The 72,089-nt window shown below is 35.4% G+C and overlaps 3 protein-coding genes and 1 long non-coding RNA gene across 4 annotated transcripts; 2 read left to right on the forward strand and 2 right to left on the reverse strand.

Moving 5' to 3' along the window:
- Positions 1-4,873: 4,873 nt before the first annotated feature.
- Positions 4,874-8,954, reverse strand: LOC121418629. Its single transcript, XR_005970491.1, has 3 exons — positions 8,861-8,954; positions 6,223-6,352; positions 4,874-5,880 (listed from the first exon to the last, which is right to left on the reverse strand). It is a non-coding gene; the product is annotated as an uncharacterized LOC121418629 (long non-coding RNA).
- Positions 8,955-11,623: 2,669 nt separating this feature from the next.
- On the reverse strand, positions 11,624-30,687 carry LOC121418628. The gene is made up of 8 exons (XM_041612605.1): positions 30,250-30,687; positions 27,512-27,620; positions 22,597-22,624; positions 20,311-20,388; positions 16,846-17,019; positions 16,106-16,213; positions 14,418-14,510; positions 11,624-11,726 (listed from the first exon to the last, which is right to left on the reverse strand). Exons 2-8 carry the CDS (start codon positions 27,582-27,584, stop codon positions 11,636-11,638), a joined length of 645 nt encoding a protein of 214 aa, XP_041468539.1. The 5' UTR covers positions 27,585-27,620; positions 30,250-30,687; the 3' UTR covers positions 11,624-11,635.
- A 129-nt stretch (positions 30,688-30,816) lies between these two features.
- Positions 30,817-52,364, forward strand: LOC121418630 (tyrosyl-DNA phosphodiesterase 1-like). The gene is given in 15 exon segments (XM_041612606.1): positions 30,817-30,966; positions 35,976-36,462; positions 36,709-36,833; positions 36,835-36,880; positions 37,324-37,423; positions 38,539-38,670; positions 39,982-40,074; positions 40,426-40,599; positions 40,799-40,877; positions 41,315-41,506; positions 42,849-42,964; positions 43,544-43,651; positions 44,792-44,894; positions 51,540-51,636; positions 52,046-52,364. Coding segments are annotated over 15 exon segments (1,983 nt in total). The 5' UTR covers positions 30,817-30,915; the 3' UTR covers positions 52,126-52,364.
- A 14,211-nt stretch (positions 52,365-66,575) lies between these two features.
- Positions 66,576-67,772, forward strand: LOC121418063 (kappa-type opioid receptor-like). Its single transcript, XM_041611768.1, has one exon. The coding sequence runs from the start codon at positions 66,576-66,578 to the stop codon at positions 67,770-67,772; it is 1,197 nt and encodes a 398-aa protein (XP_041467702.1).
- The last annotated feature ends 4,317 nt before the right edge of the window (positions 67,773-72,089 follow it).

Genomic DNA, 72,089 nt, shown 5'->3' on the forward strand with positions numbered 1-72,089 from the left:
TGGCTCAACTTGCCCCATGTTGGTTTGCTCAACTTACTCCAGTCCTAACAATGTGATAATTTCGCATCCACACATTTCTTATGCATCCATCATGTAAACAACTGCGACAAGAATGAAGATCCATACCTGGACTTACAATGTTGTTCTTATGTCTTTATTTTATTTAAAGACGTGTTCGTGTAAAAAGCACTTGTCTATGTCTATTTCACACCCTTTTTTACTTTTTTGGCTGAAATTTGTATTTTTCCCTCTAAAAAAATACTATTTGTTTCAAATTTGAAAAAAATGGGGTGGGGTTAGGAGTTATGCAATGGGCCATCAATATATGGCACCACCACGATGTCCGACTCATTCATTATTGGACTGAGGATGGTGGCTCAACTTGCCCCTATGCTCAACTTACCCCGCCTTCCCCTACATATATATAAATACATACACACTCAAAAAAAAATACACATGAAGAGGCCTGTACCTTTCTTGATGTTGTAGACTTGCACATGGGAATGCAAACATGGATAGCCCGATGAACCACCATGTATATCAGAGATGTTAAAAATAATAATCATAATTCATACACTAGTACCCAATACATTATGAATGACTCCTCACATATTATATTCCATTCTCCCCCACCCCCACCCCCTGGGCCACCATACATTGTGAATGACTCCACACTTACATAGTACTGATCCACAGTACCTCCATACATGCAAATTGAATATTAATTTGAAAACAATTCAGGGCAACCTAAATAAATACAATATAGGGCAACCTATAGGTTAGGTTGCGCTGAAGTGTTTTTTTTTATATATATAATGATTTTCAATTTCATGACCTTCAAAAATTGATTTTGTCAATTTCCATTTATGTCCCTCTTCAACATCATAGCTTTGTTCACCATTTAAGGGATACTCCATGCTGAAGATATTAATTTCTCAATAAATACAATAAAATTCACAGAGATAAATGCTGAAAATTTGAAGAAAATTTGATAAAAAAAATAATGAAGCTAATGAATATAAAGATTTGAATTTAGGTGGTGAAACATTTCCATTAGGTGGTGAAACATTTTCTTCATGAATATTCAGTATTTCATCAATATTCATCAATTATATGAGTCTAGATTAAGTTAAAACTGAAGTTATAGCGTGAACAAGGACTACAGAAGGGCAAGATGAAAACATGTCACTATGACCTTGAACTTTTGACCTCAAAATGGATAGGCTTCCTGGGATCCATGCTAGTATCATACACACCAAATTATATGAGCCTCGGTTAAGTTTAACTGAAGTTATCACGTTTACAAGGAAAAGTTGACAGATGGACGGACACTGAGCGTGATACCGTAATACGTCCCGTCTAGGACAGGCGTATAAAAACTAATATGTGATGAAAAACAAACCAGTGAATGGAATGACTTCAAAGTTCAAAAGTAAGTTGGAATGCTTTATCAAATTAATGACAAAGGAATTAAGGAATGTAAAGGGAAAAAAAGAAAGGAATGAAAAGAGAAGGGGATTGAACATAAAGCCTTGAATGCAAGATAGAGGGTGATAGATTTGGTCAGTGTGATAGTAAAATATATACGGTTCTAGTAAAATAAAGATATACATAAATATATATATATATATATATACATACATAAACTATACATACATAAATATTTTGAAATCGCCTACATTAAGCTCTTACAGGTATAAAACATCAATTCTATTCCAAGATCCATGGAAGATGAAGGAGAATAGTGTATTAAAATTATTGCATGTACTCTATTGCATTTTGAATATTTGTTGTTGTCAATTCCACTGTTTACATATATGTTGTGCATAAAGTCTTCAACTGTTCAAGAGAAGAGATCTAAGCACAAAATTAACATGAAATCTGTACTTGTGTAATGGCAAGTGACAAATGGATAAGTTTGTGCAGTTAATTTTCACTTAATTCCCTTGACTCATTAAACTTTTTGAAACACCAAGTCATCAATAGAATTTGCAACTCTAAAATTGTCTACCTCATGTACTTAGTGACATTCCAAGTCTTCAAAAAAAAAGAGGCAGTATCTATTTTAAAACTAAACAGGAGCATTTCAGCTTAGAAATTAACAATATAGCTAAATTTGACACTTGGCAATACCATCATTGTGTTTATAATACTTATATATATCACATATATAGGAGAAAAATATATATTTACAAGAATTATTCATTATTACAAGTATAACATAGTTTGGTAGAGATGGTACATTCATGTCAAACACTGCACACAATTATTGTATTAATGTAATACATCTTCAAAATATGAACAGATACATACATACACCCACACGTGACTTATAAAGTATGAAAAATATAAGCAGCATTAGAACATTCCACAGTTGTGTATGTGATGTGAGCATTCACATCCTGCATTGATATCATGACTACACAGCCATTTTATTGAATTCAGAGGGGTTTTGAGGAAATAATGGGAACTTTGACTTTACTAAAATATATGGGCTCATATGCTTATTTTCAAACTACAAGCACTCTTGTTGGAGCACATTCACTTTTTAAAATACAAAAAAAAACATACCAAAGGCATTGTATCTTTGGGAGGAAAGATGCCAAACCACTCTACCTTATATTCAAACTTAAGGTCATATTCGTCATAGTTTGCACTGCATAGTAAAGTATTCTGATATTATAGAGGTATTAAAAAATGGGTCCATGGATTGTTTTCAGCTAATATAGCTTTGTAGAATAACACATAGGGTCAGCAGTTAGAATGCAGATCATGGAAAAAATCAGCTGATACCTTATAGCTGATTATTCATCTGTCCATTCATTGTGATATCAAAGTGCACAAACATAACGGTGGAACATCCTTAAAATGCAACAGTTTCTACAAAGAGTCCCAGAACTTACAATCATAAAAGACAGGTCAACCCCAACAAAAGCTTTATTTGAATGAAAAAAGGAAAATGAAACAAATATAAGGTAGAACAGTCCATTAATATTGGATGTAAAATAAGAAAGTTTTGATTTATACTATATTTTGCTTGATTTTAGAAAATAGTTAATGCACTTTCTGGTTAATATAAGAACAAGGGAATCGATAATGTAATCCACTCAATATTTCTTTTGTAATTTATTTTATGAAATTTCTTAATTTTTTCTCCATTATAATGTGAATCAAGGTTTTATTCCTCCTTGAATATATTAGACTGCCATTGCTACAACCTGCATGTATTGTCATTAGATGAAGATGGTTCATAATTGTAGCAAATTTGCAAAAATTTAAATATTTAATATTTCATATACAAAAGAAAAAGACAGTGTGTGTGTCATCATTGATTCTCTCATTTGCATATTACAGGGTTGTGTCTATAACTTTTTATTTTTATAATATCAATATCCAATGAAATTTTCAACATTATGCTTGTTTGATTTTTCTATATTTACCGGTATTCAAATCTATTGGATTTGCTTTCAAAAGTTAACTCATATTTCATTTTACTTTTATCATATTGAAATTTGATACTGCTGTCCAATATTGCGTTCACATTGGCATTTGATACTGCTGTTCAATATTGCGTTCACACCAAAAAATAACAAGATAATTCTGTATCTTACATAAGTGACATGATTTGAACCACAATTAAAACAATAATTCAAACTTTGGCTAACCTACAAATGAGGATAACAGAGGATATTTCATCATGGAACAAACTAGTCTATAGCAACCTGTATTATTTGAAAGCGATAAGTTAATATTTTTACATCTAAAAATCTTGTTATGAAAATCAAGCCAATATTTCAAAACAGTTTCATTCTGTTCCAATCTCCAGTTATTGGAAGTTTGTTTAAATACCTTTTTAGACTTTAAAATGTTTCAAACATGTGAGTCATAGTTTAAAAAAAATAATATATAAAATTGTACTTTCCATGGAAAGTTTGTTTCAAATATCAATAAATATGATTAAAAACGATATCTAACCAAATGAAATGGTCAATCATTATAAGAGCCATGTTGGATTTTCACTTATGTTAAAAATGTATTCGCAGTAACATTGTTTGTAACCTATCCAATATATTTCATTTGATCATATTGTTAGTCTGACAGTTTGTTTCTATGGCAATAATATAAAAATATCAATTTATATATTTCATCTGCATGTGCATTTTTGCCATTTTATTTTCCCTAACTATTTGATTTTGCCATTATTTCTACTTTTCAAATTAGAGTTGATATACTCCTTCACATAATATACATTAATATACATGTACAAAATCACCAATATATATACAAATACAATACTGTCAAGTACACATTTGCTAATATACAAGAGGTACTTACCACACAATCCATTTCTTCCTTAAGTAAAGGGATGGTCCGGGCTGAAAGTATATATATCTTAATAGATATTTTTGGATAACAAATGACAAAGTTATTGAATTTTAAATTTTAGCAATATTTTGTGAAAACAGTCATCATGAATATTCATTAGGTGTGCTGATGATGTCACATCCCCACTTGTTCTTTTGTATTTTATTATATGAAATAAGGCTTATTCGATTTTTTTCCTTCAAGAACTAGAAAATTTGGATTGACAACTGATTTCGTGCATTGGATATTTATTGCTGCAACTTATTTCATTATAAGGGAGACATATTATTCACACAAGTATGAAATAATGAAAAAATTATGATTTTATGTAATAACATAGGAAAATGGAAAGTGGAGATGTGACATCATCAGCCCACCTAATGAATATTCATGATGACTGTTTTCATGAAATATTGCTGAACTTTAAACTTCAATAATTCAAATTTTCGGCATTTTGCTCAGTGAATTCTACTCTATGTATTAAGATATAAATATGTTCAGCCTGGACATCCCTTTTATATCAGACCAAAAAATACATTTAAAACTAGTCTTTGTAACCTAAAATTTCATTTCACAAAATAGTACACAAATCTATTAGGATTGTGATTGCATTAAAGCTTAAACCATTCACTATCTATTCATTGACTTAATATAAAAATTGATACAAACCTTCCAAAGTAAGATATACAAAAACACAACTTTACCACAAAAATTATTTCTTATATAAATATGAGGCACTTACACAAATTATCTTACCCGTGCTCTCTTTATCTGTCAAACCCGTGATCAAAATTTTGAAAATTCAAAATTATAGAAATGACACAACCATTTTATATGTAGACTACTAAACTGTTTAAATACATGTTTACTAAAAAAAAAAATAATAATAATCTATTAGGGTGGAAAGCTCAGCCTGGCAAAAATACCTCTTTGGCAAGGATTTGTTTATATACTTCACATTCTAAACAGGGGTACACAATCTCATGAAAACTTCTCAAAATGTCTCATAACATTGCATTCTACAGAAAGAAAATTAAATTCAATGTTTCCTTGATATTCGTTAAAATGATCCCCTAACCTTTACAATTCTCTATCTCTGTGTGAATTTGTTGAAACTCATGCTTTCAGCAAATCAAATGCTAGGGTTTCAGTACTAGTACCTGACAGTTGTCATCAATCCGTAAGCCAATCCCTAATCCTCATTTCTCTTCTGGATCTGAGACAGCAAATGCAGAATGATGCCTTGCCAGAGGATAGCAGTACCAAGTAAGCATTGTAATACCCATAGCACCTGAACTTCCAGATTAATATCTTATAGAGTTTTCTATTCACTAGTTCTACAAACAGTTGGTCCAGGAGTTAGGCCAAATGGATATTAGATGTAATGCATGTTTTCCTTCAGTGAGAAATTTATCCACACTGCGCTGCACTCGACCCAGGTGAGGTGAATGGTTACCCAGTAGGAAGAAATGCTTCGAATGCTCAAGCGCCCGATTAAGGTAGCCATGCTAAAACCTGGGTAATAATAACATTATTATATTAAGTAGGACCCGCACGTAAAACAGTTTTCAGAACTAAAGTGGCTTCCCTGGGTAAAATATAAGTAGTAGTAGTGTAGTAGTAGTAATAATAGTAGAAGTAGTAGTAGTAGTAGTAGTAGTAGTAGTTAGTAGTAGTAGTAGTAGTAGTAGTAGTAGTAGTAGTAGTAGTAGTAGTAGTAGTGGTAGTAGTAGTATTAGTAGTAGTAGGGAAAGAATGTCAATTAGACCAAATGAATTTTAAATAACATAGGATTAGAACGAGTGGGATGAGACAAAATGGAAATAAGAATGTCAGCAGGTTTATTGCCTCAACTACCTCATATCAAACAGAATGCCATCTCTGGTTCTTCTTCCTATTTGCATCTGATGAGCCTGAGCTCCAGTCACTCATGACCCTGAGTATAGCTGGTAAGCTTGGGGGTGCATGCATATAAACTTGCTGATTCCTATATCATGGAAGAGATTAACAAAAACAGAAATATTCTCAGTGCTCTTAAAGGAAATGATGCCCGATGTATTTTTTTTTAAGTGACAGCAAAACAATTAAATTAGGAAAGTTCTGCAATGTTCAGTAATGTAACCTTGCCTCAAGAATCACTATAAGCATTGTACAGGACATCATGCATCATGTTCTCACCCATCACAAACCCAACTTTCCCAATCAGACATTGAATGTCAGTACTTTAATGACCAAAACCAACGGGGGAAAAATAAAATTGACAAATAATACACCAATCAATAATACCTAGGTCACATTTGCTCTACGGCGGCCAAAATGAATAGAAAACAGCCGTTTTACTCATTTTTATTCAAACCACGTGTACAGGGTATGTAGCGTTCATACATAAATGTTAAAGCAGCTGTTTCCAACTTACTGTAGAGCAAATGTGATGTGAGGTATAAAACTACAAGGCACAAAATTGCATGTTTTATGCATTTTCACCACTTGCCAGCTGAGTATTTGCTTAAGAAAACCCAGGGGGGGGGGTGGCACTCGACTGAAAAAATGGTGGGGGTGTGCCGCGGGCGAGACAAAAAACAGGGGCCTTGGAGCAGACTTATTGTAAAAAGGAGGGTCCTCAGAACAGGCTTCAGAACGACAAATGTTTGTGAAAACGGTGGTCCCTGGAACGATCGCCAGCTTGTGAGTGCGTATGCATCCCTATGGAATGGTCATGTGTGCATGATGCAGCTAGCGTGGCCTATGCCGGGTGCACTTGCAGAGAGCCGAGGCGATGGTAAGACAGCGGCGGCTGCTTTTCACCAAAATTGCAGCTCATTTTAGCAGATCAATGCGATTGGAACGGCGTAATGAAAAATATGCGAAGCTTTGGAGCAGATTTCTTTCTTCTCAATAAGAAAATGCTACGCCTTGGAGCGGCTTTCTTTGTTCTTCTCAATATAAAGACAAAAATGCTATGCCTTGGAACGGAAATTTGAGTGTAAAAATGGGGGTCCCCTCCGTGGCACATACCCACTATGCATTATATACTGAGTGCCCCCCCCCTGGAAGAAAACCCTCAAATATTAAAATGAGCTTGAAATTAAGCTTTACTGTGCTTCTCACTGGCCTGAATTCTGTGACGTTATGGTATTTTTATTTCTTTTATTGGAAAATCAGTACAACCAAAACCAACTATTTTTTAACCCTTGAATGGCACGGTGGAATCCACCTCGCAGCATTTTTCATGAATCTGAAATGAAAAAACCGGTGCCATGTCCTTCCATGACATTTTCTTTTGAGTCTCGTGCAACTATTGATTTCATACTTGAGCAGTACATGGTTCTGAAATTAAGCATCATTTCATTTCATAAGTGTAGGTTGGATCCAAAATTGCTCAAAAATATGAATTCATAAATCCAATGCAAATTGTAATTTTAGCTGAAATTCACAAATGAATCATAATTTTTACTTACCAATTGACCTCAATTTAAAATAAAATTATCACTGAAGGTGAAATACCTCCGCCATATGCCATTACCATGGCAACATAGTTTCTAATAATTGGAAATGAATCTTGCATGTCTTTACCAAAGATGAATGTTTTTGCCAAATTTTAAGAGCAATGTTTAAAAAACCCAGGGGGAAATAGGTTTCGTGAGTTCTTCGCAATTACTTGCTGTTACCAAGACAACACAATTTCAAACACATTTCGAAAAAGGAATTACACGTTTTTACCTGAAGAACAATATAGGTGCCAAGTTTGATGAGCACTGGACAAAAACTGGGGAACTAGTTTTATCCAAAATGAGTTTTTATAGGTCTTTTTTTTCCATAATATGTGATTTAATACCATGGCATCATCATTTTTGACACACACCAAAAAGATATGTCTTGCACATCTTAACTTCAAAATCAATGAGCAAGCCAAATTTTATGACAATTAGTTGAAAACTGATTAAGTAGTTTGAACATCAAGATTTTTACCTAATTTTGCCATCACATACCATTACCATGGCAACACAATTTCTAACACATGTACAAATGTGTCTTGCACATCTTCCCCAATGACTATTGTGTTCCCAGCTAGTTTCATTAGAATTGGTTTAAAAATTGAGGAAGTAGTTTGATGTACAAATTTGCAACAGACGGACCGACTGCTTCCCAAATGCCCGACCATATGCAGATTCCTATTTACCCCTACAAACTTGGTTTGGCTGGGGTATAATTAGCATAATGATTACATAATCATAGCATATGGCACATCATTGTAAAGAGGAATAATGAAGCTTTCCCATGTTTTATACTTCGGTAATAAAAGAAAACATTCAACGGCCCTCAAACTTGATTTTTTTGGGGGATTTATATATTTCATAAGCAGAAAGGAATGGCAAAATCTTAAATACATCTGTTTTCATTTAGTCAGAGTACTTGCATGAAAATACTATGGTATCCCTATGAACCACCATTTCTGCCCAGTTTACAAATGTTGGAAGAGAAATGAGCTACAAACCGCCTATCAGGACTCTCTGAGGAACGCAGACTATGGAAGCTGCTCAATTCAGAAACACTATCATGACCAATCAGGGGTTGATCGACTTGAAGGAATTGGTCAGGCCTGAACAAAATAGAATAAGAAAAAGGCAGCATCATAAGTAAACTTTTGTAATTGATCAAAAATAAACTATCTATCTAAAAGCATAATGGTGGATCATATGTACTTTGCCTTCAAATGTTTCATTTTTGTTTGCATTGTTGGTTCAAGCATCTTTCAGCAAAGAGCTGGGGCCCGTTGCAGAAAGAGTTGCGTTTAAACGCAAGTCCCAAATGCGCGCTGTTGATTGGTTGAAAATCAAGTTGCGCATGATTTTTAGAGTTGCAATCGATTGCAACTCTTTCTGCAACGGGCCCCTGGACTGGTATTCAATTGAAATGATTGAAGTATTTTACTCAGCATTTTATTTGGCTAAGCCGAATGCATGAACTCATATTCAGATCTCATCTAAACACTTTACTTTATCAAGCCAAATTTGAGCAAATTACTTAATAATAACTGCTGTAACATCATAAAGTTTAAGCCCAATAATGTGCAATGTATGAATCCACCTGTGCGTAGTAGGTATGGCTTTGCATATGCAGGTTTGTAAACTGCACGCAAGCCAGACTTGAGCCAGGTAGGCGGGCACAGCTAACTTGATTTAGGCAAAATACTGTACCAATAGCCCAAAATACAACTGAATACCAAAGATTGATAAGTGATTTACTTCAGCAAAAAACTGGGCAAGTTTTGGCTTTAGCATCAAATTGAATACCAGCCCAGGTCCAGTATTCATTTGAAAATATTGATTTTGCAAGTATTTTACTTGGCTAAGAAAAATTCTTAAACTTGTATTGAAATCACATCTAAGTATTATTTTTCATTTTCTTCAGCAAGAAATTTAAACACATTGTGCTGCACTCGACCCAGGTGAGGTTAATTGGTACCCGGCAGGATTAATTCCTTGAATGCATGAGCGGTGAAAGGCAGCTCGAGCTAAAGCCGGGGTAATAATAATAACGCGCCTCAGAATAGAATATTTCTAGATAGATGGTGCTACATAAATGCCTATTATTATTATTATCAAGCCAAATTTAAGCAAAATACTTATTAATAACAATTGTGACATCATAAAGTTTACACCAAATAATGTGCAATGTATGAATCCATCTGTACACAGAAGGTATGACTGTGTGTAGCATGTTTGTAAACTGCAAGCTGGCCAGAATTACGTCTGGTAGATGGCTGACCTAGATTTATAGCAATTGAATACCAAAGATGGATAAGTATTATACTTATGCAAAATACTGAGTACAACACTTAAAATTCTGGCTTAAGTATCAAATCAAATACCAGCCCAGGTCTTCTACATGTAGTCCATTGAATTTTGCTAGGCAATTTCAGTTCTACATGGCTTCTTGAAATTCATTAACTTACTTATTTCTTGGGTGACAGAAGAAAAATGAATTAAGACTGGAGTGATCCTTCACACCATTGTACTACAGATACTCGTGAAACTTGTTTTATTAATCTTCTTCTCTCCAAAAGAAAATTAGTTCAAATCTGACCTTTTGAAAAGCTAACAGTATCTCCAGTGATACAGTAGCAATAATTGCCAATAAAATCCCATTGAGATATAAATCAATGAGATTGAATAAAGCATTGAAAGAAAGCATGAGATTGAAAACTGACATTCTAAGAAAGTTCCCAAAGGTGTTGATCTTACATCTGGAAAGCACCATCACAATCAGCATCCTCAGTACTAGCTAGTGTCTTAGGCTGAGACTCAGTACTCGAATCGCCTTTGAAGTTGCCTTGGAGTGCATCCTTGGTGCTAGCTAGTGTCTTAGGCTGAGACACAGTACTTGAATCTCCTTTGAAGTTGTCTTGGACAGCATCCTCGGTGCTAGCTAGTGTCTTAGGCTGAGACACAGTACTTGAATCTCCTTTGAAGTTGTCTTGGACTGCATCCTCGGTGCTAGCTAGTGTCTTAGGCTGAGACACAGTACTTGAATCTCCTTTAAAGTTGTGTTGGACTGCATCCTCGGTGCTAGCTAGTGTCTTAGGCTGAGACACAGTACTTGAATCTCCTTTGAAGTTGTCTTGGACTGCATCCTCGGTGCTAGCTAGTGTCTTAGGCTGAGACACAGTACTTGAATCTCCTTTAAAGTTGTGTTGGACTGCATCCTCGGTGCTAGCTAGTGTCTTAGGCTGAGACACGGTACTTGAATCTCCTTTGAAGTTGTCTTGGACTGCATCCTCGGTGCTAGCTAGTGTCTTAGGCTGAGACACAGTACTTGAATCTCCTTTGAAGTTGTCTTGGACAGCATCCTCGGTGCTAGCTAGTGTCTTAGGCTGAGACACGGTACTTGAATCTCCTTTGAAGTTGTCTTGGAGTGCATCCTCGGTGCTAGCGAGTGTCTTAAGATGAGACACAGTACTTGAATCTCCTTTGCAGTTGTCTTGGACAGCATCCTCGGTGCTAGCTAGTGTCTTAGGCTGAGACACGGTACTTGAATCTCCTTTGAAGTTGTCTTGGGCTGCATCCTCGGTGCTAGCTAGTGTCTTAGGCTGAGACACAGTACTTGAATCTCCTTTGAAGTTGTCTTGGACAGCATCCTCGGTGCTAGCTAGTGTCTTAGGCTGAGACACGGTACTTGAATCTCCTTTGAAGTTGTCTTGGGCTGCATCCTCGGTGCTAGCTAGTGTCTTAGGCTGAGACACAGTACTTGAATCTCCTTTGAAGTTGTCTTAGACAGCATCCTCAGTACTAGCTAGTGTTTTAGGCTCAGACATGGTACTTGAATCCTTGTATACCGTAATCCCCCTCTCTTCTTGTTTTCTATAAAGATATAACAATGCATTTCTGTGATCAACCAAGCGCAATACAATGATAATACATAAAAACTGTTATATGCATGTCATCTTGAATATTCATTGGGCTGATGAATTCATGTCTCCACTTTCATTTTTCTTAAATATTATTGCATGAAATTATATCGAATTCATATTTTCATACACTTGGGTTATCTTGCATGCGTTTATATGCTGTTACAGCTCACGGTGAAGAATCGGCTTGCAGGGCAAAAACACAAATCTGTGGATTCTATCTGTGCATATTAATAATAATAACAATATGTCCATTTATATAGCACAGTTTTTATGTGCAAATACTAGTACTCAACTGCGCTTTGATACTTAGTATTATATCATTACCTTGCCATATTAATAGGCACTAAAGCGTTAAAGGAATAACTCCTACCGAGTTCCCATTCACCTCACCTGGGTCGAGTGCGGCACAATGTTGATAAATTTCTTGTCAAAGGAAATTATGCCATGGCTGGGATTCTAATCCACGACCCACTGTATCAAAGTCCGAAGAATAATCCACTGGGCCATAACAATCCACATATTTTATGTGATGCGCATTTATGTCATAATAAGTGAACAGGTGAGCAATTAGCTAATTGCCGGTGCAGAATTGGCTTCATAGTTACACACAGAGAAAAATAAAAATGATTCTGCATCGACCTGTAATTCTGATCCTACTATTTTGGCGATGCAAAATTGCAGATTCTGCACCAAGAGCTGATGCAAGTTAATCACGTTTATGCGCATAAAAAAGCCAATTCTGCATCAGCTCTCAGTTGTGCACAAGCCGATGCAGCGTGTAAACACGGTATATGTAAAATCAATTAATAATGTTTAATAATTTTTCATTGGTATACATTTCATTGTTTTAATTATTAAAGTATTTCCCGAATTTAATTTCATCATTTAAATGAGAAAAATATGACATATTTTGGCAGTGCTTCTTAAGTAATTTTCATATGAAAATTAGTATTTTCCATTTGATTGCACACAAAGTTTTGAAGAACAAACAAGGTTTTGGCCAACAAGCAATTTACAAATTTGCCATGACCCTGAAATCCGAGACTAACTTTTGTAAAATGAGTACACATCAAAAGGTACAAGAGAATTTAAAAAATGAATACTTGTCTGATTGTGTGTCAACCGTGACTGCATTTTTGCTACAGTAACAAATTGCAAGGTGATCAAGTTGACCCCCCATGATATTGGACTAAACAATTGCAGTGCCTAAATTGGTCTATTATTCAAATTTTGAAAAGCATTAAAAATATCCAGTAATAGCTGGTTATGAGAAAACATGACAAATGAAAAAATAAAAGATATATATGATGCAGTATTTGGTACCCTGGGGTACCAAATAATAATCCGCCATTTTGTTCAATTATTTATTTTATTTTTTTGCGCTGTACCCTGGGTAACCAAAAAATGTGTACAAGCATATTTAAATGTTTTGTACAGATTTTTTTTTCTTTTTGGTGTAACAATTAATGCATGCAAATGATAACGTTATTCTAATTTTCATACATAGCTGACGAAAAGTATACTTAAATTCTTAAGTATAACATAATTTGTTTACTATTATTGGCATTAGATTGTATCAAAGAAAGGAAATAGGCGTTGTGATCATTGTCCCCATTCATTGTCATGATTGTCGCACCGATCGTACAACCGTGATCACCATGACAACAATGTAACTGTACACTATTACAACACGAGATCGCGCTGCACAACGCCGTACCCCGGGGGTACTACGGTACCCCGGTGTACGGCGTGGTGCATCATATATCTCATATTTCTAAATGGAACTAGTAGGTGAGACATCATTACCTATCTGAATGCTGGATTTCAACTGCTGACTATCGCCTGCTTAGTGTAGCTTGGCAAGAACATGAGCAAGCTGACAAATAAATATTGATTTCAATAAACACATTTCGCTTTTTCTTGGAGATTTGATGACCAAAGTATCATTCTTCATATTATCTATTAAAGCAATACACTTGCAGCTTTTCATTATTTTCAAAACCACGACTTTTGTGGAAATTCTTAAGTAAAAATAACAAATACCATTGTTAACAGACTTACTATCACTTGATAATTATTTTGATCAAAATCAAATAAAATCTTATTTGATCCCCGTTTTTCGACATTCGGTAAATGGTTTACACATTTGTTACAGAACAAATGATTTCTAGTATATAATTTTTTCTATATACCACCACAATCACAATGGCCTGAATTCACAAAGGTGGGTTTGAAAATAATCGATTGAACCTACACTTTATGCAGATTTCCTGCATAAATTACGCTTATTTACTATGAATAATAAAAAAAACAACGTCCAATGCTGATGCACACTTTTGTCACATTGAAACAAATTGACACTTGTTGGTATGGTTAAGCACAGTATTTTATTCATGAGTACACTAAAATAAATAGATGAGTTCCCTGTTCAAATCAGTGTACACGTTATTGAATAATATACTCAACCATGTTATAAAAGCTTGCATCATCATTGGCCATTTTTCAATATATGCTGTATTTATGCTGTATTTATATAATTTATACCAGAAATCTGCATAAATTATGGGTTGAACCGATGGTTTTCAAAACCACCTTCGTGAATTACGGCCAAGATGGAGTATGATAAGATATATGTATTTACCTTTCCTGAGGGTCATCATTTGAGTGAAGGCTTTGAGGGCCACTCAAGTCTGAATGACAACTACCACCGCTTGATATTCTACCACGCAGAGCCCTAGAAATATCAAATAAATCAAATACCATGCATCTTAGCATTTCAAATTGAAATAAAAAGTAATATCTGATACAGAATAAGAATGTACTTGTTAAATACAATACTCCTGAAAGAATGAGCCTTTCTCAAGTTCTTAAATCCTAAAATGGCTTGGCGTAGATTCAATCCCCCCTCATTAATTTTCCGCGACCATTCTGACACGCACATTTTCTTTACTGCAACATTCGATGTCTTGCACATTTTATTGTGATGTTCGGAAGCGTTTCTAAAATTATACATTCTTACACATACTAGTACCAGAGAAAAAAATAACTCCAAATCATGACTTTGTGTATAAAGTCAATGCAACTGGACCTTTCTCATCTCAATGAATGAATATTTCCTCTATAACTATAACGTAAATAATATATAACTGCAGAAATTCTACAGACCTATATATTCCACTTCTTAAATATGATGTTTCCAGAGCAAGTATATGCTATCAAGGGCCCTTGATTTGGAACAGCCTTCCAAATCATTTAAAAGATAGTCAATCATTAAACATATTCAAGAGAAAAATACAAACATGCTGTCTTACATACTGTACTATAGCTTACTCTGCTTCTTATGGCATAGAGCATGTTGGTGCAAATATTTTTTTCTTCTTTTAAGTCATATTAATCATAAGATATAGAATAATTAAGTGAAATTCTAAATGTCATATATACATCTGTATCAGTATATTTATATGTATATACGCCATAATTAATCATTACAATACAATATTAAAAAATCAACACTTGTGTCCCCTCCTTTGCCTGCCACCCCCTCCCCCCTCTCCCCTGCTAGTTAGGATTTTAATTCCTCTGTTATCCCCTTTCTTGCATTATGTTTGTTTTGTTTTTCCTGTTGTACGGTAATCAGGGGAATAATCCTCGATAGGCCAATGGCTTTCTGTCTTTCCTCCATATCTGCCGTACAGCAAAAATCATTGTTTTTATTTACTGTTTTACTATCTGTTTATGACTGCTTATACTTTATATCTGTTCTGTTTTTATTTGTATTTATGCATATTTGTATTTTAAAGAGGTGTGAAATAAATGAATCTAAATCTGAATTTGCAGTGATAAAAACCCCATGATAAAAGAATAATAAATTGGCATTGTCTTTATAGTTCACGATGAATGAATGTGTTTTTTTTCATAGATGTACACATGAAATAATGTGCCTTATAAGGTAATGAAAGCACAGACCTATTTTTATTCAATGAGAACATTGTATTTATTACAAATAAAGTCACATTAAATAACATTATCAAATTGTAATTCTGTTCTTCCTTGATGGATATTTGACAAACCTATGTTTCAATTGATTGTTTTATCAATATCAACTTGATGGCAGAGTGACTTTGCCCTTCGAGAAAAATCTAATGAAAAGATTTTTTCTGACTTTACGCAAGAAATTAGCCATTCGCCAACATTGCTCCTGATAGAACATAATTTTTTATTGCTGTATGTTCCTGAAGTTCCCTGATCCATGTGAAACCTGTACAAAATGCAAATGAGCAACAACAAAACAGAATAATTTTTAGGTCACTGAGGCTTCAAGATACTTACACTCTTTCAATCTTATAACTGACCGGTATTCCTCTTAATGTTTGAGGTCTAGAAAAACGATGCAGTATTACACTCAAGTCCCTCTTCGGTGAAACATTGAGATGTGGCCTGCATGGAAGGAAATAAAATTCGGTGCAGTTAAAAAAAATACACTGAAGTAAGGGGCACTTTGCCTCAGGATGTTTTAAAAATTCCCTGAGAAATACAAATAACCCTGTAATTCAACTGAGGGCAAGGTAGAAGATGTAATTTGGAACGAACAAAAGTAGGGAAGACAACTCTAGGGCCTATCAAGAAAGCACAATGTTTTATTAGCTGTCATTATAGCTAGCTGCAAATAACAGACACAAATTTACCACAGATGCTGCAAGCTTTGTCAGACCATTCACTATACATCAGCAACTTTATTATCTATGATGACAGTCTGACAAAACTTAAAGCATTGTTGTAGAATCAGTCACAGCAGATGCGACAAAAGGAGTTTTGCAGAATTTATTTTTTTGCAATCAATTGCAGATTTCTAATGCAAATTTACACTTAATATAGCAATTGTAACTAGAGCTAATGGACTTTTACTTCTTGTTAAAAGAAGCAGATCAGCAATTAAGTTCACATTCAAATCTGCATGTAATTGCCAACCTCATGATTGTGTTTTAGACCCCAAATTGACTTGCAAGTGATTGCACGTGTCTTGCAACACCCCAAAAGCCAATCCCAAATTATGTTATTCCAGGACCAACCTGATTCTTTCTGCCTCCTCATTCGACTTAAGGCTATGGAAGTTACTCAAACTAGAATGAGAGCCATCATTGCTTCCACTGCTACAAGATTCTCCTTGTCCTGATGCTCCTTCTTCTTTCACTCCATCGGGTCTGGGATTATCCTCACCTGTAGGCAGGTCTATGGTGATAGTTCTGAGGAAATTAATGAATTCAGTACAAAAAATATCCACATTTCATGAACCACATCCATAAACTTTCAAAGTTATGATGGCAACTCAAAAAATACTACCAACACGGCCAAAGTTCATTGACCTTGGTAATGTGACCTGAAACTCATGCAGGACGATCACTGATGCTTGATTAATCTTATGTCCAAATTTCATGAACTAGACCCATACATTTCAGAGATATTTAAAAAAAACTTAACCTTGGTTAGGATTTTGTTTTGATTCCCCAAAATAATCTAAGTTCATTGACCCTAAATCACCTTTGATCTGGTCATGTGACCTGAAACTCAGGCAGAGTGTTCAGCAACACTTGATTACTGTTATGTCCAAGTTCTATGAACTAGGCCAATATACTTATGAAAGTTATGAAGACATTTCAAAAACTTAACCTTCGAATAAGATTTGATACTGATTCCCCCACATGTTCTAAGTTCATTGACCCTAAATGACCATTGACCTTGGACATGTGACATCAAACTCTATCTGGCAGGATGTTCAGTAATACTTCATAACCATTTTGCCCACATACTTTCTAAGTTATGACATTTCAAAAACTTAACATTTGGTTAAGATTTGATGTTAACGACCCCGCCGCCATTGCAAAAGCGACGCCTATAATCTCGCTCTGCTATATATGCAGGCGAAACAATTCTATAAAGCACTTCGGGTCAAACTGTCATCAAAATCATTATATGCATCTTTAAGTTTGCATGATCTGGGTCCATTACTTGCTATGATAGCAACTCTGGCTAAAATGTTAACTCTCATTGGAAGAGCCAATCAGGAGACATGTTTTCACTATTGGCATGGTTGTTAACATTGCAGCAATAGTATATTGCTCTTAACTGCTTAGCATTTCTACATTTAATGAGAAGGCCCTGAGTGGTTGGTTTAACGAATTCTGGGCTAGTTGGACATGCTTCTCGTATTTGTCTAGCTCTGGTAATGGGGTTGACATTTTTAAGCGATTTGGTCCTATCTATGGGAGTGATAAGTACTTTAAATTCCGATTGCCTTACTTGGGTTGGTGTACTAAATATATTATGTTCGTCCTCTGAAGAGTTATCTGATCTAAGCGATAAGTTTTCAACCTCTACACTGCCTTCACGTTTACGTTTAATTCTCTGTTTTAGGGATCTGGAATGAGTAACTGTTCTAAAATCGTCATCGTCATTAGAATCTAACACCGTTGGCTCTTCGCGCGGGGCGCAGGAAGCCCCGCGCCCGGCCATGACCGGAATTGCTTCCCGAAGAAAGGTGGGAGATTCAAATTTATTTGTGTGTAGATGTGTGTGTGTGCGATCTAGCGATACTACACTACAGTGCGGTATGTATTAGAGTAGCCCACAATATCTTGCTTACCTTCTTAACTGAACCTCTTTGGAATGAACGTCCAAAACAACTTCAAAATTTTTCAGATCACAGTCTAAGCAATATACAACGTGAAGAGGGAAGAAATTCACTCAAAATTCACTAAAAAAACCCACAAATTTTTACAGAAAGGACGAGGTTTTGGAGACACGGTCGCGCCCCCAAAATAATCAAATCATTGTCACTCCAGTAAAATAACATCTTCCAGTTTTGAAGTTGATAGCTCAAATGTTTATCAGGTATCACAATTATTTACATATTAAGGTATGTAAATTATCTCTGGGACTGGAACCTTTGACCTTGTAACACTCCAAATTTATGAGATCACCATCTGCACACATGTTCCAAAGTTTAAAGTCCATATGTCAAACAGTTCTTAAAATTTCTTGTGAGAAAAATGCATTTAACCTTTCACCTTCATATGCTAAAAACTAATCAAATCATTGTCCCTCTCATAAACATGTGATCCAAATATGAAGTTGATCAGTTAATGAGGGTTCATATATCGCAAAAAACAGTACATTTGTAGGACGGTTTTTAATGACCTTTGACATTCATCCCAAAAATAAACCAATTCATTGTCACTCCTACATGCAAATATGAAGTCAATGTGTCAAACATGTCTTGAGTTATCATAAGAAATATGGGACCATGATTCTAGCAGCACCACCTAAGGTTGGCAGAGGCACAAAAACAGAATTAATGATGCTGAAAGATAAGAGATACTTACGTAGATAAATTAAAGATTAAGAAAGTTATTAGAATCTTAAATTTTGGATTTGTGGCGACATAAACGAGCAGTTGCCCCATATGTTATGTACTATAAAATGCATGAATTTCATTTTTTAAAATAATTCATGACTTATTTTTGTTGTCTTTACATGATCGGGTGTGAAATGATTTGTCTATTGATATACAAAAGGTACCGTAAAAAACATTTTCAATTTTCAGAGAAAATGACATTTCATTTATATTTTTGCCAATTGCTAAGGAATACTGCTCTCATATGACATCACAAATCAAAATTTGAAACCTAATAACTTTTTGATTCTTTGATCTATTTATCTCAAACCTTTGGCAATATTTCTCATTTTTTTTTTTTTGCTTTTTTTACAACAAACTTTTTTGTCATGGTGAATTTCCCCTTTAAAAACTTCCAATTAGGTAAATGTTGACTCTATTCTAAATATTTTCCAACACAATCTTTATATAGGAGTCCCAGGTGTACAGTAGTCTGCAGGCATAGACCCTGATTAAAAATTTGTAAACAAGTGGGTGTTCACACAAGACTGCTTGAAAGCTGCACGGGCCTAATCACTAGTGGCAGGCGAAAGATATTCATTCGAGCCAACCCATTGCTATTTTTTTTATTTTGATATGGCTGATTGACAAAGTGTATGCATATGATTGTCCATCTAACACTGATTCTATTTTTGGTAATTACTGAACTTCCTTTTCCCAAGTTGGGAAGAAATATCACCAATTTTGGACTATATTTTGACTGGCGGAACGATTAGGGCTATTTTGCTGTTTGAGATGATGAATCTGCTCCCCCCGACGATGTCTTCAAACACGCCAATGGTAGTATACATTCAACCCCCGAATTTCATCCTTATTTTTTATGAATTTTTTAAAATGGCAATTTAACACACGAGTCTATGGGGAATGAATGAGGCCTGTAATGCCATTCTGTGTACAAATCTCATTCTGGGAATTTAGGCTGCTAAGCCACTGCTTATTCACAACAGTTTCCTTGAGCAAAATGGTTTGCACAGAAAACTAGTATTATAACAGTGTAGTTAAGTATGAAACTACCCTTTTAAATCAATATGAAATAAATAAATAATTAGTATTTCCAAAAATGTAAGAATAAAATGAAATTTACCCACTAATCGGGGAGTACCGAACAGCTGTGCGAGCACTGGCCGTACTGTGGACAGGTTGATCTTGTGTCCTCCTGGCCCTGCAGTTTTGACAATATTTTCAGAAGAAAGCATACATGAAATACATGCAAAGAAGTACCAACACAGACCAAAATGCTTATTCCCATCAATTTCTCTAGTTTGTTCCTTCATGATTGAATTTGAAAGTCATAATTTATTTAGATGTGGAAACAAATTTAAGAGATTACATGTTTTAATTGACTTGGAATGTATTTCTATTGTACACTGCCCTTGCATTTTGAAGATCTGTGAATTTTCTGCATGCATGAACAGGCCTGTAGCCAGGAAGGGGGAGGGGCCCACCCCCAAATTTTCAAGAAAAAATACGGGATGAAATGCCAACCGATTTTTATCAATGTTATTTGTCAAATTTTTCAGCAAAGAAAGAAAAGACATCAAACCCCCTAATTGAATCCCTGGCTACGGGCGTGATGATGTAGGCTAATAATGTATCATAGCTGTAAGATTATTAGCTGTTATATCACACTATAGTGATGTTCGTTCCCCATTTTGTAAAAAAAATGTGAGTTCACACACACCATTTTTCTTTTATAGGCTTTAGCTAAGACTAACAGAGCTTAAATGAATCCAGTCATCGATGGCCATGGCAGTGAATTGACCTGTTGGCTGACCTCTATACCTAGCTTCTTAGGGCATTGTCTTGTCCTAAAATATTGGAAATTTTTTCATCTAATATCGATGTGAATGAATACTGGAATGAGAGTAATAAATATTAAAAGATGTAAATACACATATTTGACAGATATTGATCATGTATAAGCTTAAGAGAATAAAAAATAAAAGGATGAGACCCATGATATTTTAAACTCTGACAAAATATAATTTTTCCTTTAAATTTCGGACCATGATTAAATAACCGGATAACGACTGATACTTGATGCAAGCCGCACAGAATTAAGTTATAAATGAAGAAAAATAAATATCTAAATGTGAGTAAAACCCAAAGTTTACTGACTCAAATGGCCTTTGGTCTTGACTTGAACATATGTTGTTCATTTTACATCATTTGTAATATCAAATAGCCATCTTAAACAAGTTTTCATGACAATTTCCCCTGGACCCCAATGAGATAAATTGTAGAATTAAAATTTGGAGTATTTAAATGTTTGGAATTCAAAAACTTATTGAGTGAAATAAGAAATATTGCTTTAATATCATCGTCAGAATAAAAACGTCTCAGTTATGCTTGCACGCATCCTGACTGCATATTTTGGTGATTTCTTTATTTTAATTTTTTTTTGGGGGGCGGGGTGTTCTTGCACACTCGTAGGGGTATTACAGATCACTTAAGATCTTGGATGCAGTTTGCAGAGGAAACTTGCAAGGTATAAAATGGCATAAATTACGCAATTGCAAAATAAATATTAATGAAATGTACAGAGGTTTAGACAGAATGGAAATTTCATACACTCATTTGTTGATATCTTGAGGTTCATCTGATGCATCCATCTGTTGATTTAATCAATTTTTCAGCAATTTAATAATGGCAAACTTCAAAGTCCAACAGGAAAAATTGTTCATATGAAACTTTATTATTTTAAACTCTGTGGAAAGTTTGGTGAACATTACATTGGCTGCATTTTACCTGTTAAAACCTACATGTACCTTTTTTTTACATCATGAGGGGTGATTTACTGAGGACCCAATATTGTCTACTTATTGAAGTTTCAATGCCAGGATATTCTGTATTGTACAGGGGCTGCGGAACAGTATTAAAGGGGGGGGGGGCCTGAACATGATTAAAACCGCAAGTTTGATGGTCATTTTCATGCTTTTGTGCAAGGGTACCCAAAAAAGTGAGGGGGAAGGGGGGGGGGCAGGTGAAGCTCCCCAGATGCCCCCTCCCATATTGTGGCCACTGTTGATCATATTGGGCTGATGAAACATATTGTACTTTATCAGAACTACATTTAGTAATTATTCATACACTCTTACTTCAGTATTCAGCCACTTCCTGCTAATTGTAAACAGAATTCAATTCCAGGATGACATTTCACAAAGATTTAAAGTGTGACTTAACATTATACTTCAATTCCCAGTTACGTTTGGAATACAATGCATCACCACATCGGTCGGCTTATGCTCAGGTGACACACGATACTGTGTATAAAGACTATTATTGAAAAACATTGCTTTTTAACAAGCATGATTTCAATAATCAACACTTAACTCTTTAACCTCCCCCCCCTGACTGGTCTAATTCTTACCTTGCATTTTTACCACTGGAGCAGTACACTAAAATAGAATTGGGAGACAAACACACAAAGAAAAATGATAAGCAAACAGCATACAGAGAATTCTTACAAAATATTACAATCATTCATTTACAGGGGCCACAGAACAATTTTAAAAGTGAGGGGTTTGAGCAAAAAAAAAGGGGGGCCTGACCATGCAAAAAATCATAATCAGATCATGTCATATTTACATTTTTGTAGTTTTGGAGAATAATGGGGGGATTGGTGAAGCCTCATAAGCACACCCTCCCCCAGTTCTACAGCCCCTGATTTAAAGACAAAATCAGTAAAAAAAATCATGAGTCTATGACAGATGCATTCATAGACGTTGGTTTATATTGTAAGTCACTTTGTGAAGGCTAGACTCTGTGATTTAACTACGTCTAAGCATGCACATTTATACTTGAAAAGCCAACAAAAGCCTTATAGCACTGCAGGCACACAGAACATCAAACAGTCAATAAAGAGATGGGGAAAGAGGGATAGAGAAAGATGAAACAAGTATAGGAGCATATTACCATTTTTATGAGTATAATACACCAAAAGGCAGATTTAATTAAAAAAAATAGATGAACACAAGTGTTAATGATGATTATAGATAATAACAATAGCAATGATGACTTGTTATAATAATAATAACAATAATAATCATAATAATAATAAATAAATAATGATAACGAACACTACTACTACTACTACTATAGCAGCAATTTTCAGACCACCTTAGAACTACATGTACCATCAGTTATTGAGGAAATTTGATGGAAACAATACAGCTGAGGTGAAAGTCCAAAGGAATTCTCTTCTTTGTCATTGGTTTATGCAATTCCTGATAGCATTATCGCATCATTAAAAGTAAATAACAAAACTATGGAAGCTTAAAAGTGCCACCGAGATGTTGAGATAATTATCTCGGGAAGTCGACATCTTGATAGCAAAGGATAAGATGACGAGATCCCAGATCTCATCATGTCGACATCTTTAAGAAGAGATGATGAGATGACAAGATCCTGGATCTCATCATGTCAACATCTTTAAGAAGAGATGACAAGATCCCGGATCTCATCATGTTGACATCTTGTAGAAGAGATGATGAGATGACAAGATCCCGGATCTCATCATGTCAACATCTTTTGGACGAGATGATGAGATGACAAGATCCCGGATCTCATCATGTTGACATCTTTTAGAAGAGATGTTGAGATGACAAGATCCCGGATCTAATCATGTCAACATCTGTTAGAAGAGATGACAAGATCTCGGATCTCATCATGTTGACATCTTTTAGAAGAGATGTTGAGATGACAAGATCCCGGGATCTCGTCATGTCGTCATCTTTTAGTAGAGATGATGAGATGACAAGATCTCGGATCTCGTCATGTCGACATCTTTCAGAAGAAATGGTCAGATGACAAGATCTTCGATCCATGATCATGTCATCTAATCATCTCTTCTACAAGATGTCGACATGACGAGATCCGAGATCTTGTCATCTCATCATCTCTACTAAAAGATGACGACATGACGAGATCCCGGGATCTTGTCATCTCAACATCTCTTCTTAAAGATGTAGACATGACGAGATCCAAGATCTTGTCATCTCATCATCTCTTCTAAAAGATGTTGACATGATGAGTTCCGGGATCTTGTCATCTCATCATCTCTTCTAAAAGATGTTGACATGATGAGATCCGGGATCTTGTCATCTCATCATCTCTTCTACAAGATGTCAACATGATGAGATCCGGGATCTTGTCATCTCATCATCTCTTCTACAAGATGTCAACATGATGAGATCCGGGATCTTGTCATCTCATCATCTCTTCTACAAGATGTCAACATGATGAGATCCGGGATCTTGTCATCTCATCATCTCTTCTACAAGATGTCAACATGATGAGATAATTATCTCAACATCTCGGTGGCACTTTTAAGCTTCCATACAAAACAGTTCTATCTGAACTAAATAAAATCAAACAAAAAAAGTTTTTAAAAAATCAAATATACCTCACAGTATGCAAATTGATGAAACAGAGCAGGAACAAAATAGCAACTTTAAGGGTGAGTTCACAGTCCAAAACGTCAGTCCCAACAGCGTGTCGTCTCGTGATTACATAGGTGATGACCTCAGACCCAGACCGGAACCAAAAATGAAATTGACAAATCATGTACCAATTGAAAGCTAATAAACTACTTGATACAGAAATGCAAGCTTTATGAATTTTCACCACTTTACAGCTGAGTATTTTGCTTAAGAATAGCTCCAACCATCGGGCTTCGAAAATAGACTTTCTTGTAACATAATGCTTTCACGGACTCAAGACCATGACGTCATGTTGTGTTAGAAACGGTGTAATTCTATCTATAGTTTGAAACAGAGATTTTTTCCCCCTTTTTATTTTCTTCACTTCTATCACATAGAGATATCATAAATATCTTTTTCTCCAAGCATGAATGGATGACATCTACGGCTTTTGACTAGTTTTCAACATATTTTATTTCCTGCATAATTGGCACACACTAACAAGTTTTCCTTACATAGCAATTTAGGCCTAATAAGAACTAAGAACAGAAATCTAAAAAAAAAATAGTGAAGAGTTGTAGGTTTCCATCCATTTGAGCACTGATTAAATGTCATTGTCATTTTTTCCTGCAAATTGATAAATTGAATTCAGAATCTGACAAGCAGAAAAATAACCCTTTTCAGTGTACAAGCCTATGGAGTCACAACGCTTTTAACACAACATGAGATTGCAATCTTGAGGCCAGAGAAATGCAATGGAAAGCCATTTGTCTAAATCCTCAGCAAAACCCATTTTTGTTTTTCTTAAGCAAAATACTCAGCTGTCAAGCAGTGAATATGCATAATACTTACACTGTTGTACTACGTAGTTTACATATTTCAAATTTGTCATTTGCATGTTTAGCTCTGGTCTGGGTCTTTAATGTTCCACATTTGGGGATACATTGATGCTCATGATCCAGGCACTAAATAATCACATTCCCTTTGATAGGATCTAACCCTGATTACCGGTAATCAAAAGCATATAACTTGTCTCTTTTATACTGGGTAAGAATAAAATAGTAAATAAATTAATAAGTCCCTTTAAAGTTAAAGAAAAAAATACATCAAATAGAGTGTTATTTTCCAAATGAAGAAAAACATTTTAAAAAGTACCAACAAAATAATAATCAAGAACAAGGTACAAATTTGAGAAGAAACTATCACAAAGAAGAAACTGCAGTAATTGTAAATATATATATATACATGTATGCAGGCATCCACTGACAAAGCAGAACAACAGCGGTTTGCAAAAAAAAAGGATTAGATGACCCAGCATTATAATGGTCATCCTGCTAATTAAAGGACAAGTCCACCCCAACAAAAACTTGATTTGAATAAAAAGAGAAAAATTCAACAAACGTTACACTGAAAATTTCATCAAAATCGGATGTAAAATAGGAAAGTTATGACATTTTAAAGTTTCGCTTCATTTCACAAAACAGTTATATGCACATCTCGGTCGGTATGCAAATGAGGGAACTGATGACATCACTCACTCACTATTTCTTTTGTATTTATTATATGAAATGTTTTTTATTTTCTCGTCATTGTCATGTGAAATGAAGTTTCATTCCTCCCTGAACACATGTAATTCCATTATTTTAACAGTTTGTGCTTCAGGCAAGGAGGTCCTAATCGTCAAATTCGTACGAATTGAAATATTGTATAATTCAATCAATAAAAAACAAAAGAAATAGTGAGTGGATGACATCATCGACTCTCTCATTTGGATGTATCTGGCTCATTCATATACCTACTTTGTTAAAAATAAGCGAAACTTTGTAATGTCATAACTTTCTTATTTTACATCTGATTTTGATGAAATTTTCAGCATTGTGTTCGTCTTATTTTTCTCTATTGATTCAAAGCAACATTTTTCTGAGGTGGACTTGACTTTTAAGTTTTAATCAATCCATTTGATGTTATACATGTAGGTGTAGGTGAACTTGGTAAATTTGACAAAATACTTGTAGGGGCCTAAAGGATTGATGAAAATCAAGCAGGGATAAGAATGTTATGAATATTAAAGATCTTTAATTTGTGATGTCACATGCAAGCAGGTCTTCCATTCATAATGTGATCTAAATTCAAAATTATGGACAACTTTTCAATCTACGGGGTACTTATTTACTATAATTCTACATGCACATTAAAGTGACAAAACAACATCATATTCAGAAAAATTGTTATGACAAAAATAATTTTTAAAGTATCACAGTAGATATAAATATTTTCAGGCTTAAAACTCACAAGGAGCTGAAATATGATCGTTGAAGATCACAATTCTTGTTTTTACGAATTTTGATTTTTCATTCTTAAGTTGTGACATATTTTGAATAGGTTTATCAGGAAATTAAGCCCCAAAGGAAAAACTGGAGGTAACTCATTTCATACGAAGTAATGTGTAAATGAGTTGATGCTTTCACAGATTATCATTTATTTCTTTGGTTATTTGATTACTAGTGTATTATGAAATATGAAAAAATACAATACTATAACATGATTCCAATGTTCAAAAACATTAATATTCTAATATGTTACACTAAAGAAAGAACTTCTTTAAATATAATATTAACAAAAATCAACATTGATGATTTGGCACTTAGTAAAGAGGTGAATATGTGACACAGCTCATCTGTACATGTATATTATCCATGACTATTTTTATGAAATTAAACTTTTCAAATGTCATGACGTTCTATTCCATATTCAATTTCAATGAATTTTTGTGTAAAAAGGTTATCTTTAACTCTTTATCAATTTGTATAGATTTGGAAGGATTTTGTTCAATAAAGGGGTCAATCTTTGATTGTTGATACTCACTTTTCCACATCATTAACCCCAAGACAAACCATATGACCACCAGACATACTACCACCATTGCAGAGTAGATCATTTTGTCTTCTGAAACTGTCCTTTTACTCGCAAACAACTGACAAGAAAAAAAAAACAAAACAAACAGATTGGTCATTACAGCTATAATAAATAAAAACATTGGTATGAAACCATAATAAGACCATAAGACCATAATATGTGGTTACCATGGCAACACCATTTCTGAAAAATAACCTTTAGACTGAAAAATCTGCTGTTTTGAAGGATTTCTGAATTTTTTCAGCCCTGCTCCTACACAGATGAAAAATTCCCATAGGACTTGTTTAATGGTGGTGGTTCATGCAAGGCTTAAATTCATCATCTATATTATGGGGATAAATAAAGGATGCACTACCACACCCTCTTTGACTTTGATTCTCCTTAAATCCAAACTTAAAGAGAAATGCCTGTAGTTGCAGTAAACACTGATTTCATGAGAAAGTCTGTAAAACCAGGCTTAATTGTCAAAATATCATCGAGGATCTAGATCTGGTACAGTTACATAAACTGAACTTTGTGAAATCTTGAACTCTACGCTGAAAAACGTTCACACTGAAGATCACCAACACAGATAGGCACACGTGGGACAGTGGATTATTATTGCTGGAATAAAGACCTGACGGAAGTGACCGAATCCGCGTTTATTTTGCTTATTTCTCAGCAATTACACAATTTCTTCCAGAATCCTTTGGCACATATTTTTTATTCATACAAACAGACACTTGGGTGGTCATTATATTAGATTATGTAAAATGTCATTTTGAGATCGTAACCAAAACTGGAATTTATCTTTAAGTGAGAGGAACTAAAATGCAAATGTGAAAATTTACTTTTAATGAATAGGGCCTACAATCAGCTCTTCAGTTTCTTGAAATATATGATGTAAAATCCAAGGTTTTGATTCCAAAGACCCAGTGTCAGGTTTGTTGATTGTATGGCATCAAGTTGCTATAGTAGTTTGAGCTGCAAATGCGCCAGCCAAACATGTTTGTATTACCACAGCATCTGCTACCACCACAAATGAGGTGCGTATATATGGAGGGCTCGAGGGAGAGGATTCTGTGAAGCTAGACAAAGTCTCAGTGGAACATTTCTTGACCAAAATAGACCACTTTTTCAGTCTAAGTATAACCTTGTCAATTGGGCTCATCACCTTACAATTATAATCACTGACTAAAACGTAACAGTGTGCATATTCCCAGATTCCCCCGGAGGGGAATAATCAGGATAAATGTATGATATGTATGTCCCGCGGTTGAGACCCCCTTTTTCAGTCTAAATTTCTGTTCCAGAGCATCATCAATTCTAGACCAAAAGCTTCAATCTCTGTTAGGTTGGTTGTTCAGCTGAACTCCGTTGGCTTCACTCACCAAATACAGAGACCGAAGTTCTAACGCGATCTGTACAGGGGACTCAACGGCCATATGTTTATGTACTTAAGATCGGATAAAACAGGGAAGTGAATTTGCGTGACAGCCGAGGTAAGTCACTGTTTTTGTTCCTTTTAACTTGATTTTTCTCCATTTTTGGCAATTAATGCCAAGAGGGAATATTAATTTGCATTTTGGTCGCAATAATTGTCAATTTTTTTATTCATTAAAGACAAAAATTGAAGCGCCCCGACGGGGGGATTTTGCATTGCAAGTCCCCTAATGGTGGCTGCACGATAGCGAGCCGTCTGTGTACGAGGAGAAATAAAAAAAAATGTTAAAAAACTCCTCGAAACAGATGGCTGCCAGCTGTTCTAGAAATCCTCAAATTTGTAACTTCTCGCTCCAGAGAGCAGATCTACTCAGCCGGTCAGGGTGGTTAGCTCGATCAGCATGGATCCCTTATTCCTGTCAGCCCGCCGAAGACCCCCGCAGCTAGCTTGCACTCACTAGATATGAATCTAGAAAGATGCTTGCACATTTTTTAGATAGCTTCTACTGTTACGCTCACCTGTTTTGTGATTTCATTTTTTCTTCACGAATTAGTTAATGAGTTCCGGTCTTTCGCATGCCTTGTTTGATGTGGTCCTTTCCAGAACATTGCATTTTTCGCTGTCATTGATTCAAGCAAGATGAGCGGCGCCGGAGATGGAGACCCTTAATTTTAAGACCAAGATTTAGTTCCAGAGCACCCTATTTTTGAGTAGGAGCGGCACATAGATCTAAGTAACACTAGCATGTAATAATGCGAGTGCACCCCCCCCCCCCCCCCTCGGCCTAGTGTTGAGGACTCCATGATGATCATGAAGATTTTTTTTTATTTTGCCTAGGCCTACTTCTTCATCATGGAGTCTTGACACTCTTCCCATAGTCATAGATGCATAAAACTAGAGACTGACCAAAACAAAGATGGTTTTGCACTTTTGGCCAGTCTCTTGCATCTATGACTATGGTAAGTGTCAAGACTCAATGATGAAGAAGTATAATGTCAAAATATTTAAAAAAAAAATCATCATGGAGCCCTCACTACCCCCCCCCCCCCCCCATAGTCTTGAGGACGAAATGATGATTTTTTTTAGATATGAAGAAGTATATGACATATCTGAAAAAATCATCATCATTGCGTCCTCAAGACTAACCCCTCCCCCCCGGCGCACATCACTCAAGACTCAACAAGCTCAATACCGGTCTAATCTAAGAAATATAGTCTTTAGATCTGTGTCTAAACTTAGACAGTCTTGAATAAGTTTAACTTACTGTATTAACAGTTCAGTAGATCTACTAGATCTAGATCTTGATAAGATGCCCCGTAAGATGCAAGGTGTATGAGTATGACGAAGACAAAGAAGCAATCCGATTGGCGATAGAGAATCTTTACTCTCGTCTGTACTAAAGCTGCTGGAAATTTTCCAGCGAGCTAGCTCGGTTATCTGAAAAAGTCAGGACAACTCGGCTCCAAGGGCAAATTGGCCTCACCTCCAGAACGGGGCCGAGTTATCCTATCAATTTCGCGATTTTTTTTTTCCTCACGAATTGGTTACCATTTTGCCTTCATTACAAAAATTCGTGAAGAAAAAAAATCACAAAAGTGGTGAGATGATTCAGATTCGTTACACAAATTCGTGAAAAGAAAAGAAATTACTAGCAGGTGCGACAAATCGGCGGGCAACTCGGCCCCTTTTCAGAGGCGGGGCCGCGTTGTCTTCGGGTCCGAGTTGGAAACGTAAATAAGGGGATTCCCAGCTTCAAGTTCTCTCTCTTCTTCTCTCTCTACTACTCCTAGCTCCCCGGCCGGCCGCGCCGGCGCGGCCTCGACCTCTCGATCATCGGGATCAGGATTCATTGACTGATACTCATTTGAGTACAAGCCTGGCTCGGCCTGCCGTATGTTTAGTTGATTTCGTCATAAATTGCAGCAAGTTCATGGCAAATTTAGCTGATGATGAGGATCTGGCTCTGAAACTGCAACAGCAGGTATTATTTATTATTCATACATAGATCTCCCTGAATTTCGTGATCGTGGTAAGCTTAATAAGCCAGCGTCAGAGCTGGGCCTGGGTTACGGCATCAGCAGTCCAGCCCGCGGTTCGTGTTATAATTATCTCCGGTTCGTGTTATCTCGGCACTGACTGCAGCTGCCATGGCTGCCAGGTCCCAAAAATCATCCAAGTGAAATTCATGACTAGAAAGTTCAGAGAGGTTCTTATGATAAGAGTTTTGTTCCAAGGATTGAGCTAAATAAATCCACTTTTGACTTTAAGTTTAACTTTGTCTTTGGTCATGTTGTTGGTATCCTTCTGTAAATCAAGCCAGGATTTTTAATTCACCACGAAAATAATGAATTTAAAAAATTCTTTAAATATTGATAATGAATGCTAGATATTTTAAATCATGATTTAATTAATCTAAGATGATAGTACTATCGGCAAGACTTCCATATGTCATGTATGTCCCCTCCACTAAAATTGAAAAAAAAAATATGGAGAAGGTTTATAAAGAATTATCTAACACATATCTAAGATTTAAGAAGGAAAAGTCGGATACATACCAAAATATGGCTTTATTCCGTCAAAAATTTGAGTGTGTGTAATTCCCAATGGCATCGGTTTATTTAGTCAGAAAAATAAATACCCAATACTCTTGGAGAGTAGACTAGTCGTAATATCGGTTGATATTACGACTAGTAATATCAACCGATAAAAGGAAACTTAATATTCTCAGAAGCCTTACTGGAACTTCATTTGGAAGCTCCTCCAAATCCCTCCTCATTGTTTATAGGGCAATAATAAGATCGCTAATGGATTATGGGTGCGAGGCCTATGATAGTGCATCCCAAACAATGAAAGCAAAATTAGATGCAATTCAATATCAAGCATTAAGGATATGTGTTGGAGGGCTCCCTCTTACCTCACTAGAAGCCCTGCAGGCTGAACTCGGGGAAATGCCCCTCGACCTGAGAAGAAGAGTACTCACAGATAAGTTCAGAACAAAGATTGAAACACATGAAGACCATCCAATTTTGCTTAATATAAAACCGTGCTGGCAATTCGATTTATCCAAAACTCAAAAAAATAATAAACCTTTTGGAATCAGAGCGGAAAAAATAAACTACTCTGTAGAATCATATAAATACGCTTTTCCTCCTTGGCTTTTTCAACGCCCGAAGGTTTCAGTAGAACTGAACAAGGAATTAAATAAACATGACCATCCTTTATACCAAAAACAAAAGAGCCTCGATCTTATTAACTCAAAATGGTCAAATCAACTCCATATTTACACAGATGGATCCAAAGAACCCGTCACTGGAGCCTGTGCTTCCTCCTTTTACGTTCCAGCTTTCCATTACTCCCAGTCTAAACGCCTCACTGATTATACTTCATCATATAGAGCTGAATTAGCAGCAATTATCTTAGCCCTCAACTGGTTAGAAAATATTGATGTATATGTAGGAGTAGTAATATTTAGTGACTCATTAAGCTCCCTCGTAGCAATATCAGAACAAAAAGAAGTACCTTTTGTCTCGGAAATTCTTACCCTATTAACAAATTTAACATATTTAGGCATAGATATAAACTTTGAATGGATCCCCAGCCACTGCGGTATTAGTGGAAATGAGATGGCGGACATGAAAGCAAAAAATGCATTGCAGAAAAAATTGAAATCAACAACAAATTATCTTTAACAGAAATAAAACATCTCATTTTCAAAAGATACAATCTAGAATGGCAAAAAAGATGGAATGAATCCCACAGCCTCCTCAAATTATACCATCCCACTGTTAATTCTCCCTTTTTCTGTTCCCTAATTAGATTCCACGAAACCATTATCCACAGACTCCGTTTTGGTGTAATAGGATTGAACTACGATTTAAAAAGACTTAATATACACCCCACGGGACTTTGTGATACATGTAGGCCTAACAAATTTGAAACAGTTGAGCATTTCTTAATCGAATGTCCCAAATATATAATAGAGAGGGCCATGCTACTTACAGAAACAAATCTTTCAACCTCCCAAAAAATAATGGATCTCTTAAAGAGTACTAAAGTAGAAACCCAATCTGCACTGGTCCGTTTCGTTCTCAGAACGAAACGACTATATAAAGTCTGAATAAGGAGGAAGAAAGGAGACTTTTCTCCTTCTTTCTTACCCTTGGCTGATTATCCGAGTTTTTTTTTTTTTTTTTTTTTTTTTTTGATTTGGTGATTCGCCAGGGGGACAGAAAGGAGATAAGGATGAAGAGAAAATTTTCGTTGTTAATTTGATGGTTTGTTTAGTTCTATTTTCATTTTTTTTTTTTTTTTTTTTTTTTGTTTGTTTGTTTTGTTTGTTTTTTGCACTTTGCACTTTCATCCAATACTTTAGTTTCGGTTTCCCGAAACCTGGAGTTTTATCAGGCCACAAATCCAGTTTACTTTTGCTTTTTCTGTTGCAGCTTACTGTAGCAGAAGAAAGAATCAGAACGTAATCAAAAGAAAAATAAAAAAAAATAAAAAAAATAAATAAAAAAAAATAAATTAATCTTTTTAAAAAAGGAAGGGAAACAAAAAAGAAAAGAAAAAAAGAGAAAAGAAAAGAAAAGAAAAGAGAAAAAGAATTCATGAAAAGAAAAAAAAAGAAGAAATATAAGAAGAAAAGCAAAGAAAACAGAAGAAAGAAAAAAGAAAAGAAAAGAAAAAAAAGAAGAAAAAAAAGAAAAGAGGAGACAAAAAGAAAAGAAAGAAAAATAAAATGAAAAAGAAAAGAAAAAAGAGGGAAAAAAAGACAAAGAAAATAACAAAAGAAAAGGAAGAAAAAAAAAGAAAAAAAAAAAAAAAAAAATTAGAGAGAGAAGGAAAAAAGGAATGGAAAAAAATATATAATAAGCTACTGAAAATGAACTAAAGCTGTGGCAAAAATAGTCAATCCTGACTGGTTGCCAACCAAGGAAAGAAGAAGAAGAAGAAGAAGATAACCGTAATGAAAACCATTTTTCCAACAATTCCTGCTAGCTCAGTGAGTAAGGTGACAGACTGGAGATGCTTCGTTCTGCAGCGAGAGGTTTGAATCCAAGTTCCCACCGGAAGTAAGAAGAAAAAAAAGAAGAAAAAAGAGAATACAGAAGGGGGTTTTGGAGAAGTATTTTTTAAAATTAGTGGAGGGGACATATGGAAGTCTTTCCGTACTATCACATATATATATATATATATATATATATATCCTTATTACCAGATGTACTGGAAAATGCAGAGCGCTGCAGCCAAGTTTCCAGGTCTAGCTTTCGTCCAAGGCCAAGCTCAATCTTCTTTCACAAGTATAATATACCGGTATGTGTGACAGTGTCTAGTGAACATGATGATGGTGCATTTGCAATCATGTCAAATCAATCCCAATGGTAACTGTACCATTCTCTATTCCAGAAGTTATCAAGCCTGGCTTTGAAGGAGCTTACAGATGGAGCAGAGACAACTTCATTTGGTAGCAAGTTCCAGTCGTGTACTATTCTTGCTCCAAAGGCATTTGCTCTTACATCCAGTCTATTTTTTTTCTTGAAGAGTTTAAATAGGTGACCTCGAGTTGCCTCAAGAGTAATAGACGAGAAGAGCATATCCTTGTCAAGCCAGTTGATTCCATGCATTATTTTATAAGTCTGGATCATGTCACCTCTTCTCATTCTGTATTGCAGGGATGGTAGAATTTTTATATATGATATAGCCTATGGTTTGAACTACCCCCTATCGACCACCTAATTCTTGTCGCGGTGGCGAAATATTTTGATTCTTCCAAATCAGTGCTATGATGTCAACATGCTAGTCTCACTACTACCACTGCGAGCTCTGGCACATTATTCGACAATTGACGACGGATATTTGTTTTAAAGCCGTTTATCAGATTTCTTGGTATGAACAACTGTTTACCGGGGGGGGGGGGGTTATAGTCAAACAATTTTGATAAATTTTTACCTTTTCCCCTTCTCTTTCGTAAAATGAATTCTTACCGTTCGTATGGACACTGCGCCTACTCTCCCGCGTGTATCGTTTGTAAATAATTTCAATGCGTGCAAGGTGGTCGGTTTCAAAAGAGGTGGTCGATATGTGGTGGTCTCACTATATCTAAAAAAAGTAGCAGTGGCTAAGGGCCTAACTTAGCCACTGCTGTTTTATTTTGATATATATCATATATATATGATTGGCTAAAACCATCTTAGTTGGATTAAATCATGATTTTAAAAATCTAGCATTCATTATCACTTTTTAATGAATTTTTGAAATTCTATTTTTCATGTATTTAGCTCCTTTTGGAACAAAACACATGAATATGGCTAGCAGAACATATTTCACATCTTTTCTCAATGTTTATCCATTGAAAATTACTAAAAGAAAAAAAAAAGATATTTTGTCATCTTTTCAAAGGACATCAACTTTTCGATATCTAATTCCTAAAGGAGCTAAATAAAAAAAAATTCATAACAATTTTAAAATTGTGTTATTTTCAGCAAAATTTTAACCGATGGTGTAAACTTGTATCCACAACATGTACCTAAAATAAGAATGCATAACTTTATGTAAAATGGGAAAATATCAGATTTTGAATAACCATGTAGTGGATTTTGCTCCGTTTGGAACAAAACTGTTCTGGATTTAACTCCTTTTGGAACAAGACTCAAATTTGCAATCTGTGTTTACCAACCTTTCCAAAAAAATTCAAATGCGGTATGTTGCATTTGATTCCCATGTCAAAGACACATATATTTGTGTCAAAAATCAATTTTGGATCTCCTTTTAGAATCAAGCTCTTCATAGCTTGATGCGGACCAACTCATCTCTTTTCATTCGGTAAATTCAAACGCATGACCTGAATTCTGAATTGAAAGAAAAATTCTTTAAGACTTTACAGTGATAACAAATTCATGAAATTTGATGTATAGATCTAGATGTATTCATCAAATTTCATGGTTTGTTTTATTTAATACTAGCTATTGGCTCTGTTCCTCTCTCTTGCAGTATGACATGGAGGAAGAGCGAGAACACCAAGACTTAATGATGGCCAGAGCTTTAGCCGCTGGACATGATATATCCGATTCAGATGATGACAGACCTTCAACAAATAAAAAATCAAGCTTTCTATCTGAACATACTGTCAGCGACTCAGACTCTGATGCCACGTACATTGAAGACGAAGATGTGTTAAACACCAATGACAACCATCCGACGACGAGACAAGCAAAGCGGAAACTGGAATCCGATTCGGATTCAGGCCCACAAAATGAGGATGAAGATCGGAGAGGAAAGAAGAAAACTGGAGTAAAAACTAAATCCCAGGAGAAGAAATCATTGATATCACAGTCCACAAAGAGATTGAAGAAAGAGGACACGGTGATCATCGAGGAAGGAGAAACCAGCATGCCCCGTGGGTCGAAAGAGGAGTGCCATTATGGATCCAAATGCTACAGAAAGAACCCTTCTCATTTGGAAGAGTACACACATCAAGGTATTAATAGAAATCATGATTTTAGAAAATGAAAACAAATAAGTTATACGCAAGGAGAGGGGAGAGGCAATTGCATTTGCAATGGGTCTTTTGATTGGCAAGCAAAATATGAACGATCAGAATGATAAAGCATTCTTTTAAATGTTTGCATCTGATATGAAAGATGATTGATGTGCAAGGTAAATAATTTTGACTCTTATCCCATACATTGTTGTCTTTTCCATATCCATCCCCATCTAAAAACAGGCAAGAAAAGCCCTGGAAAGCCTTCACCCAAGAGACAGAAATCAGAAGGAAAGAAATATCCACTGTCCTGTCCAGAAGCAATTAAGGAGTCATCACCATATGGTTTCCTTCTCACAAAAGTTGAGGGGGATTGCGTCAACCTATAATAATCAGTATGCTGTGCATATCAAAGGTAAGATGATTTTTTTTATGTTCATGTTCAAGAAATTTTCATTAAAATGGTTGCGTCCAGGGGAATACAAAATCAGATTGAATATTTTTTTGTCCTCCACTTATATCATATGTTTGATAGAAGTACTGACTTCAAGGCCTCAGGGTTGCTTTTATAAAGTTGACACAAAAAGTTATTATACATGTAGCTTTATGAATGTTACATGAGATTCTCAGTCTTTTGATTCGTATCAGGTAAGTTGTAATATGATTTTTCTAAATTTGAAATTATTGTTATAAAAAGCAATTTGAATACATAATTAATTGATTTGTCAAAAATGATTAAATTCAATCCAACTTTCATTTGAAACGGGAAATGGATGAACTTTTTTTAATAAAGTACCACTTTATGCAAGCTTTCTTTTGGCATATTTGAACAAAAAATATGTGTACCAACTCTGCCAGATATTCTAGATCCGTGCATGGGAAAACTGGTGGAATCAGCTCAGTTCAACTACATGTTTGACATACCATGGCTAATGAAGCAGTATCCAAGAGAGTTCAGGTTAGTATCCAAGCTGTTCAATGACTTTTCAGCTATATTTCTTATGCAGCATCTTAGAGAGGCAAGGATAATACATGTAGTTGAGTAGTCATCTTGATGCAGATGAACTTTGGTGAGCACAGCATCCTTCCGGGGAATCATACCAAAAACTTAAATGAGCATTGTGTTTGAATTGATGATGGAAATCACTTTTGAAATTACTGTGTGTTTTTAGTAGGACATCTGGAGTATTGCTTGCATATTTTGGTCAAGGTGTACTGGGTTTATAAAATTATCTGTTAGGGGGTTGACACAACAACGTAAACTGCCTGGCTGTTGATTTGGTTAAAAGGGGTAGTCGAGTGGTTTTCATACTGCCAAACCTAGCCTAGAGATTTCAAATGCATTAAGTGTTGTTTGCTAAATTTCTAAAGTTTGATTACATTCCAACATATTTGTTTGTTTGAATAATAATGAGATATAAATCTAGCATGACACTTTTCCAAACCAGATGAAAATTAAAGTTGTCTCTATTGAAAGTTTTCTGCATAATACAAGCAATATACACGTTAAGAGAGCTGATGGTGCCACACAGTTCATTTGCATTTTTTTCTAAATTTTAAATATTTACACCTTTGTCCTAAAATATAAAACATGGTTTTACTCTTTACTGAAACTTGAAGACTCATTTTGACATATTGTGATTTTGTTCAGAGCTTCTCCATATCAAATCAATAAAAAACTTTTAAAAATAAAATAAAAAATGGAATGAATGATTGATTTAATTGTTTTAATCATTTGTATTCTGATCATGATGTGCACTAAAATAACTTGTGAAAATAATTTAAACTTAATACCAATTCAATACATTTCTTCTTTGATATCCTAGTTAAATGCAATGCTACATGTTTTTTTACCATATTTGTTCAAAATTTTCAAATCAACTTGTTAAGGTGGAACTGATATCATTGTAGAATTTATGCATTGTGTCCATAACAACATGAACCCTAAGTAAAGGGATCAGAAAATTGATCTCATCAGAAGCAGAGGATTCAGAAGGAGAGGAAAGAATTTTTTTTCCTGATCAATGGAAACTCAAAATCATGTAAATTCCTGTAATTTATTCTCTCTTCCAGAGATAAACCATTACTGATTGTACATGGAGAGCAGAGGGAAGGAAAAATAGCACTTCATGAAGCAGCGCATCCTTTCCCTAACATCAAACTATGTCAGGCAAGGCTTGATATCATGTATGGTACACACCATAGGTAAGATATAATGAAGAAATTGTTTCAAAATGCTTGTATGTCCATCTGTAAGGAAGCTTCATGAAGATGTAATATGAAGCCTCCATATGGATTAGCATTTTTGGAATGGAAACCGTCAGAAGTTACTTAGAACTACATCCACTTCCAGTGGAAGTTAAAGGAGAATGAAACCATTGGAACAAGATAGCTTGTGTGAAAACAAACAAATCAAAGAAACAGATCAACAAAAGTTTGAGAAAAATCGGACAAATAGTGAAAAAGTTATGAGCATTTGAATATTGCGATCACTAATGCTATGGAGATAGCAAATTGGCAATGTGACAAAGATGTGTGATGTCACTTGTGAACAACTCTCCCCAATACTTTAGTATATATTTCACTTGAATTGCCTCTTATCACATCTATCCATAAATCATGTGTTCTTTCTACATGAGGGCATGTACTACATATTTATTAAGAATACATCATGGATAAAGAGTTTGTATCATCATAAGAAAAAGCAAATAGAGACCTTTTGAGGGTATTTTATAGTCCACCAAAGGGAAAGTTGTTCATCAGTGACATCACACTTCCTTGTCGCATTGCCAATGGGAGGATCTCCATAGCATTAGTGATTGCAATTTTCAAATACTCATAACTTTCTCACTATTTGTCTGATTTTTCTCAAACTTTCCTTATTCTTATTCTTTGAATTTTCTGTTTCTACACAAGCCTATTTGTTCCAAAGGTTTCATTCCTCTTTAAGATATGGATGCTTCTGTAGGGACTAGTCCTAACTCCTAAACTCAATTTTTAACGAAACAATCAAATTTTAAGGGAAATTGTGTTACCGATATGAAGGGACACTTACACAAAACTGCATGGTTTGGGATCTTGCCAGCATATGGTGCAGACAATTGGCACGCCGCAGTCTCATTTTTCATGTAGCTTCCTACTTTAAGTGCAGAGAGAAAATAAAATATTATAAATCAGCATGCTGCAGGATCCAGCTGATCAACCTAGAACTAAAATCTTTGTCAAACATCCCCCAGAAGTCCAGAAAATATAAGAAAATGACTAATAATAAAATTGTCACACTTGCCCATTCAAAGTTAAACAACATCAGAATCCTGCATTTCATTACAAGACCCTGTATTAAAAAGCATAGTGATTGATCAAGGGGCCGATTACTAGGATTAATTGCATTGTTTATTGTGTATGATCAATTGTAAAAATCGGCCCAACAATCGATCATTAAGTTTTGTGTTATGGGGCCCAGTTCACTGTTGTTAACATGGACCACTGACATAATCTAATTTTTATTTCTCTCAGTAAGATGATGTTTCTTCTCTATGCCAATGGAATGAGAGTAGTGATTCATACGGCTAACATCATTGAGATGGATTGGCATCAGAAAACTCAAGGGTAAGCTAATACAAATTAATCTTAATAATAATAAGAAGAATTATTCCCAACGGGAGCTTATTCATTTTATAAAAATACTCCTACTTTAGATGCACATGAATAGTGCCACAATGGATTTAAACTAAAAACTCAACATAGGCCTAAATATTTTCTATTTTGAGTGGAAATCGAGGGCAGTAGACACAAGTATACTCTGATAATGATATGAATGATGTTCTACAACCATTTGTCAATTTTGTAGACTGGGTAAAAATAGAAATCATTAATCTTATATTTTTAGAGTATGTAATTTAGTAGTAAACAGGTTTGTTAAAATAAATGATTTTTTGTTGTTTTAATTTGATTGTTCAGAGTGTGGATCAGTCCTCTCTTCCCAAAGTTACCTTCAGCCAAACAGACAGCATCGGATGGAGAATCACCCACTTTCTTCAAAAGAGATCTACTAGCCTACCTTACAGCCTACAGAGCACCATCACTGCAGCCATGGAAAGATCATATCACTCAACATGACCTTTCAGGTGCAAAGTAAGTCTAAATTCTTTGTAATGTCTCATTTTTTTTATAATGACTTGCCAGCTGTGTTAACTAAAAAATGACAGATTTCTTTATCAGGATATCTCCTTGTCGAAGAGATTTCCAAGTTAGACTTTAATATCAAATTCATTGTTGTTTGCTAAAATTTAAAGCTGTTGTGAATGGATTTCCTACTTCCTTTTTTTGACAGGGTATTTCTAATTGCATCAGTGCCTGGCAGACATATTGGAGAATCCAAAGATAAATGGGGTCATCTCAAAGTCAGAAAGGTAAGAAAAGTCACATAATTCAATAATTCATGATTCTTTGCATGTATTTATTCACTTATTATTTTTTTATTCAATTGTAAAGAAAAATTGTTAATGATACATGTTGACGTGTTAGGGTTTGGTCCCAAGACATTGGAATCATGTAGATTTTAGTGTATTTTTAATAAAAATAAATGAAAGATCCTTCATTTACCTACACTTTATTGTGTAATTTTCATATGCTTTCTACAGTGACCACCTTTTACAGTAGGCAATGGGTTGATACAAAGTTAAAGAAATACCCTCTGACTTTACCCCAAGTGAATATGTTTCGATGTCCTATGTTTTCTCTGCCAGGAGCATGATGGATATGGGCAATTTACAAATATTCTTCTTAATGTTGTTATTATCAATTATAATCAATCTCAATTTCATCTGTTATGATCATTCTGTTGCAGATTCTACGGCAGTATGGTCCAGACAAACATCTAGTCCAGGCTTGGCCTGTCATTGGTCAGTTTTCCAGTATTGGTTCTCTGGGTGCAGACAAGACCAAATGGCTGTGTGCAGAGTTCCTTCAAAGTATGTCAAGTGTCAAAGGTCAATCAGGGACATTCACCTCCAATGCTGATACAAGACATATGAAGCTGGTAATTGCATGCTCTTTCCTAACTTTTGAGTGCCAAGAATATAGTGTGATTCTTATGATAATCGCTGATATTAATATTAGCAGCAAATCATGACAGTTCACTTTCCCTTAATTTACAATATTTCAATCTTTTAATTAAAGTTAATTTTCAAAGGTAAGTTCAGGTAGTTAATGTCAGCAAGGCTTTTGTAGGAAAGCCTTTAAAAGTATCATAGATCTCGAACTAATAAGCTCTGACATAGGTGATGTAAACCACGCATTGTGGATGAATAGTGCCTTTTATTTATATGGGTAACTGTTAAAAAAACTAAAATAATTCATTACCTGTGGAATATTACAAATCATAAATGAAAAACAAAAATCATTTAGAGTGAGTGAAGTATCATTAGGTAGTGTCAACCAAAAGTTTTCATAGCTTTAACTTATTTTTTCTCATCCCCCCCCCCCATTAAATTGTGTGGATTTTTTTTGTGTGATTTATTGACTGTGTGCATGAATAGAAGAAAATGAAAAAAAAATAAGAAAAGATGATTATAACATCTATATAAAATGCTTGTTTGTAATCTATCTAATGCATTGTGAACAAACTTCGTGTTGGTTTCAGGACTAAGCATGGGTTCCCACAGTCTTGGATAATCCTGGAAAAATTTGTGGTCAAGGAAAGTTAGGGAATTTGGAAAGTTTATCAAAAGTCATGGAAAAGTCATGGATTTGCATTTACCTCTTGGCTAAGGCAGCTTTCCAGTTTGTCGTGTTTCGCAACTCTATACTCTGTGATCATACTCTGGTATTATAATTGGTGTTCATGATTTCCATTTTTCCCAGTTTTGTGACACCCCAAATTCTACATAACTCCCTGGACGACACGGGAAGTCATGGAGAGCAGTAGTTTAGTCATGGAATTGTTTTCAATTTTCTGTGGGAACCATGTAAGCTTTCCACCAACACATCTCATCCTGAATTGGATATCTTTTAAAATAATATTGATAATAGAAATAATATTGGATTTGTATAGCGCACGTGTCCACCTGGCTAGGTGCTCAAGGCACTCCTATATACCCCGGCTAAGCTAGTCTACCGATTCAGGTGCGTACAGCTCTTTTAGGAATTACTTCCTGCCGGTACCCATTCACCTCACCTGGGTCGAGTGCAGCACAGTGTGGATAAATTCCTTGCTAAAGGAAAACACACCATGGCTAGGATTCGAACCCATGACCCTCTGTTTGAGAAAGGAGAGTCAGAACCACTAGACCACGACGCGCCCAAATAGAAGTGTATGCTCTGCTCACAAAGTGAACATCTGTCTTTGATAATAGCCTTTATCTTTTGCTTGGTTTATATAGATCTACCCATGTTCTGATAATGTGCGAACAAGCCTTGAAGGTTACCCTGCTGGTGGATCATTACCATACAGTATACAGACAGCCAAGAAACAGCCATATCTTCACCAATTCTTCTTGTAAGCATTTTCTTGTTTTATCTCATAAATTTGTATCCAGGAACATTACAAGTGAGCTTGCTATTGATATCTATCGTATGAACTAGATATTAACAATTGTAGAATTAATTTTTTTTGTGTATGTGTTATATAGTTTCGGTGCTGGGTGACTTACAAAATTAGTTGCATGGAAAGCTACATCCACAACTTAAAATTCAAGTAACAGTGTTGTCTGTTAATTCTTATGTTTTATTTTCAACTTTTTAACAACTGTAAAGTGTATGTTTTATGAGATGTCTCTGTCGTACTTTTCACTGCAAATTTGCTCTAAATCATCTGATTTAAGGATATCATTAGTTAACAATACATGCCATGTCTTCTGAAAAAAAGATAATTGTTTATTATAATAGAAGTTAAGCTAAAATTTCACCTCCAGCTCCCCCCCCCCTCGTTACTCTTATGTTACCTTACCCATTCTTTCTCAATCCTCATCTCTCACTCAAGCTCCATGTACACTTTTCTTTCTTTCTTTTTAGTCCCATGAAAAACCAAAACAAAACCCTTCTTATTTATATTGTGGTGGTTGTTTCTTGTATACAGTCAGTGGAAGGCATCTAGAATGGGTCGTAGCAGAGCCAGCCCTCACATCAAATCCTATTCCAGACTTTCTCCAGATAATAAAGAGATTGCGTGGTTCATGGTGACAAGGTAATTTATGTAATATATTTCCATTTGCAACAAATGGTGTTAATGAATCTTGATGTTTGATATCCAGCATATTTCTTGCACAAAATCTCCCCAAAACAGAAACTGAAATTAAAAACCTATTTATTCCAGTAGGATGTACAGCATTTGGGGAGTCTTGTAGCACAATATAATATATAAAAATAGTTTGTGCTATATATGTGATATTATTATTATATCAGACAGATGTGCCACTATAATTATGTAGCACAAGGTGAGACTGAGAAGGAGAGAGCAAGGGAGAAGAGAAGAATTGAGGAGATGGGAAAAGAGCAAGGGAGAAGAGAAGAGACAAGGAGATGGGAAAAGAGCAAGGGAGAAGAGACGAGAAGGAGATGGGAAAAGAGCAAGGGAGAAGAGAAGAGACAAGAAGGAGATGGGAAAAGAGCAAGGGAGAAGAGAAGAGACGAGAAGATGGGAAAAGAGCAAGGGAGAAGAGAAGAGATGAGAAGATGGGAAAAGAGCAAGGTACATGTAGAAGAGAAGAGACGAGAAGGAGATGAGAAAAGAGTAAGGGAGAAGAGAAGAGACAAGAATATGGGAAAAGAGCAAGGGAGAAGAGAAAAAAGCAAGGGAGAAGAGAAGAGACAAGAAGGGATAGGAAAAGAGCAAGGGAGAAGAGAAGAGACAAGAAGGAGAAGGGAAAAGAGCAAGGGGGAAGAGAAGAGACGAGAAGGGATGGGAAAAGAGCAAGGGAGAAGAGAAGAGACGAGAAGGAGATGGGAAAAGAGCAAGGGAGAAGTGAAGAGACAAGAAGGAGATGGGAAAAGAGCAAGGGAGAAGAGAAGAGACGAGAAGATGGGAAAAGAGCAAGGGAGAAGAGAAGAGATGAGAAGGAGATGAGAAAAGAGTAAGGGAGAAGAGAAGAGACAAGGAGATGGGAAAAGAGCAAGGGAGAAGAGAAGAGACAAGGAGATGGGAAAAGAGCAAGGGAGAAGAGAAGAGACGAGAAGGAGATGGGAAAAGAGCAAGGGAGAAGTGACGAGACGAGAAGGAGATGGGTATGAAGAGGAGAAGAAAAGGAGGGGGACAAGGGATGGTCAGAGGAAGAAGATCATTTTTTCATAGCACAATATTAATCTCATTGTTTCTCTCTATTTTCAGTGCTAATTTGTCAAAGGCAGCTTGGGGAGTTTTTGAGAAGAATGGCAGTCAGCTGATGATTCGTTCATATGAGATTGGAGTCATGATGATCCCCTGTAGCTTTGTAAGTACCACATATATGTTTCAATTGTGCATATATCACAGTGGGTGATTTCAAGTTCAGTGTTGACCTTTTGGTGTTAGTGTTAGGTCAATTTTTACATGATTATAACACCAAACATAACATGAAGATGGTCCTGAAAAGTCACAAGTTTTTGAGATGTCAATAATGTGATCTGGATCAGTTTTACAAAATCTGATTAAGTTTTGGAGCTAGGGGAAGCAATCTAAATTTCAACACCAAGGCCAACATCGGACTTGAAATCACCCCCATGTGTCTAGCTTTCTGATACTAAATCACTGAATTTGATATCAGAGCTCAAAGGGTCATATATATAAAAAAAACATGCCAAGAGATATTTTAGATATGATTTATTTTCTTTTAAATTCACATTTTCATACAGAATCATTGAATACAAACAAGGTTTCAGCTGCTACTCCATTGTCTAAATGGAATGTTAAATGAAACTTGATAATTTACATTATTGATCCTTTGCCATAAGACAGGCTTTTTTTTTCCTTGATCATTTATCATGGAATAAAAAACTTGATTCCTTTGGAACTAGTACTACCATGTGAGTAAAAAAAAAAACTTGACACCTCACAAATCCCCAATTTAAGGAAGAAATATGACATGAGCACATAATCATTATGTATGGCCTGGAAGAGTATGTTCTCCCCGATAATTTGATATGTGTTAATGCTTGGATGATCAGGAGGTATTCTTTGCAGTGATGCAAATATTGATTGGTGCCAAGGCATGACAGCAATGAATGAATCCTGGGGCCCATTTCATAAAGGACTTGCAACTGCTGTAACTTTGCCATTATGGCAACCACCATGGAAACCTTGATTATGATTGGATGCTGAGCCATGTTGCCATGGTAGTTGCCATCATGGCAAAGTTACAGCATTCGCAGGTCCTGTATGAAACGGGCCTCAAATGACAAGGGTTGCATTGGAAATTTACACAATGTCCTTTTGTAAACAAAGGGGAGCATACTGAATTTCCAAGAAAACAGTGAACATATCTAGTGGCCCAGTGGATTAGTCTTCGGACTTTGAAACAGAGGGTCGTGGGTTCGAATCCCAGCCATGGCGTAATTTCCTTCAGCAAGAAACTGATCCACAATGTGCTGCACTCAACCCAGGTGAGGTAAATGGGTACCGGTAGGAAGTAATTCCTTAAGAAGCTGTGTGCGCTATGAACGCCTAGCTTAGCTGGGTAATATAGGAGCGCCTTGAGCACCTAACAAGGTGGATATGTGCGCAATATAAATATCCTTTATTATTATTATTATTATCTAGGTGTCAGAATTAGTGACTTTAAATGAAATGCCAGGAGACAAGGATTAAAATATCAAACCAAAGATCATCAATTTATTATATAATGATGGAAATCAGCAAAAGAACAATTTCGGTTTCGTTGTCAACTTGACAATCATACATTTTTTCATTTCATACATAATAAATCAAACAATTTTACTGACAACCTGGGTAAGCCTCTTGCCTTTTAAATGAACATCGGTACAATTGGAGCGAACAGCTTTACCAGATTGATCTCCTTGCAAATACAATGAAATGGTACACTATAATTTATTTTGAGAAATGGAAATCAATTTGAAAAAAAAAAAATCTTTTACAATCTTCTAAATGGTTAACGTCTAATACCCTTGCATATTAGCAAATCATCAATTGTGACAGCGTCAGTTAGAATGCTGTAGTATAACAAGATGCAGTTTTTTTTTCATTAATTTGGTCAAAGTTTGCCAGTCTGATCAAAATTCACATATCAATACTCAAATTTCGAAATACTAGACCGTATCTCTTATTCCGTCATACCGGTAATTCTAATACCAAACTAACCTTGGGAAAACGTACGTACTTGTCAATAATCAATGTCAAAGAGTGCCGATAACATAAACTTTAATTTCTTATTACATCAATTGGATCATATGGAGAGGTTTATCATCACCAAGATCAACTTACACCAATCCTCTTGTCACTAAGACATAACTATACCAATTCAACTCATTAGATCATTAGAAACTTTGTTATCAATTTCGAGGACCAAACATGGAAGTGGAAAGATGACCGCAAAGATCAATATTTCTTTTCTTTTGTCAAATCTCACTTCTACTACCCATTTTACATACATTGCAAAGGATCACCAAGATCAATTGTTCACTAGTGCAGTGGTAGTATTCCCTCTTATCTCTGTCTATCTGAATTTTCCTTCTTCCTCGATCCTCTGTGTCATCGTGTTCCTTATCACTGCTCCATGCTGGTAATCGTGCCAGTTCTAACGCCGACCGACGTCAAAAACAAAAGGGCCTTCTTCTCTCACCCGGTAGGGTAGCTCTATCGGACATCTGTCCAAGGAGTTACCTGAAAAATATTATATACTGTAACATCAACTACCCAGTCCTAATACCCCACTCTCATTAAGAATGTTTCCTGGTTTTGATCACTATTAATTAAACTTAAAAGATTAATATAAATCAATAAAATTGGCTTATACATTGCTCTAAAGTTTCATTTAAACCTGATTTCACCTGCGATTTAAATTACTCAGTGAGAAATGATACTACTCAGTAATGTCCAATATTTACAATATCTACAATATCTTAGTTACTCCACGTATTTTGCATTTTATATATACCTGCACTGAAGCTGATTTTTATTGATAAGTTCAGTTACATTATGTTTGAGACAAACAAAATGCACAAATTGGTTTACTTACATTTTCTCACAGGATGAAACTGCCCAGATCCAATCCGAGAATTTGCCTGTCCATACAATCCAGCTACAGGTCAAAACTAACCAAATATTTTACATTATACCAATTACACACTGTATCATCATTCTGTTTGAAGTCAAGTTTCTGTTGGTATGACTGTTGCATAACTTCCTGATCAGGTGCACTGTCAAGGGGGTGTTCTCTACAAAAAACTATAGTTTTTAGTTACAGCGCCTCCATTTGTTATGCCATGACAAATATATGACAAATGTACATGTATTTTTTCGCATGTCAGTTAAAGGACAAGTTTGCCCCCAACATAAAGTTTATATGAATGAAAATAAATAATATAACTAGCTTAACACTGAAAATTTCATCAAAATCAGATGTAAACTATGAAAGTTATGACATTTTAAAGTTTCGTTTAATTTCATGAAATGCACATCCTTGTTCGATATGCAAATGAGGGGACTGATGACGTCACCCACTCACTATTTTCTTTGTATTAAATTATATGAAACATTCTTATTTTCTCATTGTTATATGAAACAAAGTTTATTTCTCACTGAATATTTGGAATCAATATTATTTAAACATTTTATGGTTCAATCAAGTTGGTCCTCATGGTCAAATTTGTAAAAAAAAATGAAATATTGTATAATTCGAGCAATAACCAAAAAAATAGTGAGCGAGGGACATCATCGACTCTCATTTGCATATCACTGAGTTAACTGTTATGTGAAAAATATGCAGAATTTTAAAATGCCATAACTTTCTTATTTTACATTTGATAGAATATTTAGCATTAGGCTTGTTTGATTTTTCTCTATTGATTCCAACCCACATTTTTCTGGGGGAGGATTTGACCTTTAGAAAGAGAAAATGTTTGTCATTTCACATAATATCAATTCAACACTAGCCCTTTCTTGCCTTAATGCAGGCAAGACTTACAAAGGGCACTAGTTTCACTTTTTCATTGTCACTTAGTTTAATTATTCCAGATCTCAACTTATAATAAATGTAAACTTGATATGTTTTATATCTTATTTTAAAGTGCCATCAATAGTTTTATCTTTGATTCACCGTATGCACCATATGAACTACATCCATTTTCTTTCCCCCTTTTTGTCACTGGAAATGCAATCAGATTTGAAAAATAAACCATTTAATGAAAGGTGTTTTTCAATCTGTGGCAATAATTTTTAAAAGTGACAATTTAAATCATGGCATGAATTCATGATCAAGTAATTTTTCTCAGCTTTGACGGATAATTGTAAAATTTTCTTAAAAGACCAAACATATTTGTGCGCCAAGGAAAAACTCCAATTGTGAAAACTGTGATGACAAATGTCATGCTTTTACTTAAGAGCCCTCTCCTTTTGCTTATTGTTGTAAAATACCTTCAGTCAAATTTATTCATCCGTTGAAAGGAAAGAAGTACAACACACGACCGATCATCAGGAAGCCGAGCAAACACTGTGTGGTTTATCTGATTATTTCTCTTGTTTAACTAAATACAGTGAAATGAAATGAAATGATTCCTGCATATAAGCAAAGAGAGCTGTCATATTACGAATGTTTGCGAATCCAATGAAACAATTACAGCCGTGGTCTGCCCCCTTTCCCTGCTCCCTAAGTGCATGTATATTACAAATTTTGATGTCAAACCATCGTGGAAATTAGAAATGATTTATTGCGAGATTGAAGCAGAACTGGCAGTAGATGTGCCCCACTTATATGGTAAATACACCCTATTATATTGACTTGGTTGTCTTTTCTTTTGCATTACTAGACAAACCTGTCATGCCTATACGATATCTTTAAAAAAAAAGAATTATATCTCAGCTTTTTTCTTTTTTTTCACTGCAAGGCTGAAAGAAAACCTTTGCTCACACAAAAGCTTGTCCATTCAGGGTTTTGATGACTTAATGGTAGTTTACCTTATTCATTGTTTGGTGTCAGATATTGCTTGTTGAAGAAAGTGCTGTACACACATTAACGTGCTGGGGGTTTTCACTGTAATCAAATTAGTGGGTTAGTAATTTTGTTAGACACAGACCAATTGTACAAAATGTTGACAGTGTTAGATGTAATAGTGTATGATAGGGTCTATCCATTTCATGATGAAATGGGGGAAATGTCATGCTCAATATAGCCAGTCATTAATCTTTTTGTCATTCTCCTGAGATGTATTTGTTTCTTTCAATATTTCATGTGTAACTAACTTATCTCTCTCTCTCTTTCTCTTGCTCCGGTATCTCTACCTTCTCTCTATCTCCTCTCTCTATCCTTCCATCAGTCCTTTCCTGTCTTCTCTCTCTCTCTCTTGTCTTGTCCCATTCCTCGCTCTCCCTTCCCCCACTCCCCCCCCCTCTCATTTCCCCTTTTCATCTCTCTCATATCCCATTTCATTTTTAATTGCCTTCCTCTGCAGCTATATTAAACAAACTGTTTCTTTAGTTCAATCTTGATCTTATTCTTTTAAAAGTATATTACACAATGTGTGTATTAATACCCATCTTCCATTGTAATGTCCACCCCACACCTACATGTATCTGATTAATCTTACCCTTTCCTTTCTTTTATAATGTTATTCTTTTTTCTTTGGTTGCTCTTCCTGAATTGTGTTTTTTAAGCCTCCGCATAAATGTACATGCACTTTGTTGAAGCATTTTGCTTTATATCAAATATTTTTATGATTCATTATAATGGAGTACTACTACTAGTGCCTTTTCTCTTCTCCTTCACAACCCCCTTCTTCCCCCTGCATGCCTAACAATATTTCTGTTTCAGATCATCTACCCATCCCCCCCCCCTCTTTTCACATTCCCTCTTCTTCCTCTTCTCTCTCTCTCTCTCTCTGATCAATTCTTTTTATTTTCCCTTCTCAGTGTGTGTTATATCATCTTTCTCCTTCAGCATCTTTTACCATTTATCTTACTCTTTCTTTACCATATTTGTATCGTTTAATGATCTTATAATTGTTCCCATCATGATCAATTTCTTCTGCCTCATAATTGTATTTTGCAATTAAAACCACACAATTTCAAACTATTCATCCATTCGATCAACATTTCATACCTACATTCTCTTTATTCGGAAGTGATGAAGTGAAATATTTGATTAACTGTAAATCTTATAGGTGCTTTTGGAAATTAAATTTTTAGATTTGTCATTGCATGCGTGGTCACACACCATGCAATCTGCTTATTCCACTCTCGTGGCAGTTGTGATGAAAATAATCATATCAGTTCTGACAGCCACTGAGGCTTCATTTATTTAAAATCACTTCATTTTCTTCTTTTCTTCCTGTCATAAAGCGGGTTAACATTTACTGTATTCCTTTCTTGTTAATACCTTGTTATGAATCAATGTTTTTATGCTGATTTCACAAGCTAGCTTTCTCCTTCCTTGGAGATTTATTCACACATCTAGAGATAAGTTGCTTTATATTGTTTTAAATCTAATATGGTTTGTAATGAGATGAGAGTTTGAAGCAGGTTGTCCCTTGACTATTCTCATTGAAACGTTCATACATGAATGGTTTTATTTCCTGTTAAGTCACTTTCAATTATGACTATTTCTTATTTTTGTCTCTCTCTCTCTCATTGCTTTTTGTCTTTCTTTGTTATTTTTAGCTGAATTTAATGGCTCATTTTCATTTATCAGAATTTTCAGTTTGTTTCCTTTTTGTTTCCATTTCGCCAAGCCACTCATGCGTTGTTTCCCTGCTATTGCTTATAGACATTGAGACAAATGAAAACAGTAAGAATATATTGATTTTTACAGTTTGTGAGAATGTTGAATAATTGATCATTGATGAAAATATCTACATGTACATGCATTGAAATTGGCCTTGACGTTGCCAGAAAGAAAACCATATTATTTCCCTGAATTTTGTCTTTGCAGGATAAGACTTGGAAGACGTTTCCCTTAGTGGATGGGCATGGCCAGAAAGAATTCTCACTCCCTTGGGACGTTCCTCTCACACCATATTCTAAATCAGGTGAGTCTAAGAAAATGGTGCTTTTGATGAAGCAGGAGGTAAGTTGGTATTTTAATAATTGGGTCTGACAGTGATAGATTTCATTATTTTTCACAAAACTTGGTTATTCCAAAGAACAAAAGAAAGGAAGGAAATGGAATTTTATAATTACAAAGATAAACTACATGTACTAGAACTGCAATCATGATAGAACATTGTGATGATCGAAGAATATGACTGAAAAAAAAAAGAACCATGGAATGAAGAGGATGATGCTTATACAGATTTTAAAGGAAAATTTCATTGTGTATCACTTTGTAATTCATAAAATGCAATGCATGATCTAACCATACCATATCATATACATCATATATATATTTAGTTTCATTCTTGTAGCTTAGACCAACTTTTCTATTCTGTCTCGTTTCAGATCGACCATGGATCTGGGATATCCCATACACTGATAAGCCTGATTCCCATGGAAACGCTTGGGTGCCTGGAAGAAGATGATCGTTTCATAATGGAATAGATTGGAACCAGAAGCTAATTTCCTTAGTTTGGGCCCTGTTCCACAAAACTTGCGGTTTAAAGGGAAGTCCATCTCAACATCAAGTTGGTTTTCACAAGAGCAGAGAAATTCAAGAAACACGACAGTTTACAAATATCCATCAAATATTGATAAAGTAATTGATTCTTAAAGATAATTTGTGTTGTCTCATGCAAGCAGTTCATTCATTTGCTACATAATGATAATAATGTGACTCCTTTATAGTTCAGTTTTCTCAGAAAATTGATAATGATGTACCTGTGTAATCAATATCAGACACATTGTTTATACACACTTCTATGGGGAAAAAAGATTCAGTTATGAGCAATTAACAAATTGTGATAGATGGAAGTTATATAACATGCCTTATAAGAGAGCTGCTTGCATGGGGCTTTAGAATTTAAACTCTGAGAATGGATAATTCTCTTATTCTCTAATGGTTATTCACCAATTTTTATTGGTGTGATACTTTGATTTTCTTTTAAAGTTATATCCAACTTGACATCTGGGTGGGCTTCCCACTTGACATGACCATCAATACTAATGGAAAACCTGATTTTGATTTGCTGTTAAGCAGTGTCACCTTGAAGTTATTCAGTTCTTCCACTTACAAAAATTAGATTTTTTAAATTAGACTATGATCTGACTTCGCAGAATAAACAAAAAAAAAAGTCTTTTATGTGCAATTGTATACCTGCCAAGAGTTCCTGTTAAATAGGATTATACCTGTTTTGAGGTAAAAAAGTTGCCCTCGTAAATTTTGTGTTTCTGTTTTATGTGATTCTACTTATAATATATTGTAGAGAATTCAAGAATGTTCTTATTTCTGTGAATGTTTTCGTAATTTGTTCTTACTTCTTAGCTGTCAAGGTTGGCAGATATGCAGTTGATATTATGTGTAAGCTGTGGCTAATGTTTTACAGGTTTCACTGGCATATTCACTTAGTAGATGATTCCTCATTCTTGGAAATATGCAACAATCATATTTGTCATTGAAAATTATTGAAGTATTTTATCTCTGCATGATTTCTTTCATAGAGAATTTGAGAATATTGGAAGAAATAAAAATGAAGTGATATTTCTTCATTCTCTTTAGGAGTGTACTGTTAATAACAATTTTAGGAGGATGCTGTTTATAAGGTGATTTTTATTTTCAATTGATCATATTGTGTCGTATTGTTTCCTTGACCCTCACAGAAAGTACGTTTGTTTATTTATTGATCAATTTTATGTCAGGCCATTTCTCTCACTGGCTGATGTCATTATCATTCTCAAAGGATAATGGAATTCAGGATTGCAAATCCACAGAAAATGCACTCGGGTATGAAGTGTCTAGAAAAAAAGGAAACCAATGTATATTTTCCAGGTTAGAAACATGATTTTCTGAGATTTCTAAAAGATGCTCATAAATAATCGCTAGAGGGTATTCATTTGTCTCGCAATCTACTATGGTCAACAAGGAAATTCGTGATCACTCTCGCAAAAAGTGTTCACTGGCTTTCTAGGAAATTCGTGATCACTCTCGCAAAAAGTGTTCACGAGCTTTCGAGTGCCGCTGCAACTCCTTATCAAGTGACGAAAATTATCTGATATCGTACTCTATCTATACTAACCTCCAAGACCGTACGCACGAACGCGAGAACAATAGGTGGGCACTGATCCGTTGTGCGATTGGTCAGGAGTTATGCAAATAAGCTGGGGGTATATGCAAATACGCCGTGGGTCGGCAATATGCAAATGAGACCCAAAAAATTGGCGGGCTCGCTAGTTTCCCGTGGGCGGAGGTTGACTAGCTGAGCGGTCCCTCGATAAAGTTCAGTTTTTCTTCTTTATTTGATACATGACTTCTGGGCAATTCAATAAGATATGTACGTCCGACACCCTATTTGTGGGACTTTCATGAAATTTTCTGTCCCTGATTTCTTGTTCTTTTGACAATCTGTAATGCTCTAAAATGACTAGATTTGGTCAGTTTATAAAGTGAAGTAAAACTTGAGAAAAATGGGGGTCGGATTTACAAAAAGGTTGATAATTTTATGGAATTGCCCTTATGTTATATCAAGTGTAAGTATCGATGAGCAATAAGGGTAAAGCAGTGTGGGGAAAATATAATGTGTACCTCCCCCCCCCAGAATGAATGCGAGGGAGCACAGCTCTTTCTCTCTCCCTCTCTTTCTCTCTCTCTCTTTCTCTCACCTCACCTGAACAAGTTATCTTTGTCCCATTTAAGCTCTGAGTTGTCTTCCGATAGGTGCTTTTCCATAATATTGGTGCTTTTTACTTCTAGTGCTATTTTTGTTTCGATAAAAACATAAAATGGGCCAAACTTTATTGTTCTGCCACCTTATATGATATATTTTTTTCAGGTATTATATTGACTCATTACATGTTAAAAGTATGATGCCAGCATTAATTGATTAAAAATTTCCACACACAGACTTTATACTACAGGGGCGGTATTCTGAACATTGTCTTTTCTCCATATTTTATCTTATCTCAGAGATATGACAAAATCGGTATTCTGGTGGATGTCATAACTTTTGTCACAAAAATTGTCATAAATTTTGTCTCTTCTCTTTAGCGCGCAGCAAAAATATGCGGCTTTAAATGCGCGTAATCCTTTTATACAAGCAAAAGATATGACAAAAGTTATGACAGGGGGGTAGCAGTCATAAATTTTGTCATATCTTTTAGTACCAAATATCCCGATACCCTGCCGACTGAATGTCAAGCAAATAATTGTATTATTTAGATTAGATTGTGGTATTAGTTTCACTCATCTTCCATGACAATTTTCAAAATTATTTTTTCATGCTACAATTAGTTAGGCCCTACATATTTATTCCTCCTTTTTTTCTCTGTTTTCCTTACTTTTCTACTTCTCCTTTAAAATTCTTCACAGCTCCCTGTCTCTCTTTGTGATTAAGCGCATCAATATACGCGTAGTTGCGCGATGCCAGCAACTGTTTTGGGGATACGCCCTACCTGCCACGGGGCTTTCCTATTGGCTAGAAGGGCTCCAACTGGGAACTAACGATTATTTTGATTGGTTCGCTTCCAAAAAGATGGGTGGGAACTTTGAGAGATATGACAGGGAAAAGACAATGTTCAGAATACCGATTTGTGACAATCATAGCGGTGTCACATCTCGGAGAGAAATGACAAAATTTATGACAAAAGTTATGACAGAGTTACAGAATACCACCCCAGGTTTCTTGATCAGATAATGTATTGCCCAAGTTCGACTTGTATCGCTTGAGTCTCTGACGAGGGTGGTTTTCTTTTGATATAAAACCTCTATATTCATATCATTATCATGCTGGCCAAATATTGCCAAACTAGACAAGGTCTTGATTTGAGTTACTCAGGAGAGAGTATGTGGGAGAAGCTTGTATCAGTGAGTTTTTTTTTTAAATATTTATTATGTATTATGTTGAACACAAGAATAGGTCACCAGTCCTTCCTAAAATGGTGTGTAAAGTACCAACAGCTTTATGAACGTCCCTGGCCTCAGATCCACCCCTGCTATATTATACCTTGAATATTAATAATCTTAATAAAGAAAGAAGCTTGTCTTTCACTGTGGACGAGACTATTGCCATGTTCTGAACTTAAACCATGGTTTTAAGTTAGTCAATCTCTATAATTAGATATCAATTGATCATCACATTTGGCATTCAAATCATTACAAACTGTCTTGAAATGACAAAATACAATACTTTTTTTTAAACCATTAAAACATAGGAAGGATCTCAGTAGATACGAGAAGCGCTATAGCATAAGCAAATTCTTGACACTTTGAGCCTTTATGTTTACAGCTCAGCACAACATGCATTTGTTACTTCAGTGTTTGTAACACTTGCCTAATCGGTTTGTGTGTTCAAAGTTCATTAGTATCGCCCACTTTTCATCATTATAAAAGCTTTACCAGACTTTTATACAACTTTTAAAGTGTGTACGCCTTATAAACATGGACGCATGAACAATATCCTTAGCTATTTATTTCTTTGACACTCTACTTTTCAATTGGCTTTGAAATAGATGTATAATTTACATCTGTAGACAAGTGTAAGCCTACTCATTAAATATCTATATTGGGCATTATGAATATTTGTGTTTTATGGTTTCTTGTTGAGTGTATATGGGATAAATGTCAAACATTTAGAGCAACTTTGTTTAGACATTTAAAAATGTTCATGTAGTGGTCTTACCTTGTTTTCACTTTTTAATTATACTTTTTATTTCTACTTAATGAAATGAAATATATCAAGGAAGTGTCACAAAAGCTTGTCTAAGTTTCGTAGTTTAACTTTCTTAGCTATTTAAAAATCAAAATGAAAGTAATAAAAAACGGCTATGGTTAAGAGAGAAATAGTTTACACTGTTAAAGAAAAACTGATTTTACAGAAAACCCCAGAAGATTTTGCAGAAAGCAATAACAGAATCATTCTGTAAATTCATAAAACAGGAATTTTTCTGCAATTTAACAGAAAGGGTCTGTTTAAAAAGGGGAAAAGGCTGTTCTATTAAAGGAAGGTAAGGTTCCATACACCAAATACCAATTTCCTGTAAGATTACGCAATCTGGTAAGATTACAGGTGTTCTTGAGACTCTGCTGCAGGAACTTCTTTTATTTTAAGGATAAATTTTCTAACAGTGTAGAAAGGGAAAGGTATTGCATTAGGAATTTTAAAAAAGAGGGAAAATTAGTGAGAGAGATGGAGAGGGGAGGGGGATAACTGAAGCCTAGTGGAAAATACTTAAAAGGAGATATTGGAATAAAAAATATAGCTAAGGAACAAAAAATACTTCTCAGAAAATGAGAAAGAGAAAGATTGTTTTATGTGCAGATAAAGTGAAATAAGAGAGAAAACAAAAAGATTGGGGATAGGTGTTAAACAGGAATTGAGGAAGAATGAGGAGAAGATGAAAAATAAGACCAAGAAATATGGGAGAGGATGAAAACCCTGGAGAAAAGGAAGAAGTAGGAGAATGAGACAAAAAATAGATGAAAAGGGAGGAGAGAATGAAGAATAAAGGAGACCACAAAATATAAATAGAGGAAAAGGAAGGAGAAGAGAAAGAACTTATTTCCCTATTGCCACTCATTTAAAACCCCATTCCAATTTGGAAATCGGATATTTAAATAGTATGATATGATATGATTATGTTACCATGGTGATTGATAGTGATGATGATGATGATGCCCCCTCAATTAAGTGATTAACTTAGGGTCACCGCCACGTACCCCGAATCTTCCGAAATTGCCTCTTATGACGATTCATTGAACTAGAAAGAACACAGTGTCACACTGGCCCGTATTCCGAAGTCGGGTTTAACTAAAACTCAGGTTTAAAGTTGTGGGTTAAGTATGCGAGGCCAAAAGTATCACAATTTTTAAGTTGTATGTTTCTTATGTTTACTTTGGTCTTTCCTGATTCATCGATGGTGAAGACAATCATCTATTTATACTTCCTACACAATTATGAATGATTTGAGAGCCGAATGAGCTGAAGTATGATATCTCCACTGTTAGTGATTATGTAACAATTGGCTGTCCATACTTAAACCACAACTTTAAACCTGAGTTTAAGTTAAACCCGACTTCAGAATACGGGCCATTGTGCTCGAATTCAGAAATGTGAAGATGATCATGTTCACATGCACTGTAGACACCTCATGGGTGGGACTGTTCACAGCGTGTTCACATAGTCGACTATGTTTAATATGTGATTCACTCTGTTGAAATGCTCAAATTTAACAGTGTGAAGGGGATATCACATTGTGTTTCACACTATGAAGACATTGTGGCACACACTGTGGGACATTGTTCTTTCCTGTAGGATGATGATGATGATGACGATGATGGTGATGATGATGATGGTGATGATGATGATTATGATGATGGTGATATGTTGATAATGATGGTAATGATATGATGATGGTAATGATGATGATGGTAATGATGATGATGGAGATGATGATGATGACGATGGTAATGATGATGGTAATGATGATGACGATGATTATGATGGTGATGATGATGATGATGGTGATGATGATGATTATGATGATGGTGATGTTGATGATGATGGTAATGATATGATGATGGTAATGATGATGATGGTAATGATGATGATGACGATGGTAATGATGATGGTAATGATGATGATGACGATGATTATGATGGTGATGATGATGATGATGGTAATGATGATGATGGTGATGATGATGATGACGATGGTAATGATGATGGTAATGATGATGACAATGATTATGATGGTGATGATGATGATGATGGTGATGATGATGATTATGATGATGGTGATGTTGATGATGATGGTAATGGTATGATGATGGTAATGATATGATGATGGTAATGATGATGATGGTAATGATGATGATGGAGATGATGATGATGACGATGGTAATGATGATGGTAATGATGATGATGACAATGATTATGATGGTGATGATGATGATGATGGTAATGATGATGATGGAGATGATGATGATGACGATGGTAATGACGATGGTAATGATGATGATGATGATGGTGATGATGATGATTATGATGGTGGTGATGTTGATGATGATGGTAATGATATGATGATGGTAATGATGATGATGGTAATGATATGATGATGGTAATGATGATGATGGTAATGATGATGATGGAGATGATGATGATGACGATGGTAATGATGATGGTAATGATGATGATGACGATGATTATGATGGTGATGATGATGATGATGGTAATGATGATGATGGAGATGATGATGATGACGATGGTAATGACGATGGTAATGATGATGGTAATGATGATGATGACGATGATTATGATGGTGATGATGATGATGATGGTGATGATGATGATTATGATGATGGTGATGTTGATGATGATGGTAATGATATGATGATGGTAATGATGATGATGGTAATGGTAATGATGATGATGGAGATGATGATGATGACGATGGTAATGATGATGGTAATGATGATGATGACAATGATTATGATGGTGATGATGATGATGATGGTAATGATGATGGAGATGATGATGATGACGATGGTAATGATGATGGTAATGATGATGACGATGATTATGATGATGATGATGATGGTGATGATGATGATTATGATGATGGTGATGTTGATGATGATGGTAATGATATGATGATGGTAATGATGATGATGGTAATGATGATGGCGATGATGATGATGACGATGGTAATGATGATGGTAATGATGATGATGACGATGATGATGGTGATGATGATGATTATGATGATGGTAATGATGATGATGATGATGGTGATGTTGATGATGTGATAATGGTACTGATATGATAATGGTAATGATGATGGCAATGATGATGATGGCGATGATGATGATGACAATGGTAATGATGATGATGGTAATGATGATGATGACGATGATGATGGTGATGATGATGATTATGATGATGATAATGATGATGATGGTGATGTTGATGATGATGATGATGGTGATGATGATGATGATCATGATGGTGATGATGACAATGATGATCATGATGATGATCATGATGATGATCATGAAGATGACAGTGACGGAGATGGGTGTACGTTTTTTTTTTTTGTTTCACACTATGAAGACATTGTGGCACACACTGTGGGACATTGTTCTTTCCTGTAGGATGATGATGATGATGATGGTAATGATATGATGATGGTAATGATGATGATGGTAATGATGATGATGATGACGATGATGGTGATGATGATGATGGTGATGATTATGATGATGGTGATATGTTGATAATGATGGTAATGGTGATGATGGTAATGATGATGATGGAGATGATGATGATGACGATGGTAATGATGATGGTAATGATGATGATGACGATGATTATGATGGTGATGATGATGATGATGGTGATGATGATTATGATGATGGTGATGTTGATGATGATGGTAATGGTATGATGATGGTAATGATGGTAATGATGATGGCGATGATGATGATGACGATGGTAATGATGATGGTAATGATGATGATGACGATGATGATGATGGTGATGATTATGATGGTAATGATGACGATGGTGATGATGATGATATGATGATGGTAATGATGATGATGGTAATGATGATGGCGATGATGATGATGACGATGGTGATGATGGTAAAGATGATGATGATGATGGTGATGATGATGATTATGGTAATGATGATGATGATGATGATGATGATGATGCTGATGATGGTGATGTTGATGATGATGATGGTGATGATGGTAATGATATGATGATGGTAATGATATGATGATGGTAATGATGATGGTGATGATGATGATGGTAATGATGATGATGACGATAATGATGATGGTGATGATTATGATGATGGTAATGATGATGATGATGATGATGATGATGATAATGATGATGATGGTAATGATATGATGATGGTAATGATGATGATGGTGATTATGATGATGGTAATGATATGATGATGGTAATGATGATGATGGTAATGATGATGGCGATGATGATGATGACGATGGTAATGGTGATGATGGTAATGATGATGATGACGATGATGATGGTGATGATGATTATGATGATGGTAATGATGATGATGATGATGGTGATGTTGATGATGTGATAATGGTACTGATGTGATAATGGTAATGATGATGGTAATGATGATGATGGCGATGATGATGATGACAATGGTAATGATGATGATGGTAATGATGATGATGACGATGATGATGGTGATGATGATGATTATGATGATGATGATGGTGATGATGATGATGATGATGATGATGGTGATGTTGATGATGATGATGATGATGATGATGGTGATGATGATCATGATGGTGATGATGATGATGATCATGATGGTGATGATGACAATGATGATCATGATGATGACAGTGACGGAGATGGGTGTACGTTGTTTTTTGGGGAGCGATGCATCATGATGAGCACTAAAATATCAATGATGGGTGATGACAATTTAGCAAATCACATGAAGAGGAGCGAGGGGAAGATGAAGAATAAGAAATTCATATTCCTTTTAAAATTAGATGAAATATAAGGTGATCTCTAATTATGAACATACATTATTCAATAATTACCGATCGGTACTCCATTCTAATGTATAAGTACAGTGACATTTGATAGGGAAATTATGTTATATAAAAGAAATCAACGCAACTAATGTGGGTAAGAGAAGCGAATGAACTATATTACGTGAACATTTGAAGAATAAAAAAGAGACTTAATGAAAACTGTAATAAAGAATCTCTTTGAAATTGAGAAAGCATTATCAGCGAGGACTACAAAGAAAATGATTTTTGCCTTAATTCAACGGAGATCAGGGGGAAAACCATTCAGTGTCACTCTTCAATACGGTAAAGAAATTTCTTTCAGTATTGGCTCCTTCCGCGATTTAAGAGAAAACAGAAAAGGGCAAGTACATAGGGAGAGGGGGGGGGGGGGGGGGTGAGAGAATCAGAAGAGAAGGGGGGCAGAGAGAGGAGGGAGAGAAGGGGGTCAAAGTAGTTTATTCGATATAATGATTAAAAATGGCGCGATAGTAGAGATGAAAGTGATGTCGTTTCGGGTGAAAATTATCTAAAGTATCTGATGTTAGTGACGACGACGCTGATGCTGATGACGACAAAGGTGGTAAAGTGATTATAATGGTATATAATGATGGCATAGTGGTGGGGTGGGGTCATGGTGGTAATTTTTTGTTTGTTGTTTGATTTTTCATCACCTTAAAGTTCAAAACAATATTTACATTGACAAAAATGGTGTCAAATTTGCTGATAATTATACATAATAGTAGCTTAGCATAAACAAAATATTTTTTTCAAGCATTTAGTCCCTTAAATAACACAGGAGATAGTTCATTGAAATAAAACGCAGCTTGAAATAAACCGTTCATATTAACAGAATAAGACCTAACAATAATAAATAAAAACTTTGGCCTGTAGCATATTAAAAAAGAAATGTAAGCATCGTTTGCATCTTAAATGAAATTAAAGGCCTCATGTACAAACATATTAAGAGCATTTTGAATAAATAACATTAAGAGTACTTTGTCTTTGAGAGAAATAAAATAACGCCCTGAACATGTGGAATTACCACTGATTAACATTTTATAGTTCAGTCAAGTTGGTCCTTATTGTCAAATCTGTAAAATTTGAAATAATATGTACTTCAAACAAAGAAACAAAAGAAGTAGTGAGGGACATCATCGATTCTCTCATTTGCAAATGACTAAATTGTGCATATAACATGTATAACTACTATTTTTTGTGAAAAATAAGTGAAACTTTAAAATGTCACAACTTTCTTATTTTACATCCGATTTTGATGAAATTTTCTTCAGCATTATGCTTGTCTGATTTTTCTCTGATTCAAATCAACATTTTTCTGAGGTGAACTTGACCTTTAAAAAACACACACACATACACCTAAAAACATTTCTGTTCAATTATATATAACTTCCTTTTTAAAAAAAAATCATGAAAAGCGTCTTGTGCGCTCTACAGAGTGGATTTGACATTGTACAAGTGCAATGTATTATCATTATTATTTTCATGATAAGAGAAATGGGAGAAAATGAAGCGTAAAGCTCATGATCGAATAGTATGTACGCGAATAAAAATGAAAGAGGAAGATCACATAATAGTAGCAAGGATTTCTGCTTGAAATATAATTGTAGGCCTGAATTAGAATAAAACTGACTAAAATGGGTTTTCCCTCAAAGGTAGTAGAATCAAGAACCATTCAGGGGTCCCTGATCACCAGAGGAAATACTCTGTTCACAACGGGCGACGAATACTAAAATAACTGAATAGTCTATTGTGATAACATATATCTATGGTGGAGCAAAAGAATTGTGAAGCCCTTTGTTAGCACAAGGAAAAGACGCCATATACCAAGGGGTGGCATTACGGGGGGGGCAGGGGCGAATGCCTCCTGTTATTTTTCAAGTGGTGGCAAAACAAAATAAGGAGAGAAAATAACAAAGGGAGGGGGAGTAGGAGAGAAGAAAGAAAAACATAAAAAGTTAGGTATAGGTCGTGTCACTATGTTGTTGCATCCTTCCTCTATAAAGATATTCTGGCAACCCCGTTCTTACCCCCTTTACCCAATAGTTTGAAGTGAACAATCAATAAAAAATATTAATGAAATGATATAGATTTAATCCAATGCGGTAAAATAAAAATGGGAGACATATATGCTCATGCGTACATAAATTAGCCAATCGAAAAGTAAGACGAATCTACAGGAATTTGATAAAATTCTATTCACTGTGATATAATTTCTTCAAGACACCGTTCTGTCATTAGCAAACCAGTATTTCTCAGCGAATCAAATTCAAGAATTTAACCATTTTATTCTTTCAGTGATTAACCCGAGTGGGTACTACATTGGATGCCCATGTGGATAAAAGTAGGGAAGATCGGTGAACAGAAATGCTGACATGCAAAACATCTTCACGCGCCTGTTCTGATATTTCATTTAATCTATACCCACACTCCCATCCAGTTAGACTGCTGACACATTGATTGCCAACATTGTAAGCCAGGGGTAAGTATAGTTTTTCTTATCATTATTATAGGCCTATAACGTTACTAATTTCAAGTGTACCGATCGAGTCATACCCACACAACGGATTTCCATTAATACACCAAACATCAAAGTAGAATATGTGAATTTTTTTTTTCCCAACGAATTCTCAAGTAATTACTATACCAACAGTTTTTTAACTTAATCAGCATCTGTTGGTTACATTTTGCCCATTACATTAAAGTTCTCATGAAAATATATATTTTTTATTGATATTTTAGAACAAAGATTATATACATCAGAAAGTTAAAGGGATTAAAAATTAACAGAGACAAAAGAAATGATGATAAGAAGAAGACAACGGGGGGGGGGCTATAATTGATACTTTGAATACAAATGAAGTTCTAGCCTTTTTTTTTTCTTTTTTTTTTACTTGAATTAGATTTTATTAAACGCATAGTTTTTGAATTATTGTAAGGGTATTTCTAACAGATTTTTTGACAGCATGATTTGTCTTTCCTTATATAATAATAAAAATGATAATATAGGTATATCTTCAGTTTCGAAAACTGTTCTACCAGCGGGCCCTGCTATTATTATAACAGGGCCCGCTGCTATATTTATCCTTAAATGAAATAATGTACGGAGTCTAATTTCATGGGATGCATGAATTTGATTGTTGAGAATATGTATTTCGTAAGAAATCTTGGAAATATTGAAAACCAAGCAATGTGATATGATAAGTGAATAAATAAAAAAAAATGTTTAAAGTTTTTAAAAGGAAAAAACAATGTAGCAGAAAGGGCATAATATCCATCACCTGTACGTTAAGTCTTCTCTTGCAACTTATTAAAACAAATTTTTAAGTTTACCTTGATTTTCCCCCCAAAAAACCTATGCAGTAAGTCAAATATGGCAATATGAGAGTGCTGTATACAGTAAATACTGTAGCATCATGAGTTATACCATTGAGATGTATTTCATAGTTTAATCGTAGAGGACGATATTTTTATGTAGTGATGCTTTGCGATACTTTGAAAAGTACGTCAGTTCGCTGGGAGCTGCGGTGGCGTGCGGTTGTAAGATGTAAGCTCCAAATAAATCAAGTTGAACTGTATACTGAATATCTCCCAAGTTGCTTCATTTGCATGATTGAGGGTGAGTGAGCGGGGGATCTGGTGTATTTCAGAGGAGTGAGAGAGTGTGCACGTTGCACAATATACTTCAAAAATTTGTGAGCGAACCTGCCCAAAAAGAGATATATAAGTAAAAAGAAGCGTGGACCGGGTTCTGGAGACTGCGAGACGGCAGAACGCTACCCCCGACAGGGCCCGGTTACGCCACAATACTATAGGGAATGACACATTGAAATTTAATTTATACAAAGTCATGCATATTACCAATCGATTTGAGATTTTCTTGGTTATAAAATCTATTTGCCCATCGAAGATTACAGTCCAGTAATGCTTCAAGAAAAGTAAAAGCATATTTGATTTTGAAAAATAAATATTGAGTTAATACTAAAAGACATTTCTTCAAGGATGATTGACCGTAATTCTTATTTTGAAATATACAAAAAAAATGTTTTACTAAGATTGAGTAAAAGTTTATTTGCATTAAACCATTTTTAAGCACTAATAGTATTTCTTCATCGATTTTGTATTCAACATTTTCCAAAGCAGACTGCTAATAAATGAGAGTTGTATCATCGGCATACATATATATTGAAAAAACATGGGAAGATTGGGTCAAATCATTGATGTAATTTAAAATAGTAACGGATCGAGATTGGATCCCTGTGGCACTCCACGTGAAATACAGTGAAATCAGAAGAAGACATGTTAAACAGAGTATATTACAAATGATTTTTTATGTAGCTTCAATTAAAAAAAAGTTAAAAGTGGTACCACCTATCCCGTAATGATGTAATTTTGACAAAAGTATCGAATGGTCTCCCTTATCGAATGCTTTTGATGAATCCATAAAAAATACCAAAAACAAGATTTCTTATTTTTAATTGCCATTGCCACTTTGCCCTGCAAATTAACTAAAGCATGTGTGGTTGAGTGATTACGTCTGAATCCAAAATGACAATCTGAGAGTAATATTTTTTGTAAGAAAATCATAGACTCGATTATAAACACATTTTTCTAATAATTTTGATATACAGGGCAACAAAGATATAAGTCGATAATTCTGAAATAATGACAATCATCTTTAAAAAAACAGGGATAATTTATGCCATTTTAAGTTTGCTTGGAAATGTACCATTTGATAATGATATATTGAATAATTATATAAGGCTTAGTATTCAAAATCTTTACATTCACAAATTGTGTACATTTCGAGTTTTAGATTTCATGAACCTGGAATTTTTTGTTTCCTAAAAAATTACCTGGAAAAAGTCTCGGTTCCCCAAAGACATAAAGTAGAACAAAGGAAGGAGATATGTGAAAAGAAAGGAATACAGAAAAGTGGATGAATAAATTGCTATTATATCAAATTCATTTACCCTTTTCACATGTTTAAATTCCTATCTTTTATATATTATCGCTCTCGCTCTCATCGTGATTTCTTCAATATTGTATCATTTTCAAATAATTAAGCTTGGTGTAGTCATTCAAAGTACATGTAAGCCTTTTATGGCATATCACACAGAGAACAGAAGTGGGGGCTAAGCCAAAAGTCCCCCCCCCCTGTTCCAATATTAGCTGAAAGTAGCAATATTAATTCACAAATTCAATCTCTTTCTTTTAGGTTCTTTTACGTGTCATAATGTCCATGGATCTCACTAGGTTTGTGCAACTACTGTATCTTTCTGTCTCATTAGCAATGGGTGCAGAAGCTGTCTCCCTGACATCCTCGGCGACAACTGAGAGCGATTGGGGAACAAGTGTTACCCCTGGTGGTAGCCCTGACGCAACTTTTAAAGGGTTCGCTCTGGAAGATGATAACAGTGATTCCTTGATAGGTCTGAATAACACGCTGCATGAAGAACTTGAAGATATATGGGATACCGAGACATCAAGGTCCGAATACCCTGGTGATGATACAGAGAATGTTGGCTCATGGTCTTGGTATTCGATATCTTGGACATGGGTCACTCGTGGAGAACTAGTCGTCGGGGTGATCGGGATCATTGGTAACCTTCTGATAATCATTGTTCTTTTTCAGCGGCGCGCTAAGAGCCGATCTACCGACACACTCGTAGGCGCACTTGCGACGGCAGATCTCCTGACCTCGGTTGGGCTGCTTCCTATTCCATATGCCAAAGGTGTTCCGGTATCCTGGCTTGGACGAGTCTACTGCAAACTGGTATGGCTTCCAGGCTACATGATGCCTTGGACATTCCTCTCAGGGTTCGTGCTATCCGCCATCTCTGTTGAGCGTTACATCGCGGTCACCCATCCCATCTACTTTAACAGGATTCTGACCAGACGGCGAGTATCTGAGGTGGTTGTGATTTTATGGATCTTATCAATCTTGCTTTGCATCCCCGGTTCATTCAGAGCTGATCTGGACAAATCGAAATGTCGATGTGCTATTGTGGAACTGACATATGCGGTTGACATGGCATTTTCTCTTTACACTACTACCATCCAACTATTCATACCAGCCATCATTATGGTTGCTACTCAAACCTTAATAGCAGTCAAGCTCAAAGCCCAGTCGAAGCGCTTGAGAGGATCGAAATCACACCATATTGCCGCGAGCAGAGCTGTTATTAAACTGTTGCTCATCGTTATCATTGCGTACCTTGTTTGCTGGACTCCCTTTAAATTGATTTTCTTGCTTAAAGCATTGCTCCGTCATCAAATCCAAGCGAATTCTCAGATTGCCAACGGAGCCATGATCCTAGCTGCTGTCAATTCCAGCATCAACCCAATCATCTACAGCATCCGTTACCAGGAGTTCCGCAATGCTGTCAAGGACTTGTTTGTAGGGGGGAAGGTCCAAAGTAAAGCGATGTTCGATGATCCTGACGTCAATAACTCTACCAATACAAGAATGGGCCGGCCTAACCCTTAAGTCCAGGGCTATTTTGATCTTTTCGGTACCAGGAAAGTTTTATGCATTATGCCCCCATATAGGTTCATGCGATAATGACGATCATTTGCACGATGGTAGGAAATGATGCAATCTACATGTTTGCATAGGTAAATTTAGTCTGGTCTGTTAGCGTCAAAAATGCCCTACTTGTGGACACGGTGGACAAAAGCATGATTTTTTCTCCAGACCTTTGTTTATGTATAAGAACTAAGAATGGGGTATGCTCCAAAAAATCTGGCTGCAGGAACAGTGAAAAAATGGATGAAAATGTCAGAATTTATGAGTTCAGATTTGTCTGATATGTAGACTAGCGCTAGTGCAAAACTCAATAGCAGTGCATTATTTTGCATTGAATTAGTTCTTGAATTCAGACCCTTTTTGAACAGATCTTCTGTTTGTCCTCGTATCTCAATGCACCAAATATCTGAATGAAGATGCTAACCAAGCCGAAGGGTGACGATGGAGGGGGTTGAATGTTGGTGTGTGTGTACATATTTTGGTCTTGGGGTAAAGGTGTGCAAGACACATTTTTTGCATGTGTTGGAAATTGTGTTGCCATGGTAACAGTGTATTATTGCAAAAATAAGGTAAAAATCTTGCAGTTAGAACCACTTCCTCTGTTTTTAACCGATTCTCATGAAATTTGGCACACACATTGGTCTTGAGGTGAAGATGTCTAAGACACACTTTTGTGTGTCTTTCAGAAATCTTGTTGCCATGGTAACAACATATCTGGTGAAAATTGGGGAAAAAAACTTACAATTCAAACTGTTTCATCAGTTTTCAATCAATTTTCATGAAATTTGGCACACACATTGGTATTGAAGTAAAGATGTACAAGGCACTTTTTGTGTGTTTCCAAAATTGTGTTGCCATGGGAACAACATATTATATGGCAAAATTTAGGTAAAAACCTTGCAATTTGAACTACTTCATCAGTTTGTTGTTGTTGTTTTGAACCAATTCTCATGAAAAAATTATGGCTCACACATTGGCCTTGGGGTAAAGATGTGCAAGAACCTTTTGTCAGAGAGTGCAATGCCTTGGTAACCACATTTAGCCAGAAATATGGGGGGAAACTCATTGTGGATCAGTCTACTTCTCAGTTTTCAGCCTGTGCTCATAAAAGTTGACACAAATATTCATTTTGGGTAAAGATTCATATTCAGTATTAAAAGGGAATCAAGACTTGGTCATAATGTTGTGTGCATGGAAAAAGGAGAAAAATAAGAATGGTGAAAGTTTTAAAGAAATCGGACAAGCAAAATAAAGTTATGGCTGCTTTGAAATTAAGATCCCTAAGGCTACTAGTATGTAGAATTCAAATTGGCAACTGGGTAAGTAAATTATGACAAGGGGTGAGGCTGCAAGGACAACTTTCCCATAGTTATCAGGATTTTTGGTTTTCTCCTAAATCCCTATTCCATTGGGGCCGTAATATAAACCCGGTAGCATGTTTTATGTCCTCATGAAAGAAAGATATAATTTGAAGTAAAACTTTTGAAAAAAGAAATTTTAGCTAATTAATTATTCCAGTACATGGAAGAGTGGTCCTTGCCTTCTTAAATCACTGTGACATCACACATGCGGTCAATTTGAAGTCTTCATGGGTATATTGATTACCAATGTTTATAACTTTAATATGTTCACAACTTTGTTATGGTTTGTCCGATATTGTTCAAACTTTGACCTATAAACTTGTCTGATTTTTCATTTTCCTCTAAAAACAAGTGTTTATTTGGGTTTGATTCCCCTTTATAACGTCATATAATAGCGCAGGGTATTAATCATCTTCAATAATATTTATAGGCTTTTGGGGGAGGGGCGGAGAAGGTCCTTAAAAACTGACAACATAAAAATATAGAAGGTTAAAGGCCATGACCATGAGGAACTTAAACACTCTTAAAAAACACCCCTTACATTTTTTTGTTGGGGGGGGGGGGGCTTTAGAAAATTGCCACATAAAGATTAAAATGAAATTATAACAACTAGGAACTTAACCCCCCCCCCAAAAAAAAAAGGGAAATCCTTTACACTTCAGCATATTAATTTAAAGCCTCAAACATTCTGCTTTGAAAAAAAAAGTTTCCGGTGTCCAATTAATCAATGTTTTATTTGAAGCATGAAGCAGGGGCTGCCACAGAAATATACTGAAAAAATTAAATGAAAGAAAATATAAGGCTAAAATCTATTGTGCACATAGGTATATTTTTGATATGGTATGTTACTGAGTCATGGATTTGCAAGTGAATTTCTAAAACAAGTGCAGATATTTTGATATATATTTATATTTCTATAATAATTAGTTGCATGATTAAAGGTACACTTTAAAATGTCAGAAAAAATATACTTAGAGACAGGAAACAGAAAGAGATGGCATGGTGAAGCTCAAAATCAAGAGTGATGTGAAAGTTAAAAAGAAAGAGTAGGAACGGAATATGAATATGAATAAAAGACTGAGTAGGAGAATATAAATAAACAATGGTTAATTGGGTACTGTAAACAAATTTTTTATCAAATCAGAATGCATTAAGCTTCAAATGAATGGTCTGAAGTGCAAAGGACTCTTCTTACCTTTGAAGGGGGGGAGGCATTTTCTGCTAAAAAGTATATCAGCCCCCTATTTTTTTCGGGGGGGGGGGTTAAGTTCCTAGTCATAATCCTTTAACTGTAATTTTAATGAGGTCATTTTCTAAAGACCCCACCCCCCGCAGAAAAAGAGTAATGTCTAGCTTTAAAAATGCATTGACCCCTGAGGGACAAAGGTGCTGTCTGGTTTGAGCATGAGGAAATAGAACTAAAAGTGGTATGGGGAGGGGTGCACATCTTGGGGAGGTGGAACTAAGGTTTGGAAAATCAGCTGTTGAAAGTACAAGGGGTACACATTTTGTTTTGCTTGCCAGTGTTGGAACTCCTCTGCTTCAGCGGAAGGTTTCATATTCACCCAGTGTACCTCCAGCCTATATGCCCTTAAGGGGATGCGTTTTTTAAGAGTGTTTATAATTTTTATGTTTCTAATGGCCACTGCCTTTACCTTCTTTGATGTCAGATTTAAAGGACTAATCCTGCCCCTTCCCCCCAACCCAGAAATATTAATGAAGGTGATTAATACCCCACATTTTAATGCAGAGAAGACATTTAGAATTTAATATGAATCTTTACCCTAAGATGAATATTTCTTCCAATTTTTATGAGCACTGACTAAAAACAGGGGAAGAAGTTTGATCCACAATAAGTTTTCCTACATTTCTGGCTATCATATGTGGCTACCCTGGTAATGCACTCTCTGACAAATGCAAAAAAAAGGTTCTTGCACATCTTTACCCCAAGGCCAATGTGTGAGCCAAATTTCATGAGAATTGGTTCAAAACTGATGAAGTAGTTCAAATTGCAAGTGTTTTACTAAATTTCGCCATATAATATGTTGTTCCCATGGCAACACAATTTTGAAAATGCACACAAAAAGTGCTATGTACATCTTTACTTCAATACCAATGTGTGTGCCAAATTTCATGAAAATTGATTGAAAACTGATGAAACAGTTTGAATTGTAAGGTTTTTTCCCCAATTTTCACCAGATATGTTGTTACCATGGCAACAAGATTTCTGAAAGACACACAAAAGTGTGTCTTAGACATCTTCACCTCAAGACCAATGTGTGTGCCAAATTTCATGAGAATCGGTTAAAAACAGAGGAAGTGGTTCTAACTGCAAGATTTTTACCTTATTTTTGCAATAATACACTGTTACCATGGCAACACAATTTCCAACACATGCAAAAAATGTGTCTTGCACACCTTTACCCCAAGACCAAATATGTACACACACACCAACATTCAACCCCCTCCACCGTCACCCTTCGGCTTGGTTAGCATCTTCATTCAGATATTTGGTGCATTGAGATGCGAGGACAAACAGAAGATCTGTTCAAAAAGGGTCTGAATTCAAGAACTAATTCAATGCAAAATAATGCACTGCTATTGAGTTTTGCACTAGCGCTAGTCTATATATCAGACAAATCTGAACTCATAAATTCTGACATTTTCACCCTTTTTTCACTGTTCCTGCAGCCAGATTTTTTGGAGCATACCCCATTCTTAATTCTTATACATAAACAAAGGTCTGGAGAAAAAATCATGCTTTTGTCCACCGTGTCCACATAATTCCGCTAACTGACCAGATTAATTTAACTAAATCTATACATTTTATTTGAATTAATTATGATATCTTGCATGAAATTAGACTTTGGCTGTAAATCTATTAATAAATTAAATCTTGATAAAGAGATTTTTGTGA

The sequence above is a fragment of the Lytechinus variegatus genome, chromosome 7 (genome assembly GCF_018143015.1).
Source record: "Lytechinus variegatus isolate NC3 chromosome 7, Lvar_3.0, whole genome shotgun sequence".
NCBI classification, from domain to species: Eukaryota; Metazoa; Echinodermata; class Echinoidea; order Temnopleuroida; family Toxopneustidae; genus Lytechinus; species Lytechinus variegatus.

What these genes read in the sequence shown, in the direction of transcription:
- LOC121418628 (XM_041612605.1), bottom strand. Translation starts at nt 27,584, where the DNA reads ATGATCTACTCTGCAATGGTGGTAGTATGTCTGGTGGTCATATGGTTT. An exon ending in GAGGAGGCAGAAAGAATCAG is followed by an intron (nt 16,214 to 16,845) that starts GTTGGTCCTGGA and finishes CCTTCCATGCAG; the next exon opens with GCCACATCTCAATGTTTCAC. An exon ending in AGTTATAAGATTGAAAGAGT is followed by an intron (nt 14,511 to 16,105) that starts GTAAGTATCTTG and finishes TGATATTTCTAG; the next exon opens with GGCTCTGCGTGGTAGAATAT.
- LOC121418063 (XM_041611768.1), top strand. Translation starts at nt 66,576, where the DNA reads ATGGGTGCAGAAGCTGTCTCCCTGACATCCTCGGCGACAACTGAGAGC.